We start from the raw sequence: 72,089 nt of genomic DNA, 5'->3' as shown, positions 1-72,089 counted from the left end.
TAATATTTATATAAAATGAAAGAATACTTTGATTAGATGCAAATAATTCAATTATTGCAAAAAGTAAAATTCATTGCAGCATTTTTATGGGCATTTCAATCATGCTCATGAAACATTTTAACAGGTGTATGACTTTCAATGAGAAGGAACAAGCCACAATACATGGAACAATTTATGTAAGATGGTCTCGTACTTAAGTCTTTTTTAGACAGATATTATATTGAGACATGTAATTACTGATACAGACTTTTAAGGACACTTTCCACCACACCTGTGGCAAGGATTCAGTCCTAGTAATGTTAGTTCAGCTTAATTATTAAATCAAGAAAGAGTTTTGGGAATCTCTGCAGAGGTTGTGAGGTTGGTCACTGTTAATAATATTCAAAATTCAGTATTCCTGAAAATTTCATTTGAATGGAATTCTTTTAAAAAACAGCTTGTCACTAGTTTGTTTGTAACAGAAATACTATATGCCATTTTCACCACCAATCAAGTCCTCATGCTTACGAAGACTATGGGAGCACTCTTTTGCAAGGAAGGCAGACTGCTGCATCTGTGGAAGGCACAACTACACCTCCCAGTGCGATGAGCTGTACAGTATGCAGGTGACAAACTGCAGCTAAAACATTTCTGGGGGATGTGTCCCATCTGCCCCATCCCAAACACACATATTTTCCTGCCCAGAACTGTCTGAGAACAGGCAGTGTCTTTCTTAAAAACAGAGCTAAGAAATACAAACACAAGAGGATATCCATTTTGTTTTAAAATCGTGTTCCTGATGCCATCAATTTTCTTTTCTGTGGTTACAGCAATGAAGCAACACATTTTGGCCAAGAGAAGGAAACATAATACACTTACACTAGGCATTAATTAGGACTTCAATGTACTTGAAACTGATTTTAAGAAGAATTTATATATCTACTATGTTTTGCTGCTTGCACCTAATTTCAGTTATTGACCTTTAACTACAAAAAGTAAACTGAGGAAACACAGACACAATCGTGCTTGAGATATGCTATTAATATTCTCTAGAGAGTTAGCAAGTTTGCATCTTTGCCAGCTCTTAGCAGGCTTTTAAAGACACGCTTCCAGAGATTACAAAGTTGTTTCAGTGCAATTCAAATGGGTTTTAAGACTGCTTAGGCTGGAGCACTAAAGCACAATATTTGGGTTGACAGTATTTCAGCCCAGCAAACCGGGATAGCTCAAGCTCACATGTGTGTCAGAAACACACATGACTCTCTGGGTAATTGTGTAAGATTTGAAGACTCTGAAACAGAGAAAAGAAAAACTTCCCTCCAGATTGCTTAAAGGAATGTTTTTTCTAGCAGCTAATTCTTGCTACTGAGGTAAAGCGAAGTGCTCCCTCTATACTCATGTAACCCAGCTAAAACCGCACAGCATTTTTCCACTGATGGGGCTCCTTGAGGACCTTTCCCATAGCTCCATGTTTATTTGCCTTGCAACCGCCACAAAAACAGACAGGAACCGCTATGTGGCTGTTTAAATGTGAGTCTTGAGGAATTGCTTTCTAATCTCCACAGTACAATAAGGGAATGTCAGTGCTATGTGATGATAAATGTTCAGGGGCTGAGTTTCTCTCATTTTGGCACAAAAACTGTCTTTTCCCTTGTACAAACTTGTATCACACAGTCATGAGGGACAAATGGGTGCTGTGGGAGCCACTTCCACAGCTAAACTCTTGAATGTCTTACAACTTAATACAGAAAATGAATATTTTCTGTGATTTTATTTTCTCAGTAGAGTTGTTTTGGCTTAGCTGAACGCTACACTGAATTATCTCTTGCAAAATACCCCCCTACTTATCTATCTGACATCCAGAAACTTGAAGAGGTTAGTTGCTGTCTAATGTCAAAATCAGTTACTTTTTAAAAGACAATTTTACCAGTTGGCACCTGGCTAACTGACTGTAGCTGCCCTCTCCTTGGAGGTAGTCTCCCTATGTCAACTCTGAAGCTTAGGGTGCGAGAGCATATGCATCATATCTGTTAGAAATAAACAGATGACATCTCCACATAAGAAATAATCTGATTTACCCAGTGATCGATACATGGTCAGAGATAGAAAGTTTGTATCTGCCCCTTATTTAGCCACTAAACTTTTGCCATGATCCCACTCCTATAAAAAATTGAGAACTGGAAAGGGGGAAGTGTATTTTAGCATCATGAAACATGATTCCTTGCCTGCCATTTTAATTCCGAACAAACATGGTCCCTGTCACATATTCATTACACGGAGAAAAAGAAGTATTTCAGGATAGTAAGCCATGGTGAAAAAAAAAAGCAACCTTTCCCTGAATATTTAAAAGCTAAAGAATGTTACAGAAACTTGAAAAGAAATGAATTGACGGGGTGTGGTTTAACTGAACAGGAAGAGGAGGCAGTAAATGTGAGAGTCCCAGATAAAAACAAAAGTTCTTTCAGAGTAACGTAGCTGCCACTGTTTCTGGTTTCAACAGAAATGCACAAGGGAATTCACAGCCATGTATTTTTCTTTCTTGACAGCACTGGCACAAATAAACATGACACACTGAGTTTGTTTTGCATTTATTGAAATTTTCTGTGTTTTACTGTGAAGAAATTATTAGTTGGAAGCCCTCGTGAGACTCCAGAGAAAAATGTATTAAAATCTGCCACCAAATTAGAGGAAGGCCTGGGATGATGTTTTGGTGTTTTGCTTCTAGGAGTCCCTACCCTCCCCTAATTTGATCCTTTTGGATTAAATTCTGTTTAATCTCCTTTCCATTAGCATCTAGATACCTTTATATGAAAACAATCTTGTTTAAAAAAAAAAAATAGTGTTTGAAGAAAACTCTTGCTACTTGTAGAAAAATGCAGAAAAACATAGCACTTCTTTTCTTTCCTAACTTCTAGAAGAATGGTATGGACTATAAAGACTGAATAATATTTAAATAGGGTGAGAAACATTAACATTAATTAACATTTCTCCAGTATATAACTGATATGGTGGCTAGCAATAGGCACTCACATAAGTGTGCTGGCAGGAAATAATCACCTCTATGTTCTCCTTTGTATCCTAATAGGAGGCTAGAATTAACTGTCCTGATGTAGATCAATTACTCTGAATACAGACTGCTCAGACTGAAAATGAACCAAGGTGGTACCGAGATTACAAAATAGAGGGGAGAGGGGTGTATTTGCCAACTCTTAAGAGAATATATTTTGTATACTATACCTGGCTATCAGCAGGAATATAATACCTTTCTTAATAGAAAATAACTTTTTCTCATACAGAAAAAAGTAGAGGAAGTCTGCTGACACAGAAGGACCCCATGCCATCACAAACAGCTAGTTCATTTTGCTTTGACTATGTTCCTTTCCACCTTGTTAATTAAGAGTTTAAATAAACCTAGAAAGTGAATCCCTGCTATGAAGCAGACACACACAAAAAGAATAAGAAAGTAATGAACATAATAGTACAGGGATTTTTAACAAAGGATTGTATGCAGAGAGGCAAAAAGGAAGCAATTTGTGTTACACTGGGGTGAAGATAGTGTCGTAATAGCAAGATGTGCCAGTGGGAAGGTAAAAGTTGTATCAATTTAAGTCTCCATGGCCTGTCTTTGATTTATGTCAGAAATAGTATGCCTGCTGTGACCTTCACAGCTTCCCAGGGAAGACTTTTGTATACTCCATTGTCCTTGGCATAAGGGACTTCTCATAAGCAAAGATGTTCAGCATAGCCAAAATTATACAGAACAGTTATATCACAGAGGAACAGTGTGGTTCCATATATTGTTTGTGAAAAATCCAAGCATCTCCTTCAAAAAAAGATCATGAACCATCCCATGCAAGTAGGAAACATAAAACTGGCAGTTTTGGTTTAGGTTTTTGTGTATTTATTTGTGTTTTTCATATCTATGGAATCATATGACCCAGATCTGTAACTTCTGACAGGCTCCCTTGAGATACATCTCAGAAATTTTGTTTTAGATAAATATGAGTGCCTCCATTGGCCTCCAGGCTGGGTTAACTTCAGTGGTAGCTGATTGCAGTGTACAACAAATAGGATGAAACTAAATTTGGGAGGGAAAACTGTTATAAAAACCAGTGGAAATCACATGGATCCTGCAAGGCTATTCAAGGCTCATGAACAATTTCAAACCATTCCCACCTCCCCAAACATAGTGATTTTGAGACCTGTGCCAATGCTATTACAGACCCTACGCTGGCCAAGATCAAATGTTTACACAAGAACATTTGGAAAGCTAGAATTCAAATAATCTTTTGAACATGAATGAGTAAACCACATGAATCCCTTTCTATGCTGTTTAAAATCACTTGTTCTGAATGGAGTATTCACACATTGGGATTTAAGGTAACACAACCTAGTTACTTCAAATTTCACCTTTAGCTGCTTCAGATGAATCTTTTTGTGTGAAAGCAAGCCATGAATTATAACTGATACATGTAACACTGCCCTTTGACTCACTTGGCTGTTTGCCTGAAAGCCTGAGGGCAGATGAAAAAGTGATAAAAATAATGAAGTAAAAAGTATCCTGCCTATTTTTAGAAATAGGTAAGATTTATTCCTCAAGGTATTAAAGATACAAGTTTACCATCACTGTGTTGATGGTTTTCAAAGTCATTCTAATGCTCTATGTCACTTATTGTTTCTTAAATAGATTTTGCAAATTTATTTTGGCTATCCATCTAAAAGTAATGTGCTTAAACATCAGAAGATAATATTTCCAGAAAGTATGCAATGCTATTTAAATACTACTTTGTATTTCTATCATGTGAGCTTCATCTCCAGAAAGCTTACAGAGGAATGGGATCTGAAATGGGATCTGAATGGGAACTGAAAATAACGTGACTCTTCATTGTTGCATGAGAGACCAAGGTTGAATGGGTTCTGACCTCTAAAGTCAGGGGAAAGAGAAGTCCTAACGGGATACATAATCAAAGCCTGATCTGTGTTTAATTAAGAATTCATGAAGTCTAGAAACTTTTTGAAATACATGGTGATTTAATAAATGTTTTGTAAGCTAAGGATGTGCATTTTAATGAAAAAGAATTGCAATAAAGCATTCAGTTTAAAAAAAGAGCTAGCTGAATAGGGTTTACTGGTAGCTTGCATTGGGTACCTTATGCCTTAAGAAAAAAGGAAAATTATTTTAAGGATTCCTCTTATATCATTCATAACTTTAATATGCCTTAACACACTGCAGAATTCCTCTTTTATAGGACTCCCACACAGTCACATGGGAAAAAATTCAGACATGCATAGCATTAAAATAGTCTGCACTGTTTGGTGGCATACAGAATTACACTTCTTAGTAGAACTGTATCTTAGGCAACAATTCTGAGGGAGCTTTTTGGTATCATTTTAAAAACAGTGAACTTATAGAATTAATTCAAACGTCTGTGTGCTTTCTTCTATCCAATAAATCACTAAATCAAGTATTTCTACATGAAAAAGATGTGATGTCACTGCTGATGTCAAGTTCAGCTGTTTTTGTTCTCGGCATCTCAGCCTTATACTAAAAAAAGAGCAAAACGTATAACTTCTACAACAACTAGCATTTACTATCATAATTTTTGTAGGAAATTGAGACTGGAAGACAAGAGTCATTATTAAAAATATATATATAAAAAAGTATATTTAAAGTAGATATATTCCCATAATTAGGGACACATTTTAGAAGATAAGAAATACCTATCAATTTATTTGAATCAGGTATTAAATGCTTCGGTTCTTTGACAGTTTATTGTTCCAATTTGAAGTGCCATTGTATGTGATAACAATGCATAAAAATGGACTGATTCTTTTTTTTATAATTGGATTGAGAATTTGTCATCTGTAACTTCGTGTGACATAAGCTCCAAGAGCAGGTTTGCTATTCTCACCCAAGCCAAGAACTGTGGGGCCTGAGCTGGGCTCTTTTAAATAGTTTCCCTAAGGCTTAGTAAACTTTTAGGAAGATCAGAATGTTATGGTTGCCTTCTCAAAAGAAGAAATGGATTATATGAAGTGAGAGTGGATGTTCACTGTTTTTCAGCGGATCTCTGCAGTTTATGAACGCTTGAGTTCAAACTGCAAATTCTAAGGTCCTTCCCAGGGTTCAGATGGTATTATTTGTAATAGAGTAACTTCAAGGGATACCAACTAAACCATCTTTTTTTCAGTTTATTTTTCTTTTATCTTTCGTTTTCCCAAGCATAATTTTATATCATGCTATTAGAAAGAAGAATTTTCCCTGCATTATGCACTTGACAGTACTTGGTCTTTATTTCAACTGTTTCCCTTCTTTATAATTAGATGTTTCCTTTACTTTTTTAACTGTTTTTGTCCGCAGCAACAGAAGCAGCAAGATCTGATTGCCACAAAAGCTCAGAAGGTTTATAAATTGTTAACAGTATTGCTAATGCCTGGGAAAAAAACTCTCTTCTGAACCCCCTAGTGTTAGGGTCTTCTTGTAAGTGCAAACAGAAAATGGTGAAAGTTTACCAAGTACACTGACTGCTGCAGTTTACTTCATAGGTAAAGGGACAGGCAGACATGTTCAAAAGGAATTTTACAGGGTGAAAATAAAGAAATTATTTCCGTGAAAATATAAAGAAAAATACTTCAAGAAATATGCTATCAAAAAGTTCATGTGTGACTGGGGATGTCAAAATGTCAGATTTCACCCATGAATTACAAAATATATAATGTAATCTGCATCATTTTTATGAGCAATCAGAAGGATGCAACACATTTACTGGCCAGAATATTTACTTCTACCAGAGCACCTACAGCTGCAGTTTCCAGATACCTCACTTTAAGGCACTCTGTGCATTTCTGCTGCATTTTGTGCTCTCTCCTTTGGCCTGGGAAAAAACTGTTCTGTTCACTGAAAATTTTCCTAAAAAAAAAAATGCCTCATTTACATTTAGTAGTCTTATGTCATCAAAATCATATTGAGTTTCTGTTTTGTCATTTTTTTTAGGTTTATACTCCTTAAAGTATGTTGTAATGTTAATGGCAGACACAAATTATAGCTGTTCTTAAAATGTCCCTATAGTGCATGAACTTTCAGCAAAACTGTCGTTACAGTAGCCTTTCAGTGAAAAAAGAATCAGTTGCATATAAAAATATACAATATATAATTTCAATTGTAGGCACTGCCAAAGCACAGAGAAGAGAAGCAGACTTTGGCCTGGGCAAAAGTTGCAGAGTGACTTTCTGTTAAACAAGCCTGCAAACAATCATTGAAGTCAGTTGGTAGCTGTATGAACAGTTTAAATTTATCCATAACACAAATCCATAATGTACCCTTCACAAGAATAAAATAATATATTTAACATCAATGCATAACCATGTTTAGATTCACATTAATGCGACTTTGCTTGTTTCCATCAGCAGAATCAGAAACAGACCAGATACTTCAAATTTCTTTAGCTGAAATATATAAACAAGAAATGTTCACATTATTCTAGAGGGTGAATCTAGTAAGGAAAAAAGTAATTAAAAAAAAATTAAATTAAGCCTCTGCCTAAAATAGATCACTGTGAGAAAAGAGTCAACTAAACATCCTTTTTTCTAAGTGACCCTCAGGGGGACTTCCATCAATATCCTGGTTGGACATAACTTACTATATGGGAGCTTGTCCAGGAGTTATTTCTGTGATGACTATAATAAAAACTTGCGAAAAAAACTTTCTGAAAACATATTACTTCAGGTCAATAATAAAATTATTATTTTTTGAACTTTTGTTTGTTATCAGCTGAATGCTGTGAACTTCTTTCTGAACACAGCTCAGAGTAAAAGAGTTGAACAGGGGAATGTTCTTTGATCAAACTGTTATTTTCTCTTTTCTTTTTCATTTTAATCTTCTGTCTGTATAAGAAAATTTCTCCGTGATATGTCTTAAAAGATATGTCTTTCTCCGTGACTCTTGTCTTAAAATACAGAATATAGTAGTCACTTATCAGTCGATGGATATAGAATAGAAGAAAATATGAAAGGTAAAAACACATGACAAAAATAAAGCAGTGAAAAGAAAGCGTGACAAATATTTCACGAATCCATCTGCTTCTTCAGGAAATGCTTTTACTCTGGGAACTAGGGAGGGTTGGACAAGGCAGTGTCTTTTGGAACAGTGTTGCCTTTTAACAAAAGTGCTAGAATAAACATATAAACTTACAACTATAATTAATAGTCCAATTTAAAGGTTTATGGAGTCTTCTAATTTTTTTTCCAATTATTATCACAACATTTACTGGTTGTTTACGTTTTTCTTTCACATGTATATTGATGCATCTTTAGGTTTTAAACTCATGGCCTATACCTCTTTATACCTTCATATGTCCTGTTTTGCAGTACTTATCTACAGTACCTGGGATAAAGCCAGTCAGGCACTGAAGAAAAACAGAGATTTGATGAGTTTGTTCTGTAGTATTAAATCAGGAGATGGGAAATAGCATCTTGTGTCCTTTTCTTAATTTTATCCCTGTAAAATTCAGTTCCATACTTAGTGGAGTATTTTGTTTGTTTTCTGTAGGACCCTGTGGGAGGATCTATCCATCATCCAAACCCACGTACAGCACAACCTGAATAAACAAGTGTTGAATTCACCAGAAGATGTGCCAGCAATACAATAAAATATAGTGACACTTCCTCACATACATTTGCCATGTCCTATGTGCTTTGCCCTTATAATTTGCCTTCTGGGAAAAGTAATATGTGATAAACTTGCCACAGGTGGCAATAAATTAGTAAATGCAGAACTGATTCAGAGTGACTGTGTCCGCCCATCTCCAGCACAGATGTTCTGCAAAAGATTTAGAGACTGTTTTGCAGGCGCTCAGTCTCTGAGTTGAAGTGGTTGTATGCTTACACAGAAAAATAGAAACAGTCCCTTTTTACATATGCCTCCTCAGTTTTTTGTTTTTCCCTTCCTCTAAACTCCTCCTATACAGAGCCTTTCTCTTGCACAGTATGTCTATATGCATGGATTGAAAGTAGTTTTTAATCTGCAGCACAATATAGCTTCTCATGTATTATACTTTCCTTTAAAGCATCTTGTATTATCTATACTGAGACTTCTACTAATTTCAGTAATTATATTCACTAAATCATCAGAAAGTACTTATTAATTTTTCTAAGAACAGTTACAAGATTAGAAAGGCATAATTTTTTTGGCCTGAAGGGCTGGTTTGGTCTATCAGGCTATACTTATCCTATCATCAATAATTAACCTTTCCCAGAAATTCAACACTGAGTACACAGAAGATCAACTTCTGATACTCATGTGGCTCCTTAACACTTCAGGATAATGTATTAACCAGGTTAAGAATCATTGAAGACAAACATTTCTGTCCTTGTAGTGTTATTTCCCTCGGTTATCGTATCATTAAACTAAAAATATAACGGCGATAAGTAATGCTTATAACTTGATGACAAACTTGCCTAACAATGCCAATGGCACTTCTATTAATCTTGCTGATCAGATTAATAAGGGCTACATTTAAAACCTAATATGCAGCGGAGACAACCTGGCCATGACACCAACCACTGAGAATTTGGAGACCCTGTAAATAGCTTTCTTGTATCTATTCTGAGAGGACACTGAACTGTAGACCAGTAATAGACTAAAGGAAACTCATAAGGAGGCTAATCCTATTTTACTGTGTAATGTATTTATAAATTAAGGGTCAGATCTGTGGAGATATAGAGGTGTTTTAAGTGCTTTCTACCTCCATTTCAGCACTTAGGGCTTTACTGAGATAGATGGAAGTTTTCAAGCAACTTCGCTGTGTATTAACTTCCCTAAGTGCAGCATCGAGTCTTACATTACCAGTGTATTCATCACACAGTATTTTAAAACATCTCAATAGCTTTTTGTGATCTAGTTATGTATCTTTAATGACAGAAGCATCAAAAACAAATAAGCAACACAAAACTAACTGAAAGTAATTACATTACTTCCTGGTCTGGTGATGTAAAACCCCCACAGCTCACAATTGATTTACAAAGGGGCCAACAAGATCTGTAAAGAAAAAGTAAAGTCAGAACTCCCAGTGTAAGCACACAAGGCTCCCTACTGCTTGATTTTTAGTTGTTAATACTCCACATTCTGAGAAACAAAGCTCTAGAACATCCCAAATGATTTACTGTGATAGATGGGAGTCACAAACAAAAAAACCACGCTTGCTTTGGGGACCCAGTAACCTTTTTTATATCTGGATCTGCATGTTCTGTGCTTCCCATAGCACCAGTACAGATCCAGATAGATGCAATATGTCACACCTGTGGGTGCAGCACAGTTTCTCTATTGGTTTATTTTGTCTTTTGCAGCTCCTAGTGCTATTCCCTTACACAACAGAGCTGGGTAACCCATGCTGAACTGGGAGGAAGACAACTTCGGTTCGCAGCTGAGCCAATTCACAAACTGCCACAGAAAGGATTTTGTTTGTACCTCAGTTTTCAGTAGCATGACATGTTGTGATAATCCATGAGGACTGGTATTTATTGAGCTTGTCCTGATAAATGTTGCCTCTGCTTGATAGGCAACATGAGTAATGAATGTACCTGATGCATTACACCTCACTGTGTGCACTCCTGGATGATGGGATGGTGAAGGGAGCCTGAGTCTCCATTTCACACCAGCTATAGGAATTCCTGGGATTCATTCTTTCATTTGGATGAACACACAGAGTATCTAAACAGCATTTTAAAATGGCAAGTGACAAAGAATATATCACAGTCCTTGGAATACTGCCATTGCCAATAACAGCACAGGTTTTATTTTAGTCTGAGCTGTTCTAGCTCTAATGTTGGCTATCTGAATCTGCTACCTCCTACTTGGTAGTTGTCTATAACACACTGACAGTATGTATGGATGTAAACAGCTACTTGCAAGTAAGAAATTCCTATATGTTTCCTTTTGCTTAGTCTTTCCTATTCTGCTGTATGTGACAAATGTTGTCATACACCCATTCACTCTTTTTTAAGCAATCATATCCTCAATGAGATTTAAGGTGATAACACATCTTGGTATGGTGGAATGATCTGTAAAGTCGAAGTGATCCCAATTCTGAACACATCTCTGATTTCATGATCAGTATGGTGGTAACTACCAACCGTGCGTCCTCACAATGAGAAAGCTGGAGGAAGCAGCTTCCAGCATGAGGAAATTTCTGAAGTACAGCTCACAAAGATAAGCATATAAGAGGTAGCTGGCCACAGCTTGCAGATTCTTCTGAATTGTGAAGGCAGTCGAAGCTGAGACCCTTCACCTTGGAGAGGAAAGATTACTTTTTGATGTGGTCTACGAGTGGGAACCAAAAAGCTCTCATGCCCTGAGCACCAAAATGTCTTGCCCTATGTGATATAGGATACTGATGCTAAAGTCGCACATAATTTAATGCAGCAGACAGCTACAGATTCACAGCTGAACAGACCTGCAAAGAATCATATTATTGTGCACAAAGGAAGCTGTGTGATATGAATATGATCTGACACAACTGACAAAACCTGACAGTATGTATCAAGCTAATCATGCAGAGAGCAAGTACGGGCAGTTTTCAGAAAACAGGCTCTTGGTTTTTATTTATTTTCCAAAATACTGCATAAAAGACTATTTTTTGACCTTTTGCCCAGTTCACTGAAACTGATGGAAAAATCTTCTCTGATTTCATGGGTTGTTGGATCAGGCCCAAAGACTGCAGCAGTGTGAAGGGCTCTGTCAAAGCCATGAGGAGGCAGTGGGCTGTGGTAGATGGAGAGATTTAGAACAGACCTGAGATTCATAGGTAGAATTATTAATGTGAAGCTTGCAAAGGCCCTCCTCCCCCTGTGCATACCTCTGTTTAGCAAGATCAATCACTCACTTCCACATCAACCAAATTTGTCCAAGATTAGGAAGATAGTAATAATAAATAATTAGCATTTACATCACACCTTTCAGCTTCAAAGCATCTTACAAATATTCACTAATTAATCCTCACAACAGTCTTGTGAGTTAGGGATTTTCAGTATTCATTAAGGACTCAAAAATCTACAAAGTAAATAAAAAAATAGGCAGCAAATTACCCCCTCCCTGACTATATGAGTGTTTGCTGCCGACCAGTACAGGAGAAAACATGGTGTGTCTTGGGAACACTTCTGTTCCAGTAATTCTTGCATTCTCTAAAAAGTAAATAGCTATGTATCATAACCTCATGAATTAAACATATGGTAAAATAAATCCTATTATTTTAAGTCTTTGTCATCCTAAAAATATTAAATATATTAATTTTGAAACAATTACACAATTATTTATTCTTTTACCAGCTACTGTGACCATCAATTGTGTTTTCCTATTATAGGTTCCCGAAATATCAAGAGAATCTTTGAAAGTATCTATTAACTATCCATTTGTCAGATGAGTGCTGGGAGCATAAATGCAGTGGTCCTAAGAGACTGTAAAGCAGCTGTGTTTCTCAGAGCAGTTAAAAAGACACACAAAATATTGCTTGTAGTGTCTTTCACATCCAGTTTTATGTTCATTCTGTGTAAAAAGAAGCTGTTAATGGGAAAAGGAGGAAATGCTAATGAATTCTATCCCTACCCCATAATGCAGGTTACTCAGAAACACATGGTACCTTCAAAGCTTTCTGGTTAGCATGCAATGTGGAGAAGCAGTTAAAGTAAAGAATAAGGAACTGCAGAGAACTACAACTGCTCACACCTTCTCCCTATGGTGTGAGTAAATTGGAATAGAACCACTGAAGGAGATGGGTCTCAGCTAATTCACATCAGGCAAAAATGCAGTGTGCCTTTGTGGTTTATAGACCCTCTTTGTCTCGGTCTCCCCAACAGACAACTCTGCGCTTTTCCAAAGGAAAAAGAACAAGCTCTGGAAATCAACGGAAATCTAGTTTTGCTCTGTGGTTCTTTCTCAGATTTTCACTTCACCCATTGATAGAAGAGGAGAGTTAAACAAGTAGCTTCTTATTTGTTTCAGAAGAGAGAGGGTCTCCTTGTATTTCTTCAGGATTCACACGAAAGAAATTACTGTTACCTTAGGGGAAAACAGTTTCATTTAGCAGGTTAAAAATCTTCTTTGCTTGTGGTGAATGCCAAAAAGTAATAGCCTTGATCTTAGGAAACAAACCTTGATCTTATTCAAACTAATAGTTTTCATATTACAAATTACTATAAAGTAAGGCTATAAAATGAAGAGTTATTCCCTAAATAGTTGCATCAGTTCAGGTTGTGTTGGAGACATATTGTCTGGGGCAATATTGGTAGAAGAGCTACCAACATTCTGAATTGAATGTTAACTATCTTCAGAAATATTTAATCCTTTTTGTTGACTGACCTTTCCCAGAAATCAGAAAGCTTCATAATCTGCTGGGTTCTGCAAGTGACCCCTTCTCCCAGCTTAGGTTCAAACCTCTAAATCATTCACTGCTCTGTGGCCTCACCATTGGATCAGGCTGTTCCTCCCCTGCTCTCTACCTCTGGTACTTTTTCTTTTTAAACTTAGGTCATGATTTACAAAAGAAGGTTTTGCAAGCCATACTTTTTTACATATTTGTTGTTGGATTCAGTTTCACTCAGACCACTGGTCTGCCTCCAGTTCTTACCCACTCCCTACCAAATCCAAAAGTATACACTTTTTCTGGCTCATTTGTGGTGTTGGGGTGTTTTACAGGGAGGTGGTACACGATGACAACCAGGTGTCACAGATAAGACTTCCCCATGATGCAATTTCACAGGGTGCTATGTTTTTCTCAGGAGACATTCTGGACTATTTTGTGTTGCACATTGCCAGAAGCTGATTAGAAATCGCTGGAGTACAAGATGAATGGCCAATTAAACCCCTGTATCCTATGGCAATCTGATCGAGATAGGAAGTAGAGAACATAAAGGACATAGCTCCCCTAAACCACAGCTTTCTTAGCAGCTCAGCTTCTTTTAGATCCTCTGTTTGTGATAAAACACATTCGACCACCTGACAACACATATATTTACTATATATTGCAGTACATCCATATATGTACAATATATGCATTTAGTATCTATCATAGTACATGTGATGCAAATATAAATAGTCTTGCAATTTTTCAATGCCATACGAAGAGACTCGCTCACTCCACTATCCTGAAACACAAAGACCTTTTAAGTCTTTCTGACAAGCAGAAAATTCCTAACCCAAACAGGTAGAAAGTGTCAGGAAAGTAAGTTCACTGAACTTTCTGGAACATATGTCCTGGTGTTTCACTGATGGAAAGAGGGCATAAATGGATTCATCCAAAGCAGCTTGAAAAACTTAGGTTTTTCACTTAACTTTTACTACATAGATCTTTCAAGCCTTCATCTCAACAAAATTTAATAAGAATTTAATCCTATAACTAAATAATTAATGTAAAAAAATGTAATGATTAATTACATAAGCATACAGCATGTATGTCTTTAAGTGCTGGCCAGTTTTATGTTTGTACTGTGCCAATCAAAAGCATGTAGTTACGAGATGTCTCATTGGCTGTTTCCCATGGAAAAAAGGAACTTCAGGTTATAGGATGTGACTGGGGCTGAGAATCCACAAAATCCACTGTTTTCACTTTCCTTGAGGCTTGAGTGGGCGAGAAGGGTGGTCAAGAGCTATAACTGGGTAAAGGAGGCTGCCCTCTGTAAAATGAGGCTCCTCCAGCTACCAAACATAGCTGTGTTGTGAATGTTGTCTTATGTTGAAGACCAGCAGAGCTGAGGAGGGCAAAAATAGAACATCTACTTTTGGGGCTACCTCCAGTCTCCATGGCAACCCTGCCAAACTGGCTTCTCCTTCACTCATGAAGTATTATTGTGAGAGGCCTTACTAAGTAGATAAATTACTTTGTATTTTCTTTCCCAGGGCATTTAAATCTTGTTTCTGATGAAACTTTTGCAAGACTACATTTTTTAGGTGAAAGGTGCCAGCAAGTGCTTGTCTTCAATGCCACAGTTTCCTTTTCTTATTGTGAGTGGCAAGGACAGCTCATGCATCCGACAACAGGTACGGTTTTGCCTTTCAGGACTCACATGGTTACAGACAAATCAGCATTTACTCCTGTCAGGATATGAGATTTAGCACTCCTGGAAATGTTGCCTCATCTGCCTTGATGCAATCCTCTGGGGTGTCCTGTCCTGCAGATCCAGGTGTGCTTGGGAAGCAAAGCCAGGCCAGGAATTGTGCAGCAGTAACTTTAGGCTGAGTTGTAAGGATGTGTGAAGAATCCCCAGTGTTTTGTAGCTCAAGATCATAAAGGTCATTTCCAAAATTCTCCTGCAGAATGTATCATGTTAATTGTATCTACAATAATAATTCTCAAAGCTGATGAGCTCCAGCATTTAATTTCTAAGTCCTTCCCACACCAGAACTATATGAAAACATAACTTAATTCTTTTTAATTCAGAACAATAAAGTTACTCCAATTTCACTGGAGAAGAGGTGCGTGGATCCTCAAACATTAGGGAGAAACTAACACCTTTTTGGTGATCTCAGTTTATCTATGAGGTTTCAAAATCCGGAAAGTGTGTGTGTGTGGCAACTAATTATAAAAATTTTACAAGTTCAGTGATTTTTTTTCCCAACCTTTGATTTTCTTTCAGGAAAAATCATGGCTCCATTTTGTCAAAGATGTGAATTATTTTTCATTTTGTGAATTTTTTCAAGTAAAGCAAATTGGACAGTTTGTATTCAGCAGCAGAACTCATTTTGAACAATACTTAGCTAATGGAGCAAAAGATGTATAAGGTAAAAACATGTGCTGAACATATGCACCCCCGTGATGCATGCCAAACTTAATTAAAAATCAGGCCCTAATTTGCTGTGGGATCTAGACTGTGTACTGGTTTGTCCAGATGTTTATAAATGAGAAAAATACATTCTCTATTGCAATTCTGCATTTTGCAGACTCTGGGAAACTATTGTCCGAGTGTTATGCACTCTCAGTTCCTTGAATACCAACATTCAACATTGTTGAAGGTATAGTTTATAAATCCTAAGCACAACTGAGGCTCTCTGAGGATTGCTCATTTTACATTAAAGAGAGACAGAGTAAAACCGTGAATAGAAGTCTTAATAAAACCCTCTGAGAATACATGTCCCGGGGCTATTCAACAGGAGATTGTCAGCCTTTCCCCTGAAGTACAAGGCAAGAAATAATTTCAGGTTGTCCAATATTATTATGCAATTATTTCAGTATACAAGTTTACCAGCAGTCCTCTATTTCAGCACTGTAACAGAAACAATAAATAGAGGACTTTGCAATGAGGTATGTTGATGGATATACACATTAAATGAAATTTTGATTTTGAAATTTAATTAATAGCCTTCAGGCCATAGAAGAATGTATACCAGTTAAAAAGAAATATTACCCCCCAAAACAAACCCCCACCAAGACCCCAAACATTTTTAAATACCTGTTTGCACCATTTGCAGTGATCAAGAAGAGAAATTAACTGCAAAAATTACTTTGGGAATTATTTTGTAACAATTCAATCAAGTCATATTTTGTTTTAAGAGAACTTCTCAAAGAATAGGGGGGGGAAAGTGTTTTACATCACTGAAATTGGCTTCCTTCACATAACTATTTACTTTAAATGTAAGATTTTGATAAAATATTAACAAATATGTAGTTTATAACTAGTAGTGTTCACTAAGTATAGTGAAAGAAGGAAAATTTCTGGCCACTCTGCAAAACACTGACAAAATTTGATACAGTGTTTTGCATTTTTTGGGAATCTCCAATGTCAAACAGAAAAGTAAGTATTCCTATATCATCTTCAACTGGCATGCAAACAAGGTTTTGTACTTGCTAATGCAATGAACTTGATATTTAACAAATCAAATTATTTTATTTATTATGCATGACATTTTAATACTCTCTTCATTACAAAAATAGTTACTATTTAAGAATGTTTAAAGTAGTCAATCTCTCCCCTCCTCTTGTTTAATATTTACCTCCTTATATTGTGAATAATATAATAGTACTGATGTTAAAAAAAACCTTGGAAGCCTAACTGATGGCTCACAATTAGAGTCATGTATCCCATTGGCAGCAAGGAATTCCTGATTTAAGACTGGGGTTTTAGAATGACAAGAAACAGCTGATGGTGAGACCTCTGTTCCCTACACAGTTCAGCTGGTTCCACTCTTTCCTTGGACTTTCCACAGCTCCAGAGCCAGCCCTCTGCTCTGCCTTTTGCTCAGGCTGTGAGCTCTGTAAAAGTGTCTCTGTTGTCACACTCTTTGTCTAACACCCTGTCTAACAATACTCTGTCTTGGCTAACTTCTGGACAATGAAATAAAGCAGGTAATTGGTCCTACATTTTTGGAGAAAGACTTCTGGATGGAAAGGAGTTTTTTGTGTCCCCTTTCGACTGTGAGAAGAATCACAGAAAGATTCTGCATCAAGTCACAGATTTTTTATCATTGCTGAAATATCATGAAAACCTGCCAGATTTTAACTTGCTAAGAATATTTTAACCAAGAAGCAGCATTGACTCATGCAACACTGACAATAACAAAATGTGATGAAAGTTCTCAGGGTATTAATAGATTTGATCATTTCTCAATATGTCTGAATACATTTTTCTACATATATTTTTATAGAATCGCACATGTAAAAGGACTAATTCACTAATCATTTTTCTTCACACAGTTACTATTAAAAAACACACTTATAATATTTTTCCAGTTATTTTAACCATTATTTAACTCTCTACAATTGTGGAATTCTATGGTCTGTTGTACTATTTCCTAGTAGCCCACAAATACTACCACTACAAGCATTTCTTATCTTGTCTGCAGGACAAGCTGATTCACTACATGTGTAGTAGAGTTAGGTGAGACTGAGCTCGAAACAGCAATGATAGAAAGTAGTGAAACTCCTGTATTAAAGCTTTTCCTTACAATTGTCTGTGCAGTAATGAGCAAATGTGGAAAATAAAATAATTTTTTTTAAAAAAGAGGAACAATTTTTCCAAGGCCGCCTGATCTTCTCACCTAACATTCAATAACTTGCACCAAAGGGATATCACTGCTTATAGTTCATCTTCTGTTAATCAACCACTTTTCCTTCAAGTATAAGTGAGTCAAGAAAAGGCAAGCCTTGCTTTGCACATTTGTAACAGTTGAAGGAATCCCTTTTGAAGTGCAATGCTCACACTGAAACACCTGTATTGGCATCAACGGGACTATCCACTGTCAGAGGATAGCACCCTGGAATTTATCCTTGGCTTTAGTGGGATCCTGCTTTCTCTGTTTCAGTGTTTCCATGTGATGCTAAGAGGTGATTGTTAGAGAATTAAGAACAGTTTCTTGAGACTTTACAAAATATTAAATGGAAATGGAAAAAATAAACAGCATGCTCAAAAAAAAAAGATTATGAAAAAAGGTTTGAAACAGTTCTTGTCTGGTTCATTATTAATATTTCTTCTATATTTATATTCTTATGCTATACAACTTATTAGGCATTATTCATTGCTCAAAGGTTTAGGTGTAAGCATCATAAACTTAATCAGAAGCAGTATTTCTTCTTCCATTGCAACTATCCTGACAATGACTTTGAAGAGTGGTTAAGAGAAGCATGGACAAGGAGTAGGTCCTGCCCTGTAAAGCTGGAAAGCAGTTTCCATATATGAGATGTTCAGGCATTTTGGGAAGGCCACAGAGTCAGCCAGTGCTGATGACTGTGTATTAACATTAAACTTCTGATTCCAATGTAGTTAGTGATTATTTGAAGAGCCTCAATGGCAAGTCAGATGTGAAGCCTATAGATCTAATTCCCTGTAAAATCTGCGTCTCTTTCTCTCTTAGACAAATACACCTTTCTTCACATAAAGGAGTATTGGATTCTTTCACATAATAAATATCAAGACTTTACAACTGATTAGCTTACCATCATTGCTGTTACTATCCTGCAGGTTAAGAGCAGAAAAGTAACTCCTTGCCAGCAAACACTCAAGTAAAGCATTAAATAATCACTGCTTCCCACTTTGGTGCACTAAAAAACTGGAGAATTGACTTGGGCATACCATATCTAAATCAAGTTATAGTATTTGAATCAGTTGATCAGTCAAAGAAGATACGCTAAAGCCAAGGAATATCTTACGGTGTAAATAGTGCATGAATGTATTTGTACATGGGTAACAATCTGAAGATCTTAAATAATGAAATATCAACAGAAAATGTTAAATTTTGAGACAGAAACACAGTAGTTAACTTGCTTCCACCTAAAGTTGTTGCTATTAGTGGCAAACCATGTGTATTTTTTAAACAATTATTTTTTCCTCCCTTCTGATTCACCAAGAGGGAAGATAATAATTGATTATTAAAGCAGTTATTCCCTGGTATTGATTGAAATTTAATATTGGTAGTCAACAGAATAATTTGTGTGGGAGAATAAGGCTTATCTCTTATGAAGGTTCAGTATTCTGTCAAGTGGTGTAATTGCTGTCAAATCATGATATCATGTGTCTCACCAAATTGACCAGTAAAAAGTAAATCTGGAGTCATCAGAATTGTAACTTGTGAAAAATAGATCTCAGTGGGACATTGACCTTTCAGTACTGTAACAGTCTTGACTCATTCAGCTAATTGCCCACACACTAGTTTTTACTCTCGTATGTTCATCACTGTAAATACACAGCAAAGATATATAATCTACAGGAACAAGTGAAAGGCAATATACCTAGGCAGAAATAATTGAGAAGCTTCAAATTGTGGTTAAAATATTCATATGGTTACTGGAAAAGCTGCCAGCACATATTTTCCCGTGAGTGTAAGACCCCAGGAAGTGAGGGACTTTTATAGCGTTTGAGGGGGCAGCACAGAGGGGCCTGAGGATGGGAATTCACAGCCAAGAGGGAGTATTTTGGACAAAGTGACAATCATGCCTTCTACTATTACCACAGTGAGAAAACAGCTTGGGGAAAATCTTTAGCTGAAGCAGCAGAAGGACAGATAATTCCCCTGGGGAAAACAAGAATGAATAGAGCAGAATATAATCCCAGAAATACTGGAGAGGCAAAATTTGGCTGGCTTTCATTTAACCCTTTGATAATCCTTCATTTAAGACTGGGATTTTAGATCATGATGCTTCAGGATCTGAACTGTATCTCCCAAATTAAATTCTTCTTTCCTTGCAAGATCTAAATAGGTTAAATTTCTCATTTTCTGTATCACTTAGAAGTGTTAGAATCTTCAATGCTATTTTCACAGCTGTGTCATTAGAAAATCAAACACAAAACTTATGTACATACAAAATCTTAAACTTTTATGCAGGTCCTTACCTAGAACTTGTTGTAAAGAAATGTTAATGAAGCTATGAGCTATACTTATCATTGTAAGTCAACTTCCTCATGTCTTTTAGGGCTGCAAAGAACCACCTGTCTGACTGTGGCAGTAAGCCAGAAACCAACTGTATGATTTACACCCACTGGCTTCCTAGAAGCTGTGGGAGTGTAACCTTAACCACCATCTTCTTGCACAAAAGATCCTGGGAACCACTGGTTTGTTTTTTTTTTTTCCTTCCCCTAGAAAAGCACAGTGAGTGAAATATTAAATATACTTCCCGCCTCCACATTCTCAGAGCCTGACAGGGATAGTATCTCTTTAGGAAAGCAACTACTATTTTTCATGCAGTTGGAGATATACTAACAGAGCCAAGAATTTCTGTGGAATGGTAAGAGTCTGATTGTTTAGCATCAGCTCTGTAAAGGTAGTTAGACACCTAAATCTCAGTAGTATTAGAGCAATTAGGCATCTGAAGATTCAAAATTTGGCTGTTATATTGCAGGCAGTCATAATGCAGAACCCATTTCAGAGCTGAAATAGTGAACTGTTACCCGTGACTTTTTAGGCATCCATGTCTACCAGAGGATTTGCTTGTGACACGTTGCTTGCATTACGCAATAATTCATTGTATACACAAATTTAATACCCAAATGGAAGAGTTTATGAAGCATTATAGTATTTAGCAAGTTGAAAAAAACTGTAAACAGTTTCTTTAGGAGGAGAAATAGAGCAACAATAAAATACAAAAAAAAAAAGTTAATAGAGTAAACCATTTTCACTACTAGAATATCACTCAGTTCTTAATCGATGCTTCTCAAAATCCCAAATTTTTATAAAATGACAGGTTAGAGGAACGCACAGACCAGCTTGGATGTTAGTTGTAGACTTTCCTTTCAGGTTTTGGGCTTTGGCTGAGTCCACACAGCATCCCTCACAGCTAATGCCAAAGAGTTGTCCCGTTATTCCCTGCCCAGCTTCTAGGGGGAAATCTTCTCCCACAGATAGAGAAGGGATCAATATTTTGTCTCCTGGTTTGTAACAGAAAAGCTCACTTACAAGTCTCTAAAATAATTTCCTCTAGAAAGAATCCAGCTGGCAGATTAACCTACTTATGTGGTGTTCTGTGTAGCTCTCTGAAGACCTACAACCAATTCTTTTGCATACTACTCTGTGCAGTTCAGTCTTTCAAAGAGATGCGCAGGTTGGATACAGTGAAATGTATATACCGTCAGAGCACAGCTTTGCCATGCTCTTCCCAGCTGTCTGCAGCCCTAATGTCTGCTTCTGCTCTTCTGTGGTTAGAATAAGACTTAGTAAATACAAATAATTGTCTTAAAATAGAAAGAATGAAGGAGCTGCCTCGAACAATGTGATTCTGTTCTTTGTCTATGTCTAGTGAAAGGAACTACTGTGACATCCTGGAAATGTGCTAAATTTTGCTTCCCATATCCAATTCTGCAAAATTACATGCTTGTACTATTCATTGATGCAAGTAAGTGAGGACAATTTCTCACTTGAAAAGTTGTTCTCATTTGTGGCCTGAAAACTATAGAAAAAATAAAGTGTACAGAAGCCATTCTCATCAGATAATAAGTTACACAGACTCTATTCATTGCAAACAGATTAAGAAACCAGGATGGTTTAAAACATCCCCAGTTGTTCTCCACATTTTTCAACAGTTTCAACTATGACATTTTATCTGCTTTTATCTCCTCTGATTTTCCTCTCAGAATATTTCCTTAGCTCATTTTACTCCCCGTACCATGTGTTTTCAGTAATCGGTCAGAGTCAGATTGTGTTTCATTCAGCGCCTGCGCCCTCACCCAACAGCGCTGCTAAGCACAAGCTCCCATCTTAATATATCAACTGGTTCCAGCTGGCTTGAGCTGGGGACCCTTGGAGGAACACGCTGCCTACAGGAGCTGATGGGCTGAGTGTGCTGCAGCCCTGCATGATACACTGCAGCTGTTGGTTTGCAGAGCACGGCTCGGGGAGTCACACTGCTCCAAACCTCAGGAAGGAAAAATACCCCCAGCACTTTCTGCAGGCACGGCAGCACTGCTGCCCTGCTCTTACCTGGCAACTGATAACAGATAAACTCTTGCTAGTATCAGATAAGCTATATGTTATTACAGGGAGACAGAGAGTATTGCTTTCTGTTGTTACTAAAATGAGTCTGACTAACTAATTAGATAAACTAGGGTGTGATATTGCAATTCAGTAAGGCTTTAAAAGGCTAGATATATGCTTAACCTCTTCTACCTTCTATTCTCTCCCGTCCCTCATTCCCATGCACATCAGTGTTTAAAAATATATCTTATGACCATACTTGATAATCTAAATTTTCCTGTTCTCATTACTATCTGTAGCAATAGAAAGTTGTTTTGTCCAGCCCAAGGTGGTTTTTATATATTTTGTTTCCTGAGCGTACATTGGATTTCTTCCCATAGTTTTTTTTTTTTTTCCTACCAGGTATAAGGGTCTCACAGAGAAGGTCAGATGAGAAGAAGCTTATGGTTATTTCTTTGCTCACAGTGGGATTTGGTGGGGTGGATGAGGGGGGAATGATAGCTGTTAGGTATCTTATCACAACTGGGCTTCATCAGTAAGAAACAAAATCATTACACCAAAAGTAACATGAGGGTGGAAGATGGTGATGTCTGTCACATCCCACAACCCCTATTTCTTCTTTAATGTGTTTTTGGCTAGCTGTCGTGGTTGCACCTCACAAGGCAATTCTGGTGTGCATTATCTCACTCTCTCATTCATTTCTACCCATAAACTGCACCTTCAGGAGGCAGAGAGGCTGTTTGTTTCCCTGCTTTCACATCATTGACAAAGGTTTTTGTCATGTAGCTGTTCCCTATGTTTTCTCCACAGCGCAGTTTTCTCTAGATTCTGATCATTGTCCAGGATGTTCAACTCAGCTGTGTGAACTCAGAAGTGCATCTTGGGCTTTTGGTTTTGGTCACTGGTGGTTTCCTGCCTATGTTTTAGTGAGTGTCATTTTTTTCCTTAAAAAAGACCGGATTTATACACTGCAGTGCAAATAACCAGCTTACAAAATGGTACTACCAGGTTACAATACTGCTTTATTGCTGAGAAAATTTAAGTAAGTTCACGGTGATAATATCCATGGGCAAGTGAAAGACAAGTATGTACCACAAGACTTCAGAGATTGTATAAAAATTCTTATTCTTTCTTCTAGTTATTAAAATCATGGGGGCGGAGCAGGGGGAGAGGAAAAATGAGAAAGAGAGAGTAATATGCTAAAAAGGGCTGTTCCTTATATTGGTCAGACCTAGTGCTTCCTTTCTTATTTATATTTTGTGTTCATAGTATTAGGTCTTCATTAAGTTACATGCATTTGTTATGAAGGTCAGGTCATATCATTGTAAACAGCTGTGCTTGAACAACTGCTGGTGTTTATAACTAATGGGCATGTTATTGTAGTCAGACATGTGCTTAAAATGTAACTGCAGTATTTGTTCCTTAAAAGCTAAGGGTCTAATTCTCTACCTTTAGTTCTAAGTAAATCTTTGCTATTTCAAAGATCAAGCACTTAATACTCACAAACTGCCTTTCAAAATATTAGTGTCAGGAGTCACATAAATGGTTTTCTGCAATTCACAGACTCTAATACAAATCTAAATTTTCCTAAAGCTCCTTTATTTGATGCTCACAATCGATCAAGCAGCTTTTTTGCTTATCTGCTTTCATTAAAATTATCTGCAGTACGTTCTGTCTTTCTAACTCACTCTGGCTGCAGCAGGGAGAGAACCACCTGTAACAAGATATCTAATCACCAACGAACTCCTGCAACACTTTTAACATGCAGGGTCCTTTTAATGTTTTATGTCTTGCAAGTTTCACAAAGGCTATATTGTTTAAGAAACATTTTCTGTAGTCTGTAAATCACAGGTAGAGGTCTCAGCTTCTGTCACAAAGCTGCATTTAATGATATACAGAGCTAGTGTATGCTCAATAAGCAAGTTAAGTGTAGCTGAAAATCGGGTAGATCACTTTATAAAGCACTGTGGAGGATATATCCATCTGAAGATAATAAATAATGAGAATATACCACTAAAACATACAGCATTTAAAAAAACATGCTGATTTGAAGACAGAAGTTGTTTGATCTGTTTAAGGAACCCCAGAATGGTCCTTGACTTCTGCTCTGGGCTGCTACAGTGTTGTACAGTGCACAGTTAAGCTTTGTAAAATGCTTTCGTCTCACAATCAATACAATAGAAAGTACAAGCTGAAGGTACAATGAAATAAATTCAGATTTCACTTCTAATACTCCAATACTCCATTTTGCGCTGAAATAATCCGTGAGTCCCACATCAAAACATTAGGCCTTCTCCAAGTTAAAGAAAAGCTAGGAAAATTATTCACAAATGTTTGCATGAATTCTAAATTGCTTTCCTATTCAAAAGTGTTCACACCCCTTTTGGTGATTAATCCATGAACATTTGTGCTAATGGACATCTGCCCACACAAATGTTTGGCTTTTCACTAAGTGACAACTTATTTTATTTGCAAATAAGGTATTGGTGCCCCAGTAGGGCACTCACCATCATCCACTTAAAGACTAGGAACAGTGCCATGTGATTTAGGTTACTAATCTTATATAATGAGTTGTGAATAGGCAAAGATATAGTGGAATTAACAGTTGAGGAATACCACACGAGTAGAAATGTACTCTAGATGAGTATCTGACACTCCGAACTGAAAAGAAACACAAAAAACTAACAACCAGAAACCCCAAACCAAGCAACCAAAAAAAACCACCCCAATATCTAGGCTGCTGTGAAAATAAGAAAAGGGCTGCATCAAATAAAATATTTCTGTAAGTAGTATTACCTGTTATAGCTGTACTACTACAGCCTGGGTTTGGGTAGGTCTGAAACCTGATGACTTAAGGTTTTAGAAGAGAATATAAAAAAAAAAAAAAAAAGACTTCTATAGCTTATATAGAAAGCAAGGAACTGAAGAATTTCTTTAACTGGGTACATACCTGGCATTAACTTGCAGGCACTCAGGCACTACTGAAACTCTCAACCAAACTTCCCAAGCTGTTGATACTTACTAGTGAGTTCAGCAAGGCAGCCAAAAGCCAAGATATATTCTGCAGTTTTCAGCCTTAGAAATGAACTGGAAGTGTTAGGAAAGCAGGCTTCTGCTGAGTTTATTTTCTCTGTTTGTGAGCTTGGCAATATCTTAGCTGTTTTCTTAGCTATTGATTTTTCAGGTGGTAGTCTGATATTTAACCAATACCTTCAGGAAAGTGCTCTTTTCATCCAACTTACAACGAGGACAAAGAACAACTGTATTAAGATTTTTCTTCTTTTCCCTGACCAGAAACATACAACAAACTCGAATCTTGCAACTTCTTGCTTCAAAGAAGACAAAGAAATTGAGTCAGAGATTTCTTATTAAAGCAGTAGAAATGGCTATTTAATTTTCCACCCTTCTCTCAGCAGGATCTCTTTTGAGATGCAACATTTAAGACCTCTCCAGCAGGTCTTGGTTACCTTAATGAGGGGCATAAAGAACACAATTGCAATTATAAGAAACTGTGATCTGTTGTGTTGATATGTCTCAGCTATGTTGTCCTTAAATGAAACATCGAAGACCAGTAACACGACGGAACAAACACTGATTTGCTTTGAGTAGGTGCAACTGCTAAAATGGAAGTAAGCCCTACCTACTTAAGTGTGGTTGTCCTGCTAATATGTTTGCAAGTCAACATGGGCCAGGAACCTCTCTATCCACAAATAGCTAGCAACAAATCCATCTGCCCCTAAGGAGCCAGATATCTCCTTTTGTATACAAGAGGTTTCAAACTGACAGCATTGATCAGTATGCCAGTCCAGGGGCACAGGAAACCACCTGATTGCCTGCTCTCAAATTTTCTTGCAGTCGTTGAGACAAAAGAAGATTTAAAGGAAAATTTTGAAAAGTGGCATTGGTTGACAGATATCTCAAAAAGTTTTCAACTCAGAATGCTGAAAAATAGCTTGAATGGAACAGCTTAAGACTTACTTAATAAGATATAGAGGCAAGTAATTGGTAGTTGTACACATACCTATGGGAAAATACCAAGCTGAAATCCTTTTCTGATTCTGTTTGAGGCTTGAGCTTGAATTGTTCTGAACAAATATATACTCTGTCTAATCCATGGAAAATGACCCTGTCTAGCAGGGGTCATTTTAGTTTCAATGACTCAGCATCTTTGGAGCAAAGTGTATCTTTTTCCCCAAGGCTTCATCACAGAATTTTCAGCTGTAATTCTGAGTTTATTGATCACTCTGTAAGTACATCCAGGAAATAATAGCTTTAAAACTTACAAACTTCAGTCCAGTTGTCAAGGAGTAGTTCTTTTTTCCTGAGATACATCAAATCTCTACAAATTTGCATGCTTAAACAGTTGTCTTAGACTAGTACCATTTAATTTCCTTCTTGATTGATTTCAGATGTCAGGAAAGGTCAGGCCTAATCAGTACTTGGATAGGCAAATTCCCAGGAAACATGTCACAGAGTGAGTTGTGGTGAATCCAACATACTGGACTCACACCCCATGGCTACCTCTCAGCAAGGGCTGGTAGGAAGAACTTTCCATTCCAAGATCTTGTCAGCTTTTGGTCTCTACTGCTCCTGCAGCAGTCTTTGTTATCAGTATGATATTACGTTAATCAAAATTTCATTGAGAAATTACAACAGGCCTAATTCTGCCCATGTTGAAATAGTCAAACTGACTTTAGTGGAAGCAGAATGAAATTATAAACCATTATACACCTAACAGTTCTTGCGTAATTTCAGTTTTGTAAATAATATTTGCTTTTTGTCCTGAGTCATTGGGTAGTGTTATATCCCTTTAAATGGCTCTGCTCTTCTACCCTAGAGGTAACTGTGTGATAGATGAAGTTGTCTCCCTGCCATATACAGCGTATGATGTGCTCACATCTTTGCATGAGGAATTCCAGGCTATTGTATCACCATCACTCCTTCTATTGCAGACACAGTGTCCTCTCCAGTCTGCAGCAGCACTATTAGCTCAGTTTCAATTGTGACAGAAGAGAAACACAAACAGAAGCTCAGAGAAAGCAAAGATATAATTATGATTCAGCCTGCCTGAAGAAGTCAGCAGCATTTGCAATATTCTGCTCAATATATTCAGCAGTGAAATTGGTGGACTTTTTTGCTTATTCTCACTTCACCTCTGTGAAGTTGCCTTAAGTACATGCCTCTTTCATATACTTACATTAACACCCACTAATGGCAAATATTGAAGTATGTATCAGGCTGCTGATACATACAATGGATGCTGCTCTAGCCCAGCATTCTGTTCTTGTGTTTTGATGTTATCCAAAATAGGAGTTGGACAAGCAGTTTTCTCACTCTTCCTTTTTTGTCACCCCTCACTATGGTGGTTGTTCTTTGTAAGCCATTTCTTTTCCTTCCTGCCCACTGCACAAACCCAGTATTGTGTAGCATGAAATGAGGAACAAGGGGGGCGCAGACTGCTCCTGTGTGCCCCCTGCCACTCCAATTCTCTTGTTCATTAAAAGCTCCTATTGACTTTAAATCAGTTCCACAGGGCTTTGTGTTGACAGAAATTTGCCCAGAGACAATTTGGCTGAATTTTGTCTCCAGACTTCAAAGAATCTTGCACTTGTACATGTAGTTCAGACAGAATTATTGATAAAGTTGGAGTGGGATTAACAAAAAGTGCTGCTGGGGCCACAGCTGTAAACTCTGAACCTGTGATATGTCATGGAATATTGGGGTTTATATCTGACTTTTACAGCTCCCCAAATGAAACCAAGTCATATATGTATTGTTTGTTTTCAACTTTCTGCCTGTTTTAGGATTTAAAATTTTACACAGTTTTTTGTGTGCATTAATTACTACAGGTACTTCAACCTGAAGATGTTCATCACAGTCAAAAAAGATAAATCCTAGACCTTTAGCATGTAAGAACAAGAATCACCCTTATATTGAATTATCTTTATTTTATTATATATAATAGTGTGTATATTATCTATGTAAACCATTACCGTGTCTTGAAATGCTGATCTTTTTCAAAGCCGAGTTTCCATGCCTGAATTTTAGCTTGTAAATAGCACTGGCCAGATTAGACAGCATTTTATCTAACAGAAGATTTTCAGCATTTGAATCAACAATGAAATCTGAATGACTGGAGTCGGAATGGAGGGAGAGTGGGATTGAAATACCTTAAAGATTTCATTTTAAAATGAAAATTTTAGATGCTTCAGAAATGGTGAGATGGTAGTTGAGCATTCTGAAGCTCTGTTGAGAAGTTCTTAAATGAGATATGTATTCACACCAACCTCCAAACAACATCCCCTGCCAAAAATCCTAAAAATGCCCCTCTAACATATATGTTAATATTAAAACAATACTTCTAACTTCGTGAGATATTCTATAGTTCACACTTAAATTTAAATAGCATAGCTTGTTCAAATGGGGTTGACAGCTCATGGGATAACTCAGTATTTTCAACTTCAGAGGTTACTTGATTTGTCTAGCTGGGCTGGCTACAATCAGCAGCTGGAAAGCCTGATGAAGTGTTATGTCCTTCTTGCTAACCACTGTATCATCCCTTTCCATCTGCTCCAATCCTTCACACCACTGGCACAAACGGGCAACTCCCCCAGGCTCTGTGCTCTCACAAGCAGGGGGGAGATGCTGGGGACAGCCCTCACATGGGCTGTGCAAAGAGTGAGGCTTCAGACCCCTTCTCCTGCAGGGTGAGGGGAGTAGAGAGTAGGGAGCATAATCCAGCCGTCTGTATTTTTAGCCTCTTTAAAAAAGTAGGCTAAAGAATAGGATACCTCTGATTTGTAATCAGGTTAAATGCCAACAACTCTTTATTCTTTTCTCTGAGTGCTTCACACTTCCTGCTAATACACATGTGCCTCTGGCCTAGGATGCACATTTCTAGTCCCCTGAACTACAGTCCCTCAAAGAAAATCTTAAGTCCCCTTTTCCTCAGTATAATGTCATTATCAGAAACTTTGCGTGACTTCTTGTGGGGTATCAAACTATTCTGTCAATATCCTCAACCCTTAGCAAGCTGTGAAAAGGGTTAGTGCCTGATAAGGGATGTTAAGCTCATATGAATTTGCCTCTGAATGATAAAGTGAAAAATACCAGGCTGATTCCCATAGGGTGGCTTTCTACAGTAACTTCTTGAATTAATTTCTCTAAGTAGATACAATATGTGTAATTAAAAGTATGTCTACATGTGTGTGTAGATTATTTGTAACTTTATAAATATATTTTACTTAATTTTAAATATCTGTTTTATATATTATGTATAATGTATGATTAAAAGTGGAATCAGCCACTGGCTTGTGTTGTATCACAGAACTTCCCTTTGCTCTGGGGGGATCCAGTGGTCACAGAATCACAGAATATGCTGAGTTGGAAGGCACCCACAAGGTCACTGAGTCCAACAGTCATAAGGGACTGTTTTGTACTAGGACATTTGTGGACTCACATTATAGGACTCAGACCAAATTCTCAATGATTGAATCCACAGAGGCAATTTTGAGGGTTCTTCTGGTGCTGCTGGCATGTTGTACATCTCCCATTACCCGTTCCCAGGGGGCTGCCAGTGAGCTCTCCAGAGCATGCAAGGGTTCACATTGACTCTGCACATGGGGTGCAACCAGTGCCATTGTCAGCACTTGAGACTGCAAGCAGCACACACACAGGCTCACAGCGCTGAGCACAAGTCCCAGCCACGGGGGATTCCTCAGAAACCTCAAAGGATTGGATCCCCCTGAGTAGCCACTGCCATTCTCTGCTGGTAGAGCACATAGGGGCAAGAGAAAAGATGACTGACATGTCCACCTCACTGAGCTCAGCTATATTTTATACCAGGGCAAGTCTTTTCCAACCTCAGTTTCACGTCAGGGATTACCTTCAGTTTGGGGAGGAGATTGCATCCTTTCCTGTCCTGAGATAGGGCTGGAGAGTATGCAGAGAGATGGGGAAAGCTCCTCTCTGGCTTGTGATCTCCTCTCAAGTGGGAATCTTGCTGGGAAGCCACCCAAGGCAAAGGACACTGCAGCAAGAGTGCACTGCACACAGGCTGACCACCCTTGTTTCACGCCCAGTGAGTCTGGTAGTTTTGAGATAGGACTATCTTCATTCACATGGGAGACACAGTGGAGAACAAGCAGGCTGAGGTCTTCAGCAATAATTTGTGCCTTCTTGTTTGTTTGTTTGAAGACTGGAAAGCACACACATAGTCTTCAGGTGTGAATTCCACCTATGGGAGCCTGGCAGACAAAGACAGTGGGATGGGGAGAATCCCAAACTCACATGTGGCTCTTCTTGGATGCAATATAGTTAAATTCTTCATTTCTTCGCCCTGAGACACATATGGTTTGGCACTCATCTGACACAGCTCTCAGTTTCCCCAAATTAGGAGTGATATCACTGTCGACCACAAACAGTCAATGTTATCAATGCCTGTGAAAGTTGAGTTGCAGGAAAATGAAACCCTCTGTGGTACAGTGAACGGTGTTTTATGGAGATGCTGCTAATTTTATCTTCCCTGTGCAACTTCAGTGTTTGCAGACCGAAGCAGACAGATGACCTAGCAAACAGTTCACAAAAGCCAGTCACTGCAGCACATCAGCAGATTTTCCTTGTGTTTGCCACAACTGCCATGTAAACGCAAGAGCTCCCCAGTTGGAATCTGCCTCTTTTGTCCTGGGGTACTGTATCACTTTGATCCCTCTGTGACCATAATTGATCTTAAGTGGGTCCAAAAGTCACGAAGTCACACAACTTAAAAATTTTAATGCTACCATCCAAGGAGGAAAGTCTCAAACACCTTCCCTCCTACAAAAATAAATTATGAAGCAACCACTATTGCCTGGAGAATAAAGCAAGCTTTGTCTCCAAAAAAAAAATTGATGAAAGGATTTTAAAATATCTCTAGGCAGCCAGTTGAAGTCTGTAATACATCTTCTTGGAAAACAAATTAACATATTCCCTCCCATAAATAATTAAATTCCAAATAAATTCCTATGAAAATAAATTCTCATCAAGGTGAGCAAACAAAATCCAGTCTTAAAGGAGTATAAACTTTGACTCTGAGTGGTGCAGTGAAGGGGAAGAAAGAACCGCATTGTCGTGTTTCGACTGCATAAGACAGCAATCCCACTGGACTTATTTCTCTGGTACTTATTTCTGGGAAATACTGCTCCACTTTAATTTAGTTTCTATTTTATATCTAATTATAAAAAAAGTAAATACTCCTAAAATGATGTTTTAAGAAGGCAGCAAAGAGACACAGTTCTAAAATAATATAGACCATGAAAGCCAAAGCAACTTTTGATAAAAGTCCTGCTACAATGGTTGTTTTTTTCTCTTACTATTATGTTGAAAACAAAATGTACTGCAAGTACATGTTTGGTAAAGTCTGTTTCAAAAAGTAACATGAGATGAAAACCAGTGTTTTTTGTACTTAAACAAATCTTAAAACCTTTTTTTCATGTGCAGGTAGTATGTGGATTATCACACAACTATTGATTGGTTAAGACCAATGGTTTTTACTTTTTGCCATTCAAAGCTTATGGCAAAAAATAATTGCCTCATTACCACATTCTCAGTAATCGGTTTTGTTTATATCATTCAAAGCTCAAACCAGGGCTCTGTCAAAATTAAGTAGACACAAATTCTGCTCTTTGGCTTCTTAATTAATGCAAAGATTTAAATCTACCATTTCATGCTGTCAGTTTGATAAAATGTTTATAGTTTGGCGAAGTAAGTAAGAGGAAAATGAGAGGTTTTTCAACCCCACAAAGGAGTCAAGATAGAATAGTGCTAACAAGGACTAGACATACTTAAATGTGCACATCATGAGGTTCTGCAGCAGTTCCATACAAGCAGCGACCCAGTCCAGCTGGGAATTTGTTGATCTGTGTGATCTAAACCTGTTGTGTCTACCAACTGCAGATACATGCTCTTCTGCTTATGGCAGCTTGGTGCCCATGATATTCAGCAGAGTATAAATTCAGGCTGACAAACAACCCTAAATATCAGTAAAGGAAATTACTCATAAGCTCCCCAGCAACTTCCTCAAACGTGCTGAGCAATCATGTTGATGGCTGCAGCAAGGATCACAATAAGAGGGTGTGTGATATCCACCCAAAGAGTACATGGTGTAAGAGGTATGAGGAGCAGCTCCTTAGCTCACGATCTGCTGTAGCTGGTGTGGTGGGATAAATTCCCTGGCCATCAAGGTTAGAAGTTGCCTGTTCCTTCCCTGAAACCCTGGTAAGAAGGAACACATCAGAGCTGCTAGGCAATTGAAATGGCAGAAAAAGGGTCAAGAGAGTCAAGAGGTTGTGGACAACTTCTGTTGTTGTGCCTTGAGGCCCCTGTGGAATGTAAGTGTAAAATGCGGCCAGAATTTCATGTTAATGTAAAAGACTTAATGGTAGTAGCTGTGTGAAGCTGAGTTAGCTGGATATCTCAGCCACACAGAGGGGTAATGTCTTCCTGGAGAAGAAATAGCTGGTATGAAATATTCACAGTGATTTAGGACAACCCACAGGTTTTTTTCTGTCTTGGTATTTGGCACCTGCCTTGTGCCATAATCTTACCTGATTCTACCTTGTGGCACTGACCTAAAGGATAAGACAAAGAAGCCCTCTCAGCTTCTCTTCTTTCCAGAGCAGAGCACGCATGCCAGTGATCATCTCCCACTCTGCAACTGCACTTTGGAGAGCACAGTGCCACCTTGGAAATGGCTTTTGATTTAATGTAATAAATAAAGTCAACTTGTGTCCTATGATAGCAGAACTTATCTCCAGCCACCACTTGAGGCTTTTTATTTACCTGATTTTTTTTTTTTTATTGTGTTGCTGAATAAGTACAGTGTGTTTCAAGTGTTTCAAGTTGAGATAATTGATACTGGTATTGCAAAGACAAATTGAGTAACTTCCTGCTGAGGGAAAAGGGGTATTTGGAGGTCATAGAAAAAGGAAAGCAAGAATACCTTGGAAGAAATAGGATTTTTAACACTAACTTCAAGAAATGGCTTCTGAGGTGTAAACTGTTCCTATTATTTCAGTGCTGGACATAACTGGCTTTTTTCTCTGGTTTTGGAAAGTTTTGAAAAAATTATGTGAGCTGAATCTTACTGAGGTTGTAGTTGATCTACTAACACTCTTGTTAGCAAACACTGTACTGTGTCTGGAATTTAGCATTCTGAGAGGTCACAGACTCCAGAAATGAATCAATGGATGTAATGGTCTGCAGCTGTCAAACAGCTCTTCTCAGTAGTGCTAATTTTTTGTGGCAGGATTAGTTTACATTACTATTTCATTATAAAGAGTAAGACTGAAATCTTCCCTCTTCAGGGCAGTTGTGGTAAAGTGAAATTACTCATCCACTGAAACTCAAGGAAGATACACAAGGTTCAGTGTGCATTTGAATAAGTTTCTCAATTTTAAGAAAGCAACTCTGGCTTTTGAGTCTGAACATGACTAAAACTGGTTTTGATTCATATTTTTCTCATGTGCTTGAATTTCCTGAACCCATTGTAAGTTGTGCTCAACACTATAATTTTAACGTACAGTAGGTATATCCTTTGTGTTAGACTCTTATGAAGACACATAGGCCAGGAAGATTCAACAGGTATGACCAGTTTTTTACAAGTTGCTAAATGAATGATTTTTCACTCATATAGACTATTTTAGCCACTTTTTGTCATATTGTTTTCGCAAACTTATTCATTATTTAAACCTATTAAACAGATGCTTTCAAATAGCACATTGTGGACCCCAAACCCATAGTCTGTATAGGTTCTTCAATTATTTCCTTAGAAGTCACCTGTCGGAAAACATTCAATGATGTGTATAATGCCTCTGTTTGCTTTCTTCTCCCACATTCTCACTAGAGGGAGGTGTATATTTTGTAGAACTACTTGTTTTGAAAAGATTTATGTTTGATGAAATGTTTTTTCCTTGAGCTTTACAGAGGTATGGGTTGTTTTGTTTTGTTGCTATGTATTTCTTGTGATAGAGACAACAAAACAAATTAAGTGTGTACTTGAAGCAGTAAACAAGAGTTTTATACCCAGGGAAGATAATTTAATTTCCAGGTGAATTCCACATAAATTTTTATTTTAAGCTTTACTTCTTCCACAAGAAGCCAATTTACCAGACATCAGTTTCATCTCAGAATTTTAGTGAGAATGTTTTGAGTTTTAATATGTCAAACTGCAAAGACAGAGACTGAATCTAAGTTAGATTGAAAGTTTATGAGTTGGTTAAGTCTTAAAGACTATTGTCCAGTTGCTGTGGTCCACAAAAATAGCGAAGGAAGGTTCTTGATTTAATTTGAGAATAGTGCAGTTTAAGAAATAATAATATTTTCTTTTATCTCTGTTGATGAGAACTTGAGCATATGCTGTGAAATTCAACCTGAAGCAGACCTTCTGTTGATATTTATACAAGTCTTATGGAAATTCTTACAGTTTCAAGGAGAAGGACATGGCTGATTCCTGTGATGTTTGGGGAAACTTTTGAACCTTTTTCATCCAGTTCTAATTCTGAGCCTGCTAAGGTTCCATTGCTAAGTATTTGCTACCTCCACAAATACCAAAGTCTGCAAAAAGGGTCAGCATCTCTTCCCTGCCTCCCACACATTAGTCACCCCTCGTTAGGTCCTAGAGTGCTTAGAGTGGCCAGCTGGCTATGGACATGTAGTTTTTACTCCACAGCTTATGGGTTTCTTTGAGCCAAAAGGGATAGGTAGGAAAGAAAGGAGTGAGAAAAAGGTAAAATATGCAAATAAACATATTTTATCCTAAATTGTCTTAAATATGTAATGCAGATTGTCTTGGTTTTCTAGTTTTGCAACTCCAGACCCAAAGAGGAAAACAGACTTTCTTTTGACCTTTGCAGTAATGCCTTGAGTGTCTTTACTGCAGACCATCCCCACTCAAGTGCCTCCATTAGGAAAAAACACACAAAAGCAACCTCTATAGGAGACGAACTTGTAAGGCCTTATGCCTTCCTACCTCTGTTGCAACAAATACAAAAGGCTTTAACTGTCACATGTGTTCATACAGAGAAAAAACATTGCTAAATGTGCACACAACCCTAAAACACTTCTCACCACAAACCACAAACACCTTCTTCAATACTAAATAAAAAAGGAGATTTAATACATTATCTCTCCACTTCCCAGATCAGCTTTTCCTTTTCCAACGTCTTTGTGCTCAGCTTCAAGTTTTCAATGGAGCATAAACTCCAAGTACTGTAAGGACCCACTAAAGACACTGCCCAGCTACTGTCCAACCCAGTCATGGAGATGCTGCAATTAATGATGACATTCCTATTTCTGGCTGTAAATTCATGAGTAGACTTGTTCTGTGATCAAGCTGACATACAATCAAAGGTCTATGAAAAGTCACTTTCTGAAGACACTTGTGAAGAACCAAGCACAGGGGACAAGTTTCACCCTCTCAGCTTTCAGACCAGCACTAAAGGTTATGCTACAACAGTTCTGCTTTGCTGGGTTATTCAAATCTGTACAAGGGTGGCTTGTTTCAACTAGCTGTGAGACAGTTTGGGGGTTTATAAGCCACTTTGTGTGAGAAGTATGCTAATAATGCAAAGATTTTAGTAATTTTAACCAGTTTCATTTTTGAGATGTGACCTCATAATCCATTTAAACAAGGGTTAGTAAAGTCCAGCTTAATGACACTAGCTCAAAATTAACAGGACAATGTCTGTCTAATGAAGATATAGGACTAATTCATTTTTTCTGTAGGAGGTGTGGGGGTTAGTTTAAAAAATACATACATAATTTTTGGATGAAAACATTGGGTTTTCTAATGAACATTTTGAGTTTTATTATAAATGACATGGCTTGGTTTACATGTCCATGTGAAGAAGAAAGAAAAATTCTGCCTATCTGAAAATTGATGTTTCACCAACATTTCAATTCCAATTGTTGCAGCTGAATTTTTTGTTGCTGAAACAAATCAACCGCAGCTAGGGAAGTTGCTAACATACTTTCATATGGTAGTAGAGAAAAAGTTTAACTTTCCTCCTGAGCTAGGAAATTCCCATATCAACATCCACCAAGAATCACTTCTAGACAAGGGTTCTCCCTCTCTGTAAGAAGCCATCCACCACTACTGTGTACCAACATACCACAATATCCACTCACCATAGATGGCAGGCACAGTGCCTGGCTCTCACATTTTTCTACTGTAGACTAGCTTTCATTAATCAACTGAAAAAGGCAAGGGAGCAGTTAGTCAAAAAAGAAGCTCTGCCTTACAGCTGTGACAGTCTGCCATGACACATCTATCGTGTTCAAGCCTCGGGTCACAATTTCTTTCCCTCCATCTGGTATAAATATTTAGTACTTTTGATGTCACTGTTTCAAATAAATTGACTTAGACTATTTGAATATTCAGGTATTCCTTGCCTCTGATGTATTTTGAAGGAAATAGTATATCTCAACCCTTTATCAACCTGTTGGTTTGTAATGACAACTATTTATTGATACTTTTTTGTGGTGACTGGAACAATGGCAGCCTTAAACACCAATTCAAGTATTTAATGCAAATTATAATATCCCTGTCATTCTCAGCACCAGAAGAGTTTACTGAAGGTTCCACTTCCCTGTTGATGAAAATGAGAATGGTTTTACAATTTTCTTTCTCTGGAAAAATCTGATCACCTCACCAAAAAGTGCTGTTGCTCTGAGAATTTGCCTCTATAAGGTTTTCTGATTTACAGTAGGTTTTCAAGTTTGCTTGTCCTTGTGATTTTAGCGATTACCTTCAGGCTCTTAAGAAAAAGTTCCTGTAGTGTCAGTGAACATGAGAGTGTCAAAGAAACTATTTGTCGGTAAAAGAGGAAACATTTCACTTGAGCATTAATGTTGTAAGAATCTGCTTGTTTTTTCCACAGCGTTGCTGAGGTAACCTCTGAAAATAATTGATAGTAGTATCCACTACTAGTGGCATCCACTGTCGCAACACCATTTTAGAGTCTTTCCAGTCAAGGTTTATAACTGCTTAATGGATTTGCTTCCAAAATTATTCAGGAAGGAAGAGGGATAAACATAAACTTTCTCAATGTGATTTTATTTCCATGTTGAAAACATCCATTCAGAAACATGAAAGTAAGCCCTGATCATGTGGCACAACAGTTGTGAAGCTCAGTTGAGCTTCTTACAGAGAAATTTTAAGGTCAAGGATTTCATCTGCAAAAAAGTTCTGTTCTTGAAGCCCCACTTTATTGCACTAAGCATTGCACTTCTTTCATTGTCCCAGCTAGTTACGTTAATTCTGTTCCTGCTCTGCTTCCCCAGCACTGCTTGTAATCTACCACCTGCAGAGGCTGTTAGGAAGAGCCTGTTTACTTGCTCATGCTGTGACTCACTACTCTTCAAAGGAAAAAAAAAAAGTCTTCTGTACCAGTAGTCTATCACTGGAGCCAAGATGAGAAGGAAAAACCTCCTTCTGAAATCTTTAGGAATGACACTAGTAATAGAAAGACCCATGTTCCCCCAAAGAGATGAAGTTGTAATGCTTTGAGGAAGGAGGATTTAAATAAAAGGAAAACTAACAAGCAGGCATGAAGATGGGTTAAAAGAAATAGACAACACAGAGAATTATTACCCTCTAATGTAACATTCACAATAAAATTTTTCTTTCTTTTCTTCTAAAGCATAATGTGCTTTTGCAGACCACTACAGAGGTAGTAAAAATACATTCCTACAGAAACAATTATTACAAGCAAAGAAAACAAGAGGAACCAGAGACCTTTCAGAAATGAAACTGCCCAGAATGAATTCCAGCACAAACTAGATCTCATGAAGAATAGAAAGCAGTAGTTATATATTACACTTGTTTTTTTAAACAAATATCTACTATCCAGCAGCCATTTTAAAATAAAAAAGGTCAGAGCTGGGAATAAAAATTCAAAAAGTGACATAAGTCAAGTGTGTTCCTCATTATAAATCTCAGTGAAAGGGGAAGCTGAAAATACATGATGTCGTGGTAAGGAGGCAACCCATGCACCTCTCCCACACTCAGTGTTTTACAGTAAGAATGACAAGCAGTAGAAATTCAATACTGCATTTTATGATATAACTGAAAGGAAGAGCAAACACAAGAGGAAGGAAAGATAGTTTATAGTAACATTATTCTAAGGGAGCAGGACAAAATTCTGCCTTTTGATTTTGATTTTCTGTCAACATCAGACTTAAAATGCAGACTTGTACTGTTCTGTCTTCATTCCGGCTTTTGATTCAGGTTTCATTGAGACAGAATTTGGCCCACCCAAGCAAAGAACAGAAGTGAAAATGAGGTTCCCTATGTTTGTAAATTGGTATTACAAATTCTTCCTGCTGCCTGAATGAAGCTATTCTCCATGCTGCATGGAAGTCACTCTGCAGTCTTGACCCAGGCAAAACTTCTGTTGGTTTTAATTGTAATTTCCTGGCTGTGGGTTGCAGTTCTTAAGAGTTTTTTAATGTGTATTCTTTTCCTTAGCAGGATGTGAAACACAGCTGGATAAAAAAAAATAAGCAGTTTTGAAAGTATCATTTGTTTTCATGCTTGAAAGGGCAGCTTCAGCTGTAGTATTATTATGCCTGTATATGCAAGTATAATCAACGTTTCTTCTGGTGACTTAATATTATACTGCCTTTTTAAATGTTTTTTAAAACGGTTGATGAAATCATCTTAATTAGATTATTTGCTTTAACATCTGCTGCTGTTGTCATTTAATTTTCAGTGTTTTCATTTGGTGGAAAGATTTTTCTTTTCCATCCTGCAAAACAACAAAATATCTGTATGCACATATGTAACCATAGAGTGTATACATGTATTTTTAGTACACTCTGTTCCTTCAGCTGTGCTTGGGTAACCTGGTAAGCTTCATTGCCTTGTGTTTGCATGATCATGATGAACAGCATGGGGGGACTTTTGTAATGTGATAAAAGAGCTGTGAAATCTCACATTTGCTTGCAGAAATAGGAAAAATGTGTGTCTTGCCATGACCAAAGAGTTTTTTGTAGGCTACAAAAGTTCTTTAAAATAAACACTAAGAAGGAATGGGACCACAGTCTCCTGTTAGTGTAGGGAGAATTAAGGTAAGCTTTCAGTAGATCAATATTTAGAGGTTTAGAACTGCTTCCTGTTATTCTCCTGGCTTATTTTCAACCCTTTTCAGACTCAGACAGCTGCTGAGATGCTACCTTTGTGTGATACTTTAGATTTTAACGAGGAGCTTCTCACAGTCCAGCTGTATTCATCGGAAACAAGTCTAGGAGCTGAATACCAGAGAAACAGATAAGCTGGAAGACTGTTCTGTAGTCTCAGGAAAAGCTGACCACTTTCTTCTGAGGGTAAACAACAAATCTATGAACAAATCTATTATGTATATGTTCTAATGAGGTTCTGGATCTCACTTTCTGTATAGTAAGAGGTGTTTGCTTCACTCCTCACCCCAGGATTCTGAGTCAATAAATAAATTTAAAATATATCATCTTAATGTATCCTGACTTCTAGAGACTGTATAGAGGCCAAAAAAAAAACCCCACATGCTAGCATATGAATTATTCCATGTCATTTTTTAGAAAACTCTAGATGGCACCTCCTTGTGTAAAGGAATTTTGGGTTTACTTTTTTTACAGTTAGAATCTGCAGAGTATAAACTGACCACACTGGAAACTCTACTCTTCGAGTGGGTTCCTTTCAAATGCTAAACTGGATAATACACTAGATAATACACGGAGCCCCTGTTAGGTGTGAGTGGTAATGCTTTCATGGCCAAAAGTTCCACACTGATTTCACAGGTATCAGAGCCTGACTAGTGATAAACTAGTTACTGTCTTCCATACTTATGGAGCTGCACTGGAAGACTAGTTAAACTTAGACAGAAAGAAAATGAAAAGAAATCAACTGAATTCCAAACAGTTTGAAAGCAAATCATCCAAATCCCTAACAAAATCTTTTAACACATTTGACTGAGATCTGAGTTATTACATAAATGGAAACTGCTGCTTCTCAGACACTGCTGCCATTTTCAAGTGAATGGGGCAGTTCACTTTAGCTGCAGTCTCCTGTTCAAGCCTTGTACCCAACATCATCTTCTGTGCTGCTGGGCACAGGGGCAGCTGTTCCCACCATCTGACCAGTTGTATGTGCAGGAGAGACTCACGGAGAAGATAGCAGCACATCTTCAGAGGCACAAGTGCCTACTGAGAACTTTCTAGGGACAAATATTTGTGGACTTCAGTTGTGCACTTGAGTCATAACTGGAGTGGCAGAGGGACAGAAGTCAAATTTCTATTTTTGATTAAAGATACTTCAGTTCTTTGCAGCTGACACTGATTTAGAGAGAATTAGTCAATATACTTGAGAGCAGAGATGCATTCAGAGGGGCCCAGAGAGACTAAAGGGCCAAAAGTAGTCTTGTGAAGTTCAAGGACAATGCCAAGTACTGCACTAGAGAAGTATGAAATTCTTGCAATCATAAGGACTGGGAACTGCCTGGTGAGGGTAGACCTCTGTGGAAAAGGCCCTGTGAACGGCAACTTCTGTTTGTAACATGTGCTTTAAGTACTGAAGAATAAAATTCAGCCCTTAGGAAAAATGCCTGATCAGGAATATAGTGCAATCATTTCACTTAATAGCAATCATGGCACACTATATAAATAAAAGAGAACTACATGGTCCTTCCTCTACTATTTCAATAAAACAAGATAAGTTTTCCCTTTTGGAATAATTCAGATTTTCTAAAAGGAACATTATGTATTACCTGCTTGTCATTCACACTGTTGCACCAGCAAATCTAGAAAACATTTCAGCTATGAATGTCATCCCTTCCCTCTTCAATTTAACTTCGAGGTAGTTCACTACCTGTTTCCATCTTCTCTGCATATAATAGCTACTTGTAACAATTAGTAAGTAGGTGCTAACCAAAACAAGCTTACAAATCAAAGACACTGGGTTTGTTACCTTCTCCACCGGCATGCATATTAGAGTGATAGATGGGGTTTTGGGTGGAGTTCAGTTTGGTTTGTTATTGCCTATGGATCACACAGCTTCTAAATGAGCACCAATTTTGTGACACTAACTTCCACAGAAGACCTGAGTTTAAAGCGTTTGATGTAGACATTGCCATCTTATCATATGGAAGAGCTTGCTCTGTCACTGTCTTACTTAAGAGCAGTGTGGGGACTTAGTACTTTTCAAGACTTGGAACATTTTCATGTTTCTAAGTATGGATTTAAGAAATTTGTCCCTGCTGAGGTCAGTGCCTCTCTCAGTGCTGCTTAGTGCTGGTAAACTAAATAGAGCAGATCAGTCTATGCAAGCAGAAGTGCCCGGAGATGCTGGACCAAAAGATTGACAAAATTCACATTTTTTTCACCATTTGTGCCTACTTTTTAAAACTCGCTCAGTTTTCCCAGGACCTCAAAACAACACCCTTTCTCTCTCGCGGAGAACAATGAGGGCCTGAATATCCACTCACAGAACTGTCACAGGTTTCAATCTTCTTTACTGACCAGACATCAACATTGCAATCTCCACTGCCACCCAGCATCTGAGAAAACTTTGCCCTAAAAGTCCAACTTGGAATTCAGTAGAGAAGAAAAATGAGAAAACATGTTTTGCTGTGCATAACCCACATCTCAGTGGTAAAAAAAGCAGAGGCAGGTGCCTATCCCGTGGAAATAAGTACAGAGGGAGAGGTGGAAGAGAAGAAGTACAGCAAAGAAACTCTATGCAGCACACAGAGCTCTGCACTTCATTCCCTTTTGTACTACAGGTACCTACATCCTACCCTTCCGCAGAGCTGCAGAGCTGTGCGATGTGGTTTAGGGTGGGGTTGGTTTGTGGTTTGTTTTTTTGCGTTTGATTTTGTTTGTTTGTTTTTGTGAGGGGCAGTTAGCAAACTGGATAGATGCTGAAATCTGATTCTTTTTTGTGAAGGACTAGTTCAAATTATCAAAATATTGAAAATATTGCATTATTACTGCAGCATTTTACAGATGAGAAATAAAGTTGAGGCTTCAAGAAAAGTTTGTTTTCTTCTGTCTTGGTTTGTCAAACTGACCATAAATGCGACTCCAAGACTAACCTGAGGATCTGAGGATTTCAGGTGGTGATTGCTAGATTTCCAACCTTGAAACTACAGTGAATCTTTAATAGAAGAAAAGGTAATCATCACTTCAGTGGAGATGAGGTCTTGTGAGAAAATGAGAAAGGTCTGTGGAGTTTAAGTAGGCTGTGAGATAGTAACAGCAAATTACTTTAACCAAAGTATCTAAGGATATTTTACATTTCAGATTAACATTCTTAATGTGGCAGTTACATGTATGCTTCTTTATCAGTACACAGTGTTTTGAGTTGTACTTTCTGCACAGGGTAAAATTACATCTGTAATGAACAGTTCCATTCCTTTATAAATGTGTGACTGATTTCTGTAACACTTCCCACTCAGTTTATGTGCAGCCTCTGTACAGGTATAGTATAATTTATTTTCACCATCCTTTTTAAGTGAGTGTCATCTCACTGATAGGGGTTCCTTCACGCTCTTTCATATAGACACTTTCTTGGTCCTTTGAGCTGCCACTGAATTGTGTTACATCACATGCATCTTAAACTACCAGTAAGCCACAAGAACAATGAATTAATGAGTCCCTAACATTAGACACAAAGAAAAGGTTATCTGGCTTTACATATTCCTTTCTGTCAAAATCACAATGCTGTGCCGGTAAAGCAAACTGATTCTGATACAACATGGATCTAAATGCACTTTGTTTGCTGGCATTTTTATTTATTATTTTAGACATTTTTCTATCTGGGCTTCTTTTCTAGCCCAAAGACATCTCAAGTTAACTTTAAAGATAAGTAAAATATATAGCACACAAAGCCAATAGCAGTCTTTCAAGCAGTAAAATCTTTGTATCATGGATTATAGTGATTTTCTTAGACAACATTTTGACACATAAGTGTTAGGACCAGTAGTTTGTCATGGTGGCTTTAAGGTGGCGTGCTAATCGTTTGCTTTGTTCTGCTGTTTCCAGTCTTCATCATATCATCTCTCTCTAAATAATCTGAATTTCTTCCTGTTCTGCTTATGTGAGCTGAAAAAGATCTAAATTGTAATTCAAGTTTTAAGGATTAGAAGTCAAAACAGAAAAGCTTGCTTCTAACATGAAGGTAAAGGAAAGGTCAGCAGAGCAGTCAGAAGGATGACTAATATGGTTTGACAATTAAAGTAGTCATAGGGAGAGGAAGACCATTACAACCACAATTTAAAGAGAAGAATTAGTAGGAGGTGGGAGTCAAATATGACTTCGGACAATAAGAGAGTGGCTGTCTGGGAGGCAATGCCTTCTTATTTTTTAGTGACAGCAATGGACTGAGAAGTCACTCAGAAGCCTGAAGAAAGCAGCAAGCACTTATTGGAACAGACAGTCTGACTCTGCTTTTCTGAAATGTCACTCCGTACTCAGTAGGAGAAAAGTAAAAGTAACAGACTGCTGCGACTGTCACAAAGTAAGAAGGCCTTAATCTGAGAATAATAAAAACTACAGATGTAGATAGACTTTGAACTAGACCCAAAAGATGTCATCTGTAAGACTTCTGAAGATGAAATCTACGGATCATGATGCAAAAGGGAACACAAGGAAAGTATTGGTATTACTTGTTGCACAATCTCTAGTGGCTGAAGATAATGAGAAAATTCTTGGGGAAATGTGATGGATAATCTTTTGCCAATGAAACAAGACTGAAACCCCTTGTTTTCCTGAATATTTCAACGTTTATTGATGGTGCTCTCACATTTGACAGCTTGCTACTGGTGGGTGGGTAACAGTCCAGGTTTCATCTGTGTGATATAAACTCTGTACTTTAAAATAACCACAGACTTGTCAGCACTATGTACCATCTACCCCCTGACTCCATGCAGTAGTCTTCTATTTTCAACAAACTGTAGGTCTTCCTTTTTAAAACCTTTTAGGAAAGACAAGAGAAATTCAGTAGCTAGGTAGAGATCTTGACTTGCCCAAGGCAGTAGAAAGGTCAGGTAGTGTTTCTGTTACTTCAGAAATGAGACAGTCATCTGCCTATGGTCTAACCATACTTCCTGTTAGGTGGCTGATAAGAGCCTGCTGTAAAGGCTTTCGTATCTAAAATGGGTTACAAATCTTGCAAGTGGTCAGCAGCCCAACTCATAAAACTCGAATGGTGATGATCAGATCAATCAAATGTTCAGTCACATGTGGGACAAACTGGTATGTGGGATTATCCATGCGTAGGATTATCCCTACATGTGTTTGGTACTATAAAGAAAAAATAGATTTACGGTGGTAGGCTAGTATAGGAAACGTGCATTCTCATAGTGAATCTGATACTGCCTTGCAATATAGGTACTGCAAACACCATGTTACTGATTCTGCTGATGCCTGACTATGCAGGGTCACACACTCAGCTCACGAAGCTTGAAAAGGCCTGTGAATGAGTTTTTATCAACTACTAAGATTATATTTAACTAATTCATTAAACTATCTAATACCTTGAATACCATAGGATTACAGTGTAAATGTTCTACATTAATACGTTTGAATTGTTAATTACAAAATGAAGGAGAAATCAATACAATATGTGATAATGCATCAACAAATGTAATCTAGTACTAGAGGGCTTATTGGCAATTGCAAATGAAATATCACTACTGCAGCATATTTTTAGCTTAATGCTTTACTTCTGTGGTAAAAATGTTATATTTGAAATCTTAAATAAACATACAAAACATTCAAGAGATTCTTAGGAAGCAACTTTTGGCCTGAAAGCACTTTTCCAGTGTCAGTAACACAATCCTAGTACTTAGGGCACAAATTCAGCCAATCAAAACTAGCTGGAACAAACATTGTAACTTCTATTAATTTCTTTCTCTTTTTTTACATCTGAATGTGATTGATACATCTCTGACCACTGGCTGAAGAACCTTGGTTCAAAAGATAAGTCAACTGAGAAAAAAATCTCATGCAAAAAAGAAATCCAAAGAAATTATTTTTTTCTCACAAAAAAACCCTACATTTATAAACTTAGTTCAAAACATTCATCTATAACTGAATGGAGGTTGTGCTAAAAAAGATCTTCACATATCAGTGCAATGTCACCAAGATTCCCCTGACATTTTACATGGAATTTGTCAATCTCTTTCAGCTATACTGGGAAAGTCTTCTCAAAATGAGAAGTTTATCAAGTGGGAGAAGCACAGAAACACCCTTAGTTACTCCCATGAGACATTTGGCTGATTAGTCTGATTAATTCATACTCCAACCAAACATGTGGTTAGAGTCCTTTACTGTGGGTTTTGCAGGTTGGTATTTGCAGTTAGTATCAACAGAAGGCAAAATGGACTGTTTCTCTGGACTGAAAACACTGCTGTTTTGCAGGGAAATATGTTGCTGCTTCTTTCTAACTCATCTCACATATTTAACACATTTATACGTGGGTAATAGAGACAGATGAAAGTCTGTGTAACTGATAGGATTGTGTTATTGTGGCTGCTGACAGATAAAGAGAAAAGCTCAGTGCTGTGAAAGTTTTTCATGCTGGTGCCCACTTTCCACAGCAATAGCTGTAGGACAAGAAATTAGCTGCGTAATAGGATGATGTCTCTGATCCGATCGGGAGAGGTACCTCAAAAAATCTGAGCAATTTTGTAATAATTCAGAACCATTGTCCCCAAGAGATTGTGAGGCAATGCATGTGAAAAGTTCACACTATAACCTAGAGATGTAGAAAAGGAGGATAAACATTTTGTAAATAAGTGGTTTACCAAGAATAGGTGAAATAAAAGTATTCTTTCACTTGCTAGAGGAAACGATGAAAAGAGCAGGGATAAGACAGTAAAGGAGAAAACTGAAAAAGTTTGTGAGAACCAATGATATGGTAAAAGTAAAGCTTCTACAGGGAGCAAGCAAAGTAAATAAATAAGGGACAGAGAGGGAATTCAAGACAGAAGGCATGTCTTTTCAAAGATTTTGCCTTGACTTTTTAAAAAAAGTAGGGAAAATTACAAAATGAGAGATGATGCAGAACCTGCTATGGTAGCAGTGGCTGAAAGGCCTCTTACCACATTCTGACTGTCCTTAGGAAAGAGAAGGAGCTTTCAGACTGCAAATCATGAGTTTGTGACAAATATTTCAGCACATCTGCATCATGCATTTTTGGAATAAAATGTAAACAATGAAATACACTCTTTGCCATGTATTTTAATGTGATTTTCAATTCCTCTGACAGAAATTTCTGAATATCTATAGTCAATAGACAATCAAAACATTCAGCCTTTTGAAACAACTTTTTGAAAACAAAGCATTCAGCCTCTCAAACTAAGTAAGCAACATTAACTACTAATATTCTGCTAATTCGTTGTTTTGAAAAATATCCAGTGGACCATATGCCCATGACAACACTGACTGCTGTGTTAACTCTACACTGAAAACCAAAATAATCTGTAGTTCCATGTTATTGATCATTTTCTGATCAAGGGGTTAATGAGGTCCCTGCCATTGACACATTGTTGTGCCCATCTGCCAGCTCTGTTTATTCACTTGTTTGTGAATTCTGTCATCTAAAGCACAACTGAAAAATTATCAGGTCATAGCAAGTCATTTCCTTAATCAGCATTTGAAAAGCAGCTCTTTGTAAACTTAGTCCAGAGCAGTCACATGGTCTCTGTTTGGGAAATGGGAACTTGCCGTGCTGAAGGTTTTGCAATGTGAGAACGCAGGCTGGTATTCCAGACGAGGCTGAGACTCTGCCTTTCAGTTCCTGTGGTTAGTGTATGCAGCGGGAGGTCTACATTCAGGTCTCAGATCCCACATAGACTTTATAGATTTATTACAAAGCATTTATTTGTTTAGTTGGATTTCTTGCTGAGCAAGTGTTTGGTAATTATGGGATTGTAGGTACTGCATGATGTAAATCATTCACAATTTTAAAAGATCATAGTATACATTTATCAATTTCTGTGGTGGTGATCTGCAGACCCAGCAGCATCACAATACATGTTTCAACAACAAGCTAAGCTTGTGGCAGTAAACACAACTATCATTTGCTAAAACAGAAGATAGTTATTGTGGTCTCTAGATTAAGAGAAAATACTGTCTAGAGGAGGGGAGCCTAAATTCCAGGATCTTTGTCTCCACACACTTCACTTAAGCAAACCTTCAATCATCCTCCCTCAAATAAAAAAACCCATTACATTTGCTGGTAACTACAATAAACAACTTGGCTTAAGTACTTTTTTCCTTCTTTCTTGACAGAGAGTCTCAACATGAAGAATGGCAAATCATCTCAAATCGTACTTAGTCTTTAGAAATTACTTACAACAAGTCAATGCCCCCGACAATAAAAGAAAGCATTTAATGTGGCAGACCATGATGTAAGGAAGCAATAAAAGGGAAACGCAGCTTGAACTGTCATATTGCCGAGTAACTCACATCTCCCTGCTGAAGGCAGCAAAGTTGCAGTTACCGAATGGCTGATCTCTTCTACTGTTTTTTAATCAGATGTTGGCATTATCTGCCACTAATTGCTTTTTCATTTCCACTTGTAATTATTCCATTGCATGTTTGTGGTGAGAAGCTGAAAATGAAGCAGATCACCAAGAAAGAATTAATTGTTAATGAATAATCATCAGTAGGAAGCCAATTTCATTATCTTCAAAGAGGTAGCTAGAGATTAACTACTGACTGGGGTTCTCCTACGTTCAGTGCATGACTGTAAAGTAATCACAAATAATCACACCCTCCAACTTCATCAATTAGTTTCTATTATGTGAATTGATACCCATTTTTGGTTTTGTTGTTTAATGTTAATGGTAGTATTCAAGCTGGGGAGTGCTAATTGGAAGGTGTTGTATTCAGTAGTCTTAGGCCCTAATTATTAGAGCTTCTTTTTCATTAGCATATGATTCTAGAAGGGATATATGGTGGTAGTTGCTAAATTCACCTTGTTATAAATGCATTAACTTTATCAATAAATTTTAGACTGTCACTTAAAATAGAATGATACATACAAAGCTACTTTGCCAGTAATGCACAGCAGTAGGTCAGTTTATAAAACGTGTCATCATTAACTGTTTTTTGAGAAATTCTCCTTAAATCAAGACGTCAAAAACAAAGGTTGCTTGGGATTTAAGCGATCGGTATAATAGAATGAAGGTCTGAAAGAAATCAACTAGACTAAAAAAACTGTTAAATACTAAGCAGAAGTTTAAAAAAAACCATATTTACCTTTTCGTTATTTCATAGATTGATGTCCAGTGATAACTGTTGACTATCAGCCTTCCATTCTTCTTTGCTACTGATTTTAATTCAGTCCTCTGTGATACCAACAGCAACTGCAAAGGATAGCTCTCCTAATGTTTTTAGATGAATTCTGTATTACACTTGTATAATTTTAATGGAAAAAGAATAAAATAAATAATGCCAGCTGTGGGATAGATTCAGCCTCTCTGTACTGTTGCCCTCAATGAAGCCTCCAATCTTCTCCATGTGTGGATATCTGATAGCAGTGTAAATACTGCCTGTATTTTTTCCAGCTTTGTGCCTCTGCATGTGAAACTCCCTGAACTTTGACCAAGAGAACAGTTGTCACCTGTTAGTTCTCTTCTATTTGAACTGATTTAAGACAAGCCAGCTTTTAGACACAACTTTATTATTCCCTGGAGCAGGGTACATGAGACAACCCCAACAACTGTGTCTGAAGAAATAAATAAATTTTGTTCATGATCCTCCTCAGCATCCACATTAAAAGTTTAACTGGGAAAGATGATAATATATCAGTGTTCTGGAAACACAAAGGAATACCACCAAGGAAGAGGAGCTCTTTATGAACTTCAGGTTTTCTGCAAGAAGAAATAATGGAACTTTACAGCAACCTTTCACACTCCTAACACACTGCATCTCAGAGACTATACCAGGCACAGTCAGTCATAAACTGCTTCTAAAAACTGTTATAATAAACACAGAAGTTTGACCTTTGCTGAGAAATAAAACTTGGCCTATCCAATTTGACCAGCAATTCTGGAAACTGGGAAGTTCCATTCTTACATACAGGTGATAGTCACATCAAACCACCTCTCAAAATATTGCAGAGCTGTTACATTTATCTGCTGTCAATCATATAACTAATCTGTACCACCTCTGTTAAGTACCAATATATTTCTTTCTCTTTGAAGACTGCATTCAATGTGCTGTGATAGAGCTGGGATCACTGCAGTTACTTTCAGCCAAAATAGTCAAAAGCAGCAAAGGCAATATTCTCTTTAAGGCAAGATATTTTTCCCAGCTATCATGACAATGTGTGACGTGCTTATGTCACTGTTGCCACAAAATATTCTTCAAATTGTGCATATTTGCATCCAGAGTGGGGTGACTTCTGTTATATTTCTTTTTTTGGCACAGAATCTGATGATCTATTAAATAAATATTAATCCCTTGTTGCCTTCAAAGCTGTCTCTGCCATATTAGGATTTTAAATATCTTCATTAATTGCTTAACTACCTTTTCCTCTATTCCCCATGGGCTCCTTTGATACTAGTGGCTCTAATGTGTTACCATGTGATTCATGGCTTCACTCTGCTGTAACACAGAACATGTTTTTAGCCAATTTTGTGTTACAGACGCCTTTGACAAAATGAAAATTCAACATTTTCAGAGTCCAAAGATAAGCAGGCCTAGAGTCATTAGAGTACTACATTTTTAAAAGGATAGAAAGCATTTATGTCTCAGTTCATGTTTGTGGAAAATGTTTGTAATCAAAATCATTGGTAAATAAATCCTTCAATATTACTTTATCTAGACACATGCCCCAGAAGAACAGACATGAAATGTGAAAAAGTGTAACGCCAACCAGGAAAAAACAGCTGTACTTTGTGATAGTCCTAGAAAGATGACTTCTGAAATGTAACAGAAGAAACTTTCAGTAACACAATTTTGGCAGCTGCAAACACAGTCACAAGAAGCAAAAATGTAGTGTTCATGTATTGATGCCTTCATATTTTGATGCAAAGGTCTGATGCATTCTCCATTCATGTATCCTCCAAAACTGAATTTCCCCACCTCTTCCAATCGCTGGTACAGACTAAGTCATACAAATTTTCCCATAGGATACTTCATGTTGAAATGGCCACAATATTTTATAATCAGAGGTTGCATTACTTATTTTGTCATTGTCTCTTCTGTTTAATCATCTTCTTTAGGGTGAACAAAAGACCTTATGAAGCATCTCCTGGCTCCTCTAATTAGAGCTTGGGGTTCAATGATCAGAATACTGATCTAATTATCTATACATATTCTATTGTAATTGGGCAGGACAAATTTATCTTCAAGAATATCTTAGAATATTTTTTTGCTGTCACTTATTCTGTGGTATTTTAGTCATGCTACAGACTGAGGAAAGTGCTTGATTTTTCTCTAAAAAGCACTTGATTTTTCTCTAGGCAGCAAAAGATGAGTAAGTGTTCATCTGTTATTTGGCCTTCTGTGAACTTCCGAGCTTTGCTCTCTGGCCTTTCATGCATTAAAGAAGGCCTTCCAATTTGTATTGCTGCTGGCTAGCTATGACACTTAGCCTGATGTATCATAGACACACATAATACTGTAAGTTTGGGGGTTCCTCATGTTTAGTCTAAATTTAAGCTTATATGACAGCACGAACTATAATTCATTTGTACTAAGAAAAGTGTTTTGAAAAAGCAGCATACTGACAGGGAAATAGTGGCAATGCCATCTTTTTTTACAAAGATACATAGTAAAAGGGTCTTCAGGGTCCACTGATTTTATTGTCTGCAGTGAGGAAGTGCTGATCACAGGATAAAGAATGCAGAGTTAGGTCCAGAATCCAATGCTGGCTATAACTTTTGGTAAAAGTAACTGCATCTTGAAAGCTCAAGGAGCAGAGCATAAAGTTGCCTGCCTCACAGGTTTATTTTTTGTAAGTGACATTTAACAGTCACCCAGAAAAATGCATTAATATCCATTTTATTACTAGAAATAAATTAACTTATTAGTATAGATCACAAAGCACTGTAGACCTTATGTCCTTTTTCCAAGAAGTGAAATTAAGTGGAGTGCTTGAACAATGAGCCTCCAAAAACATCTTCTAGAAGACCCTGTAAATTTGTAACTTGACTCAATTTTCAGGCAAATTGTAGCTGAATCCTTCATGTATTATGTATTAGAAGGAAGGAAACTTTTCAAACCTGGTGCATGAGTAGAAAAGGGATCTGTAGTCTGCCTATAGAATTTAATGATAAAAAACCCTTATTAGACAAACAACTTGAAAAGAAATTGTGGAGCTGTAAAGCATCTTTACTGTTACTGCCAAACACAGGAAAAGTGCTTCCTTAAAACATTGAAGAAAGGAAAATAAGGCTTCCATAGAAGTAATTCAGGTTTCTAACAGCAGGGAAAATGTTTCCCCCATCTCTCCCTATAAAGAGAAATTTAAATCACTGTCACTATTTCATCTCATTTTGTCTTTAGCTATAATACAAGCATTTGAACTATTAAATCCATACGCAATTAGATACCTCTTGCATCATATAAACCATCATGGGTCATCTTCTAAACACCCGGTTACCTTAGCTTTAAGGAGAATATTAGACATTGAAAGTCAAGCAAGCGGTTCATGGTTCGTGTGGACATTACAAAAACCAGTACCAACCAGTAAGGTATTTCTGATCAAGTATCAAGTATCAAGACTCTATGATCTCTGCTTTCCTTAGTTGGCTTATTCACACAACAATCAAAATGTCACTAGAACAAACACAGAGACTTTTTAATTTTATTCAAGCACACTCCAGCTCTTAGATTGACACAATGGACTGTGACAGCCCTTTCAGAGGCATTCCAGTCCATCATGTCCTGTGTGGTTGTTGTTCATGCACACAAATCTCTGCACTAAAACTCTTTATGAAATATTTATCCCCAGAAAGGTAATGTGCATTATCAATAACAACTTCCCCAAACAAAACTAAGTTAGTCATTTCCCATTTTCCCCCAAAGCACTGAGAGTACATCACAGATTAGTGTCTTCAAATCTTTAGCTGTAAAAAAAAAAAAAAAAAAAAAGACAGGAGGAAAAGTATTCATAATTCATAACTGCTTGAATAAATAGGTGAAAATTTTATGCCTTTCAAATACTTTAAAAAGGCCAAAAAAACAGCTGCAAAGTGGAATTTAGAATTGGAAGCAGTGACACACTATACCCTACAGCAGCATCAAGAGTACTCTATAATGTTGTCACCTGAATACAGCATAATTTCATTTGGCAACTAAGTCGTTGTATCAGTCACTTTTGAATCACACTCAATTCAATAATGTAAAATACACAGTCATATTTTTGCATTCATTTTTAGGCTTCCTTTTTTTTTTTTTATTTCAAAACAAACTTTCTACATGGCATACATAATTCTGTCTGGTTTTAGGGAGTTTTCATTAAACTATAAGTGAATTGCCCTTCTGGCTGAAAATCTGTTTTCTTTTGCATTCCCATCCATCCTATGTGCTACATTCCCTCTTAAATTCCACATGGATTCTATAGATTTTATTTAAGCAGGGCCAAGTTGCATGAACAGATCTGCCCTAGAGAAGTTTGCCTCTTTTAGCATGCAATCCACCACTAATGCTCCTTTTTCATTTAGGTTTTCAATTTGGATGAATTCCAAATTGCCATTTATTCCAATAGAAATGCAACTAATTACACAAAGCATCTTAATAAAGAATGGAAACAAGATTAAAAGCCCTCCTCCTTCTGGCGTTTCAATGTGTGGCATTTATAAAATGTAGAAAGGTGCTTTAATTTCAGTTGTAGTTAGGTCTCCTTATCTTTTATCTGGTTTTTAGTGCTAGCCGAATAGAACAGTATTCAAATTGAAGGCTAAACATAGCCAGCTTATATTAATCTATTACACAGGGTTTTCCTTACTCACTGTGTTTTCTCATGTTTGCAAATAAAAAACCAGACATATGATATGTTCAGAGCACCTGTTCTGACCTAGAAAATTCATTGTCTTGTCTTTCTTTAAAAGCTTTGCACACCCTGAAGAGACAAACAAGCATGTAACTGGGGGAATGAACAGCAAGAGATATTTTATAGGTCAGCTTAATTCACTGTAATCAAAACACATATTTATACAGCCTCTAAGAACATTGTCTGGTTGGATAAGACAAGTTTCAAACAATCTCTCAATGGTTACATGGGTGCAATGATCCTAAGCAGAAAGGAGAATGTGGCTGGAAATGGTCACATTAGGAAAATATTACTAAAGATGGAAAAGAGCAGGAAAAGAAGGTTTAATATATTTTATATTTTATATAGAAGTTAAGCAAGATAAGTACTATGTGAGTGATAAAAACAATGGCACTGACACCACTAGGAATGTGAAGATAGTGACTGAAACCCCAGGAGGAAATAACACACTCTGCAAATGAACAAGTCTGATGACAAGTTTTTGTACTTGAAATTACCCAACACAAAGAATGCATGTACTAGAAAGACCATAGAATGTACTTTTCCCATTTAACTATTGCCCACAGCCAAGCCTATATAATTACAGATCTGGACTGAGAAGAACAGACTGTGAGCATATAAAAGAAAGAGGTATTTCCTTCTGACACCTCCTTTGCTCCACAAAGAAGCTCTGGCAGGATCCAGCTAAAACAGTCACTATACGGCACAGAGGATCATTTATGCAATGCTGCAGAGTCAAACTCAACCTGTGCATGAAGAATCTCTCTTATATTTATGATGTGTTGGACAAAACACAGTGTGATGGTCAAGCAAGTAGAAAAAAATCTGGTAAAAAAACTAAAAGAGAGAGTTGTAACTTAACAGAAACTTGTGTAAATACTGGAGAACATTACAGCCAGAGAGTAAACTGGAGCAAGGATATCATCTAAATCAAGCAATACCTCATTCTGAACCCTCATGTTTGTAGGAATTTTCCATTGGCTGAGGCTACTTGTGAATGGGTGTTAGAGAATTAACAAAATAATCCAGGAAAACTGTCTCGCCAACAAGACCACTGCTGCTGCTGGGCCTATCCCTCCTGGGTTCAGTCTCTGTACGTCCTTTCACAAAAACACAGCATGCTGTTTGTTTCTTCCTTTGTCAATTATTTAGCTCATGGTTATATACAGCTTGGCCAAAAATAGCACCTCCTGGTGCTACAGCAAGTCAGCATTTAGAAATGATTAAAAGGTCAAAAAAAAATGGGATGTAACCAGGATTGTTTGGTTCATCCAATGTTTAGTTTTCAAGGGGATCTTATACAAATATACGTACACACCAGTAAGATTCATTGTACTCTCTGGTATACATTCACTTCACAGTAGCAAGCATTTGAAATACCTAGGAGCCCAGGAGTACATAAGAGAAAAACAAAGCCTTTCCAAATGTTTTAGTGTATCTATTGCTTTTAAATCCTTGAAAATGTTAATTACATTGCCAATACATAGGAGGAAGAGAGTACAAAATAAAATTCAATTATTCTAGGGGAATTTGTCCTTCGGTATCAGCACAAATAAAAGGATAGCATAAACTGGTGAAAAGGGTCTCTTTTATCTGTAGAAGGTGAAAATCAGTTATTTGTATCTTATATTTTATAAGCATCACTTCTTCAGATTTAGGACACTTCTAGCTAGTAAACAAAACCAGTTCACAGTATTTTCTGATGCTAAACACCTGGTTGGTCTTTGCAGTGCTGTTAAATATAGAACAACCAGGAGATTCCACTATCTAACAGCAGAAGGGTCAATAGCTGGGAGTGAGACACAGTAGAAATACGCCAGAGGCTACAGTCAAATGGTCAACTCATTATAGAGCCTCAGATTTAACCTTTCAGTTCCTTTTCCCCAGGAGCTTACAGAAACCATGGCCTTTGTTTCCACAGCAACTTTCTTGAAACCTGTCTTTCCACTGTGGTGTTATCACAGTAGACAACTAATAACAATGTTACATAATTTACAAAAGTGGATCATTTTTTCTTGTAGCATAGGCTATGCCCATCTCTATTAATATTCAGTGCTAACATAGTTCTCAGTAGTCTCCATCGTGGGCAATAAGGAAACACCAAAAATGTTGTGCACACCTGCAGCCGAGTACCTATTTAGGAATACCAGTGCTATATGCACCTATTTTTTTTATAGTGTATGTTGTCTGTCTTCATAAAACTGTTTTGGCTTTTTTTGTAAGATTTAGGACAATTGATTAGCACCGCAGCCCTCTGTTCCCCTTGGGCAGTTCTATACACCTGCATATTTTACAGGTGTATGCAGGTGTATACATCTGCATATTTTAAAAATCTAGCCAGAATATATAACTGAAACCTTCGTCAGTCCAGTTCTGCAAACCTTTTCCAAGTAAACTGTCCCTGAGAATCTGCAAAACTAAGCACCTCCAGAACAGTGTGTATTCAGACCATTAGTCTCTTGCTGCAGATTTTCACATTAGTGGCTGTTACAAAAGCACCTGTTTGCAAGGTCAATCAAGCTCCCAACACACTGAGAACTGACAGTAAAGTTTCAATAGAGACATATAAGATGGATATAATAAATGCTATGAAATAAGAGCAAAAGATTAACTTCACTGGTTTGGGATTTTGAGATATAGCAGTTCTTTAATCTCCAGTGCTGTTCAGTATTGTATCAGTTGGCTACTCCTGTCATGCTTTCATCTGGAGAGACTTTAGGAAATACAATTTGTCCCAAGTGCTTCTGGACTTACCCAGTGTTTAAGTCATATAAAGGAAAATTGAACAAGAACTGACTAGTGCTAATACATTATTTTCCTACAGCAATTGCTGAGCTATTAATTATTTTACATGAAATAATGAATGTTTACATGATCTAATTGCATGTTATTTCCTTCTGTCTACAAATTAATTTTAAGAAATATGTTCTCTATGTGGAAAGAAGAATCACATTTATCAACAATTACAGAAATCTGAAAATCACATCCAGTTTTACTCTGGTCTTGGGCAAATATAAAACCTCACTACTTGACCCAATGGTGCAATAGCATTTTAATGATAAACATGCATTTTAGACTGAACTTGGATTAGATTCTATTTCTTTTTCAAAGTACTAAAATTTTATTTTGGTAAAACAAAAATAAAAGTGTCACATATCAAGAACAACTCCACTGAGTTCTAGTTATACAGATGTAGACTGAGTTAACTGCAAAAGTTGAATTCATAAAAGCAACTAAGATAAAAAGAAATATAAACATTTTCTGAGGGCAATATTTTATAGATGATCAATACAAATAAAAGAATATAGATGTAAGACTGGGTTTTCACTCTGTGTGGCAAAATTAAATGAACAACTGTTGCTACCCTGTTAATGATATTTCAAAATAGAAAGGAGAGGATCCTTAGTTATTATCTAATAGTAGAAATAGTATCTCAAATTTGCATAGTACAGCAAAGGCTTCCCAACTGTTTTATGAACCAAGACATCTGTGGATGTATTAAAATGTCCAAAGGTGGTTCACTTAATATAGCAATACCCTTATACTTGCTCCACTTATTGTCCCAGTAAAAAGTGGAAATCCCACCTGAAGAGATATCTCAAAACAGACAGAAAACTGCACTAAATCCTGATTTGACAATCAAGTAAATGACTTGACTGACATGAACATTTTGAGAAAAATACCAATTAATAATATCAGAAAGATTCTGAAAGTCACCACTTGCCCTGTAGATACTGAATGATGGAGATGGCACATCACTGGCTGACTAAAAGAGTATCCAAAAGCTGTGTTCAAGCCGCCAGGAAGTAAGAAGCTGAGAAAGACACAGAGACCAAGAAGCATGTGTAAACTGCCCATGTAAAGCAGTATAGATTAATTCCGGTGAGCTGCTTGTTCCTGGCAGTGGGATCACAAAGGAGAAGGTTATCAAAATTATTTAAAATCTGTGAACGGAACTAGACTGAAGCTGAAGCAGTGGGGCACACTTGGGGGAGACAGCATGCCTCATGTGATTTGAGGGAAGATAAGAACACCAGCAGCATCCCAAACATTTTTGGGACATCGTTGCATGGCAGGGTTCCCTGAGAAGGATGCTTAGAAGAAATATGAGTAGCAGAGATGGCAATTAAAAGTACAAATATTATAAAAAGAAGAGGAAAAGGTAGCAACGAGGTGGCATGACCACTCCTCAGGAGAGATCACTTTATGATCTAGTAACCATATCTAGTTGTTTCTTTTCAGTCTGTCACCTATTCACACATAATGTAAAATAACAGACATTTGGGTTGTTAAAAGTTCTTCCCCTGCTAACTTTGTACTAAGGGGTAACTTCTGTTCAGTTGTTCACACAGAAGAGCCAACATGCTCTCTCTTCCCATACTAGCTGAGGATACCTTGAAGACTGGAATCACTGCAACACCCTGATAGAAGGGGCTGAGATGTAAGATCATTCCTCTCATTCCCCCTGAAATGAAAATGTTAATACAGAGGTCTTTTGTAGATGCCAAACCTTAGCCATTGGGCCTCTGGGTAACAGAAATAAAACTAAAAACCACAGAACTTGCTGTTGGCATCAGCTAATGGCTACCTAGAAGAACCTGAGAAGGAACAGCTGCAGCAGGTACCTTTGATGTTGCCAAGAAGAATGACTTTTGCACACTTATCAAGTACATGTGGTCCCTTTTTTGAAACCCTTTAATATCATCACTTTATTCTGCCTCACCCTTCCATTCACATCCCCTTTCTCTTGTCTCTCCTCTCCATTCCTCTTTGTCTCCTAACAAAACCTTATCTCTTTGAGTTTTTTAAAGGTATGAACAGAAGTGTTGTGGTTTTGATGTGACATCTCAAAATGTCGTTATTTTGTCTGCTTTATCCCCTCCTGCCCAAGTTGTCTCTCTACCTTGCCTATTCAACTGTAAGTTCTCCCAGATGGGAAGTTCCCATATATTGTCTGTCACAAGTAGTGTCATTCTCAGTTGAAATTCCTTGGCACTACTATAAATGTTAATATTAATAAAATCATTATCTTGAACTTCCCTGAGTGTAACTATAAATAAGAAGGTAATATCAGTCAAATCTTTTCATAAAAAAGTTTCTCATACACTCTCCTTTCCCCCCTCCTTTTAACTTTTAACTTTTCTGTCAAAAATAGTTAATTAAGTTATTTTTCTCCAAGTACTGAAGAGTTTGGAGATGCAACTTTCTGCAGGTATTTTTTTCATCTTTTTCTATATCTCTTTATCCTGGTTTTGCCTGCTTTTATTGAATATTAACTTACTTTCTCAGATGAAAGCTGCTGTCACATGCATTTCAAAGCACTTGACTGAGTCCTGGAGAATTCACACACAGCTCTGCACCACAATAATTCCTCACCAGTCACAGATGGCAGAATAATAAATATAAGAAATGCCAGAGAAGAGTCACTGGCACTAGGGAAGGTTGGAAGCCCTATCTAAGGATTTCCAGCCTTCTGAGCTTGCAGGCAATGCACCTCGAAGGTGCCACTGTGAATTTATCAGTCGCGTCACTGATTCATTGCCTCTCGTCTCCCATCAGAGGACCAAGACTCTGCCAGAGCGTTGCCAAGCAACACTGTCTTGGGTTAAACACAAAAATAGGTGCCACAAAGGCTTCATGATTGACTGAAGTCCCTTTTCTTCACGCTGACAATCTTGCCTCCAGTTACCACGCAGGTCTCCATTGCCCTAAAAACTTTGCTGCTCTAAGCTCTGCATGGGATGTGTGGGAACAGATCTCTGGCTGCAGTGAGCTGCAACTCACTGCTGCACTAGTGGAAACAAAAGGGCTTTACTAAAGCATTCTCCTTTAGCAAGAATGTTTAGCCCAAAGTATGTTTTTGATGCTGCTGCCATTTACTAAGCATACAACCAGCAAAAGATCATCACTAGAGTTTTGGCTCACATGCTGCATATAAGATTGTAATAAAACCCATCATCGCATAGTCATGGACTCAATCTATGTCACAGAGCAGCAATGCTAAATAGAGGTTTGCATTCATTTGTTTATTTCCAGCTGTCTTGATAAATACCGGTTCTTTCCCAATGTCGTTTCTTAAGCACCATTTTGAAAAGACCATAAATGAAAAATAAAGTCTATGTTTTGGAAGGGAGAGGTTAATAAAAGAATCAGCTTTTATATCCCTTTTTATTACTGAGAGCTTAGGTAATTTGAATTATTTTAGTGATACTGCTGTTGGTAGTATTTTGGCTTTTAATGTTACTGACTTGTTGTCCATTTTTAACTGAAGTATTCACAAGGGTGTTTTGTTTAAAAATGCACAAAGGTATCTTATTAAATAATGTCACAAACATGAAGTTCATTATTATGCAAATACCGTCCTCAGAACAGATTTGTTAATTGCAACTCATTTGCATAATTAATGAACTCTCAAATGAATAATGCCTTTGCAGATTTGTGCAGCATTGTTTTAAAATAAATTATAAAATACATGTCAAATGAAGAGTGCTTCTCAGATTCCCATAGCATTGTTTGAAAATTAATTACCAAACGCTTGTCAAATTAAAATGAGTTTATAGTTTTTACAATGTTATTTTAAAATTAATCACAAAATAAAATGTCACCATAGTAAAGTCAATAACCTGTTCTATTTTTTCCAAAAAAGAAATGCATAGAAATATGTTTAAACTTCAGTTACATTGTTTGTTATATTGATCATGAGTTTTAGTCAATTTGTCATAGCATTGTGATTTTAAAAACTTTGTAGCTGTTTGTATGTTAATGTTTTAGTAAATTGAGATTAATTTAATTATATTGTGCTGTATCTCTAATAGTGCTAATGATTAATGATAGTGCATGTAAAAATGTTGTGTGGGCAAGGTCATGAGATATATTAGTAACAAAAACGCCTGGACTTCCAAGGACTGTAGGTTCACGTTTACTTTCATAAGGGTTTATGTATCTTCAAAACTCATTGTGTTTCTGGATATTTTTAAAACAGTGCCTTAACCAGAACTCTTATTTCTTGTCATATAACTTATATTTTAATTTTTTTCACTGAGAAAAACAGCCTAAAACTTCAGGAAACTGAAAATCTCCTTGCATTCATAACCGTACAGCCTAAATTAAGTCAGATCCATCTCAGGAATTCAGCACTACAGCTTGATATCCCTTAATTTGTCTTCTCTTTTAAAACTCAGATCATGAGACACAAAACGTTAGGTAGGTTTCCTGTGTTTTGTAAACTACTGTTCACTGACTCTGCAACAAGAAAAACCTTTTATGTGCTGAGTAGCCAAACATGTCTGTAAACGATGGAGGATTCAAATACTGTGCTTGATGCAGCAAAAAATGCTATGGAGGCATTTTATCAATTCTTTTAAGATTATCCTTGGTAGGTAAAGAGTGAGCTTCCAAGCATTTCACAACCCTCTGAGTTATGTTAAGTTCATCCCAAACAATTAATACAGTTCATAGCCTTTTTCTAAAGCAGGAACAGTTCCTTTTTTTTGACCGTAATTCTTAAGAGCAGTTTTAATCTGTAGATGTTACCTCGTTTATGATTTTACTCGGTCCCAAGTAGTGCCTTGGCAGTGCATAAATATATATTTTTGTGTCTCTCTGTGTGCAAGGAAGTATCATTTAAGAAATGCTTCAAGAGAAGAAGTTAAATATTTGGGGTAATTGCATAAATAAAAAAATTAAAAATTTTTTTAAAAAAAAGATAGAGAGGAAAAACAGAGAAAAAAAAATCCAGTTCCTAGAATTTGCTCAGGGTTACTTAAGGTTGTTGATGACTGTAAAGTGACAACAGAAAACATAAGTGTGCAAAATGGATTGACCCATTTCAAAGAATTCTTCAAACCTACAGTTCTTGGGATAAAGTAGTAGGTTAAATAGAGATCAGGTATATGACGTGATCAGACGGAATCATCTTTTCTGCCCTTCCAATGCAGCAGCTTTGGGATTCGGGCTTCTAAAGAAATAACAGGGATTACCAATAAAATAGGACAAGCCTTCTCTTGGGTTATGTTGGTATAAACTTGAGGTAAGGAGATTTGTTCTTATACTTTGTGAAACAGAGTAAAAGCACACAAAATACACAAGAGATTGCAATAAATTATATCAAATGAAGGAACATCATGTCAGGGACATTTTTTAAATATTGAAAGATGTAATGGAGGACACATGATAATAATACCCATTCACATTTGATCATGCAGATGACAAAATTTTGTTCTGTGCCTTAAGATGACCATGGATGCCACAGCAGTACTGCTGCTGAGGGAGAGGGATCTATAAAACACAACAAAGCTAATGTTGCTGCAAAACATTCTTCTCCAGGGACTCGGTGTGGTGTGGTTTCTGGCCATGACTAACCAATGCAATGTACTGGGGACAGTTATCAGGGGTGACACACTGAAACTCTGGGGTGATACAGACTACTTTCAAGAAATCATTATGTCTTGACCTTAAGTGTCATTAAGTCAATTGCAGGTGTGAGAGTTTCTAATGTAGAATATAGCCACTATCACTTTAAAGTTTATTTCCCTTGATTACTCAGGGGTTAACTAGTTGTGTATGAGCCATCCATCACCATGTCTGTTGCCCTGGAGATTTAAAGTGCTTAATGTGTTGTTGCTTCATTGTGTCAATGAGCTTACCATGTACAGGAAGTTAGTTATGTCTTTGCATTGAGAGTCCACTTAGAGAATACTGGGGGAATTAAATTCCTACTGACTGCCCTTCAGACTAATCCCAACACCTTAAGATCAGGAAGAAATATTTCTTCTGATGATACAAAGCCCGTTTGATTGCTGTGGAGGACTGATGTACATTAAGCAGTCTGGAAAGAGCCATCAGTTATAGAAATTTCACTGGATTAAGCAAGGAAATGTTTCCTCTTAGGAGTGCTACGGATATTAGTGGACTCTGGATTACTTTTTATTATAATATGTATTCCTTGTTTATAAATCCTTATTTATAAATCCATTCTGCATTCCTTGTTTATAAATTCTTCACTTAGATGAAAAAAAGGAGCAGTTTAACTTACCTTTATAACAGTGTCTTCTTTTTTCCTCCCTGCATCTTCAAAATAGCTACAGAATTTCTGGAGCATGGGGCATAAAGTTTCTGGACATCCAGAAGGATACATTCTGCAAATTCTCCAAATGGCTGAGAAAACAAATATTTAGGCTGACGTATGCTGGTGCAGGTCAAATTGCGTTTCTACTAACACATGCTGCCAACAATGTTATGTTGAAATTGATGCTGTCCAGATCATAGGCAATGTTCTATGTGGATTAAAATCTCACCTTCGTAAGAAAACCACCTCTTTACTAAAAATACCATATACTGCAACAGAAATTAAAAGTAATAAAGACAAATGTGACACACTTTATATGTACACATATGATCTATCACAAAGCAGCTTGCAAAAATAATGAAGCACCGTAATCTTAACTATTAGTTGGAGAAGCTAGACAATAAAATAGTTAAGGATCTTGCCTGGAATATTACAGACAGTCAAAGAAATAAGGACAAAATCAGTATCTCAATTTTAGTCACATGTGCTTTGTTGTGATTCTATGTCTTAACTAGAATGAGAATTCATTAATTCATTAAAGTTTCTTCTCAGTCAAAATTTTCTAAATTCTCCATTGTTTGTGCATTATTATCAAAAGTAAAAATTTTTGTCTAATAATTATGTTGCTAACTTTTCTGTTAGTGCAACAATTTACATTAATTTATATGATTTTTTAAAATACACGATTATAGTTGAAAGATATTTTTGGCTGTTAACCACTCTGACTTTAGCTTCAATGCAATCAGTCGAATTGTACTGATATGTTAAGAATGAGATATGGCACTGCTGGTCTAGTGTTGTACAAAACCTCTGTTACTTTTTATCTTCTTCTTTAATGAATGCCAATTTTTCTTGAATTATTAAAAGCTTCTCTTCATCCAATAACACTCAATGAGAATACCATTAATAAATCCATTATTTATTTTCCCTGAAATTTGTATGAGTTAAGGATCAGATTTACTGCAATTCAGCAGGTTTGAGAGTAAGTCTGTGGAAGAAGCTCTGGGACCTGAAAGGGAGCAACCTGAGCATGTGCCAGGGGTGTGTCCTGCTGCAGACATGGCCAACAGCACCCCATCCAACCCACCCAACCTGGTGGGAGTTTTTGGAATCAAAACCAGACACGTAAAAGATTCCATTATAATAACTTATGCTTTTAACTTGCTTAGGTAAGAAATGTGGGGAGAGATGTCAGAAAAGAAATTTCTTACTTTTAAAAATAAAAAAAAAAAAAAAAATTCAATCCTCTTCTTAAAAATAATCAAGATACAGATTTCTCTATATGAGTTATACCCAAAGTGGAAAAGGATTTTTTAAATCCTATAAAAACTGCAGTGAACTAGTTATATAAGACAATTCAATGCTCTAGAAAATAATAAAAAAAAAAATCACCAAAGGAATTAAACTCTAATAGACCTGCCTTTAGAAAGTCACACATCCAATGTCAACTATAGAAGGATTACAGAGGACTTATTCTGCAGTAATCTTCAATTTATAATCACTTAGTTTCTTTTGGATTAGATTCAGTCCATTTCATTAACCTGTAGTAAGGTTTTTCCTTTCTTGCATTTTAATCCATTCTAGCCTGATTTACAAAGATTAACTTCAGATTGAAGTTCTTGAGATCCACATCCCCAAATCATAGTATTTTACTTGGAAACACATATATCATAAAGTATGTATTGAATCATGGCCCTTTTAAATTTTAATAATTAAAAACATATCAGTCTGAAAATTATTGATAAACAAGCTTGTAGAGACATAATCCTTCTCAGACATTCCAAAACCTGCAGTTGAACCCAAAACAGAAACACCAAATTTGAATATGCCTTTAGTGACCTTGAGGATAAAAATTATTCATTTTGATCTAATGAATTAAACAATAATTAATAAAGATATATATATATATATATAAGAAATAAATGAGAATTGTAATGACAGACTAAAAGCAAGCAAGGCAGCTACTGTTTAGTAATAAAGCCTGAAATAGACCTTAGTTAGATTTGCTTGTCATTCATCAGTTTCAGGAAAAAGTATAATTGTGTAGTAAGACAATCTAATTCTGTTTTCAATCATCGTGGTGTAAGTTCTATCAAGCATTACTAAATTGTAGTAGACTGAGACTGAGTACTTGAGAGCACCTGATCTCAAATATTTTAAATATTAAAATATACCTGACAGCTGTATTTCGAAAATGTAAAAATAGTTCTGATACTTATACAGTTATTCCTACAGATGGTGACTATGAATCAATCAATATACTAGTTCCAGAAGTTATAATACATCTTCATTTGTGAAATAAGAAAATCAAAAGTTTAGGGTGCTGTTGTGTTAAGACACTGTGCATTCATTCTAGCTGTAATGTAGGTAACCTTGATATTTCAGCTTTTCTGTTTTGTTTTTAATGATGGATACTTCCTTCCAAAGTATTTCCATTTCACAGTATTATTTGGATTTCTCAGTATTTTTATACAAAATAATAAAGAAAACATAAGCCTTTAAGCCTTCTCCAAAGATGATTGACATTTTTTAAATCCAACCTGCATTTTTATTCTGAAAGTCTTGTACTAGAATGTAAATGGATTACCAGTTTGTTTAATGTATTTTGTTAACTGAGATCATCAGAGTTACAAAAGTCAGAACTCGTGAACTTAGTCTACACTGCTGCCAGTGACAAACATCATAGGGTTCAGTGGGTATTTTTCTCTGAATCATTCATAACTTTGCACAGAATTATGTGAAATACAGCAGGATCATATTATAGAATAGGGACATGAGTTTAAAATCATATGCATAAGGAAAGGACTTGAAGCAGAAAAAGCTGCTGATATTTCTCCTTTTAGATTTGGGTTTGGCTCTGTCCCCAGCTGTCTGCAAAGAGGCAGCCTCTGTGTGGCTACTGTAACATCCTTACCCTCTCTAGGGCCGGGAGTTGCTGTGGGGAGCCCTTGGAGAGTTGTTGCTCTCCGAGTCTTTCATATCCAGCCATCATCCTGTCTCTTTGGATGCAGGTGTCAATAAAATGCCTGAGTCTAGAAGGGCTCTGGAGAATCAGCTGACCTGTGCATTAAGGGGGGGATTTGTGGGTGCACATCAGCCAGCTCTTTATCTGGGGAATGAATATCACACAATGGTGCCAATGAGCAAGATCCCCTTCCCCTCTTCTCTATGAATCAGACAACTGAATAGCTTGAAATACAGCAGTCCCTTTTCTGTCCTCTCTGCTCAAGGGATTCACCTTGTTTTTCCTCCATCACATGCTGTAAGTCCTTCAACTAACCAGTAAATTTAGTAGACATACTGCCTTCTTTTATCCTGGGGTGAGGGGTTCCATGCCTATGGAGAGTGAGCTGTCATGCACAGCCCCTCTGCAAGTCTTTGCTGAATGCAGCCCCAGCACATACCTCAGTACCAGTAGGGCTGTACAGGTCATATTCTGACTGCTTTAGCAGTGTGATCAGCCAAGGTGCAGGGGAATGTGCATTAGCTTACAGTTAATACTGTAAAATCCCAAAAGATCCAGAAAGATAAGGCTAATGTCATTGATCAAACAGAATTTACTATGTGACTATGGATGAATTGTATGTGGTTTGTATCTATGAGGCTTTTACATGAGTCCAACAGCCTCTGTGTCAAAGTGTCTCCAATTAGTGTCAATGCGTGGTGAGTTGTGTCCAGGATGTGCTGTTTGAACTAATTTGAAGCAAATAATATTCTATTTAGAGGAATTTCTTCAATTAAATATTGTCTTTTTTTCAAAGTATTATGGTTGTGGCATATCTCTTTCTTCTTTCTATAGAGAGATGATATAGAAAACAATTGAAGTAAATAAATATGAATCTGAAATTACACATGGAAAACCATAATGAAAATGCATGTCCAGCAAGAGCCGAATTAAATTAAAAACATCTTCCAGAGAATTATAACAAATATTCTTTCATTCATTATTTTTCCAGAAAATTAGCTTTATACACAAACTCTATACTACAGTTAAAAAGGACTTTATTAAAGCTGGGATAGATTGTATTTTTCATTTGGGGATAAAAGGTGTAAACTAAAAATACTGATTTTTCAAGTAAGAATCAAAATAACATATTCAAACCCAAGACACAAAATGTTTTGCCTAGTTTAGATTTTTCATATAAATATATATAGCAGACTTATTTTCTAATTTTATTCTATGAGGTGAAAGTCAAATGAAAATATTTTCAAAACAAGGGCTCAACATTTTATACTTGACAAGAATATTAAATTCTCCACAGTAATTTTCTAAAATAATACTCTTCATATATTGTTGCATATTTTTACTTCCCAAAATTCATATACAAGTTAATTTAGTTACAAAAGACAAAACTTTTGTTTGAGAAAATTCCTGACCCACCTGAACTCCTGTGAGCTCTGGAATGAGACATTACTTAGGCAAGTGTCTTAGCTGCCACTAAGTTGAGCTGATTGGCAATGAAGATTGTTTTGTGTGTTTGGTTTTTTGTTTGTTTTTTTTTTTGTTCATCTGGTTTTTTTCTCTTTTCTGAACTTCTGGAATCACATCCTGTAAATTACCAGGATATCTTTAACAAAATGCTTTTTCCATAGTAAAAATATTTCAGTATTGGAATTTCCTCAGCTTCAGGGTAAGCTTAAGAAAGAAAATAATTTGGAGAGCCAGGATTGATGATGTACTGAATTCCTGATATGTTGGATTCCCAAACTCATCAGGAATAAGACAGGGCTTTCTCACTTAGAGAAGATAGAGATTTCAACATGAGCCCCTACATTCTAGATGAACATATTGGCCACTTGGTTATTTGGATAGTTCTCAGTTATGTTGTTTAATTTTAAAAATTTGAAAGCTCAAGGTTGTGGGTTGTTTTCTTTTTCCCCAATGTAGAATGACGGCCAAATGCTTGAAATCATTTGCAAAACAGAATTCTTGTTTTACAGCCAATCTCACAGCTGACTTCACTGGAGCTATTTACGTGAATAGGGGAAGCAGATTTTGACCACAGTAGCTGTGTCTAGACTAGTAGATTTAAAAGAGCCAGGGAAATGCTTCCAGGCACTGGAATTTGATTGTCTACACTGTTAAATTGTTAGAAGAGTCCCTGACACACTCCTGGCTTTTCCCAGCTACAGCAGTTCCAAACAATTCAAAGGGACTTTTCCCTATAGGTAGCATGAACACAAACACCCCTTGGACAGTGAGACAGTTTCATGGCATGGATATGTGCCAGTCTGCACCATATGCCAAAGAACAGTCATAAGGAAGTTTAATTTACTGATGTAGAAATAATCAGTATGAATCAAAAAAGAAAGTCAAAATTTTTACTTTCTCTTCATGAAAGGGAAGAAATGTGGAAAGTGGGAAAACAACAAATATCTAATTTAAATAACCAAATTTTTAAAATGTAATAACCCCTTCTCTCATCTTCTTAATGCTAGGAAAACCTGATATTCCTTCTGACCTTGTCCATGCTAGTTTATTTTTATCTCATTTCTTCATTTTCCTGCTTTGTAGTTACATACAAATTAACTGAAGAAGAAAAAATGCATAGGTTTAACTTATTAATAAATTTCTCAAAAAGTGCATTAATTCTGATCAGGTCCTTGTCCAATCTAAACATTCTATTGAATTTTATGTGCCAAAGGGCAAAAAAGGGGGCTCTTCAAATCTTTCTCCTCCAAATAACTCATGGCCAAGAGAAAAGATGCTTTTGAATTACATGGATCAGCTCAGTCGGGGAACTAAAAGCTAAATTGTGTCCATGTCTGCAACCATACACAAGGGCAGAAGGGCACCTTCAGGCATTCAGTGTCTGTGCAGAGTCGAGCACAATTGCAGAGATTGTGCTCATGGAATGACAGGACTCCACAGGGCTAGAGCTCCTAGAAATTATGTGTGAGAAGGGGTATGGCCTTTCATCCGCTTTACTGCACCATGGATATGGTTGGAATTAGAAAGCAGAGTTTTCTGGCACTGAAGTAATTCTTTTGCCTATACTGATTACATTCACCTTTAGGACTCCCAGGACTGCATTGACTGCAGCACTGTGGAAAGTGTCTGAACTCTCCACTGCCACTGCTGTTGTTCAGATTCTTTTCAAGGACCCTTCTAAAAAAGGCAGTGTGTGCTATCCTCTTAGAAACAGCCTCATTGAGGTGGGAAGGTCTGCTAAACTCAGTTTGAAGTGGCTACAGAATCAAGATCAAAGATTTGTTTTCCTTTTATCTTTCTTCTAACTGGAATGATGCAACACCCCAAGTAAATCCCCACTTCTAGTTTCCCATCTATGCACTGCAATGTATCCCAAAGAACTGCTTTCTGCCAGAGTTTGGGGATGAAAAACAGTAGACTGGTTTATATCTATCTTTTTCAAGAGTACAGTACAGCCTGAGCGTTAAGGCTGCTTAAACAAAGAAAGGTCACATGAATTAGTTGTTTTGAGGATTTCTCTAGCATTTCAGAGGGAATTTATTTCAAATCATGTATATTAATAAAGCAAAGCCCATGGTGTTTCCAAGCATGCTTGGTGACATGTGCAGAACTGCCAAATGGTCCATTATTTCTAAAAATTATGTGTCCCAAGGCAGTAGCAAACTTGTTTTCCAGACTGTGGGCATCAGTTTATGTGCTACATTTAGCATGTCCCTTTTTCTTGTGTTTTCCAAAGTAAGTTTGGTTTAAAAAATCCTGTTCTTTGAATAACATTTGGATTTTTTCAGAATACATCCTAAAATGTCTGCTTATTCTGTTTTGTCCACAAAACTTTATCACAATTCAATATAGAGAATGAAAAAAGCAAAATATGAGAATGAAAGATCTGGAATGTAATGGCTGTGTTACAGTAGCACACAAGGTCTGTATCATAGTCAAAACTAAGATATTGCTGCACTTTTATATACCCTATGTATTTATCATGTTAATTATCTGTTCATTAATACTGGTGAGAGCAATTATTTTCTTTAGAGGTACAGCATTCTGTATAAATCATGGTGCCTAAGGACTTTTAGAGGGTTTGCTTTTGATTTTAGCATCTACTGGATTATTTTGTACTGTAGTGACAATGAGAAATTCAGAGAAATTTCAGACCATCTACTTAGAGGAAAACAGAATTTTCTTGCACAAGAAAAAGCTTTTAAGGGAGTACATAGCATTTAATTCACTCAAAGCTTCCAGTAATGGTATCCTGCTAAAGACGAAAATACAGTTTACTGGAGAAAAATGCTTATCAGGATTTTAGACTGTATAAATAGAAGGAGAAAAAACCAGGCACAACAATGCAACAGGGTAAATTCACTCTTCAGATCCAGGCACTATTTGGGAGCATGTCAGTCATGTTAGCTATTAATGCAGAAACTAAAATATATGCATTTTCAATTTTAACAGGCCTGAACTTTTATGCAACAGACCTCTACCAGGTCAACCCAGTTATAAAGCACTTTTGCCCAAAGACTTAGGGCCACTGAAAATTTTGGATTCATGAAGAATCATAGAACAGATCTCAACTGACCCTTCAGTCTAAAAACAAGAATTCGGGGGAATGTATTTGATAAAATAATTGACCAAATAGGTCATTGTCTTCAGCACAGTGTGATCTTTCCAGCTTTTAAATAGGTCACCATAGAGCACTGCCTGACATGGCAGAGGTATCTGTGGCTTAATATCTGACTTCAGGGAAATCTGTCTGTTTATTTCTCAGCTTCTCTCATCTTCTGTCATATGCATGAACACACAGACATTAACTCTGCCTCAGTTTCTCCACTTTATAGACAGAGATAACGCTAATGACCTATGAAAAGTTCTTTGGAAACTGCTGATGTGAAAGATTATGTATAAGTAAAGTGCTACTCATGTATAACTACCCCTCCTTTTCCCTTTCTGGAGATTAGCGTGCCTCAAAAAATTTAGAAAAATAAAACTTTTATATTCATAAAACAGTAAGTCTGTAGTAGAAGGATGAATGCTTGGAGTTGATCAGTTCTGCCCTCACCAGCAGAGCTGATAATAATCAGTCACTTATATGCTATTTCACAGCTGATACCTCCTCCAAAAAAAATTAATTGCAAAAGTTTCACAGATGTCTGCAGCAGTTGACCAGAGCTCTTGGGTTATTGCTTGTCAGACTATTAATGGGTTTGGCTAACCATGACAGTCATTACTTTCCCCCTCCTGTGAGCTACTTTCTGTGTAATTTATGCATAGGTTTTGCCAAGATTTGACAACTTTCAGGATATTAACATAAAATTAGACTGCAGAGCTGAACAATGGGTGGCATTAAAATTAGCAGCAGTGGAAACCAATCAAAGAGAATTGGTTTCTCTCCTGCTTTGCTTTTAAGTTAATATTTTTTTAATTTATTTTATCTTATTTCATTATCATTTTAGAAGAAAGGGTAAAAGAATAATGCTAAAAACAGTTTTGTTTTTTTGCTAGGTACCTCAGGAACCTTCGGAAAGTTGGAGAAATTTCAATTAGACAAAATGCCTGGCAGCATCTTAAACAACAGCTATCCTGAAATCAATCACCGAGGAAGAAAAGTTAGAAGTGTCTTTTTTGAAAAAAGGACTTTAAACAGAGCAGAGTCTGCTCCACACAGATTGTTTAGTGAATGCCATTACAGAATGCGATGTGTGTGTTAATAAGTAAGGACATCTGGTAACCAGCTTTTTTCTGATTCATTAACTGACTCTGCTTCTGTGGCCACAGGGCTTGATAGGGAAGGCTGCAAGACTTTTGCTCATAGTAAATGGAACTTCAGAGTATGCTTTGTTTCTTTGACCCAACCACATCTTTTAAATTTTCTCTTATGCTTCCATTACAAATATTTCACTTAGAAATCCTGGAGGAAACACTTAAAAGCTTGGAAGAATACATCCTCCTACTCAATTGTACATAACAAAAGGTCTTACTTAAGATTCCTTCACTGATCTACAATAATTCACTCCATCAACACAAATCAATAAGTGATGTTCTCTACTTCTCTACTTGTTAACATTTACCATGGCTATGTTTAAATACTAAGTTATTCTCCTGTTTCTCAATGTTTATACTCTTTCAAATATGATTCACTACAATGAATGGAATATTTCTGAAAAAAAATTTTGAAATTATTCCTTTTTTGGAAAACCACAATTTCTGCCAACCCAGTAAGGTTGTTGGGGTTTTTAAACCCTCCATGAGATTAATGAGCCTGGACAGAGAAAGTAAAATCATCACACTGCTCATATCAAGTGCTGTTTTTCTTCACATAATGCAAGTGAAATAGCTCCAAATGCTCTAGAGAGAATGATTGAGCAAAAGAAATCTAACTTGATAGTACATGTTGAGGGATGAAATGGACAATGAAGTTTCCATATGTTGTTTTTACGCAGTAATTAGAAACTGTCACACACCGTTTCATTTTTTAGTTTCCTTGGGCTTATTTGCATGTATGAGGCTTTCCTTAGAGCAGAATTGCAAGCATCAAACTGGCACCCAGTTGAAATCCAAGGCAGTGACACGTGGGTTTCTTCCACCTCATGGACAAGAAGCCAGCGGCAGGTACTGTGACGGCCCAGAGCACAGCTCAGCAGCAGCAGCTGCAGCCTCGCTCACCTCTTTGCCTCTGCCAAATTTCTTTTCCAAGTTGAAGCAGGGACTA

The 72,089-nt window shown here is 37.0% G+C and overlaps 1 long non-coding RNA gene across 2 annotated transcripts; it reads left to right on the top strand.

Moving 5' to 3' along the window:
• The first annotated feature begins 16,657 nt into the window (after window positions 1-16,657).
• LOC113944415 lies at window positions 16,658-45,349 on the top strand. Of its 2 annotated transcripts, XR_003526665.1 has the most exons (4): window positions 16,658-16,758; window positions 28,213-28,272; window positions 41,829-42,153; window positions 45,337-45,349. It is a non-coding gene; the product is annotated as an uncharacterized LOC113944415 (long non-coding RNA). The 2 variants fall into 2 exon arrangements; XR_003526667.1 differs by lacking the exon at window positions 41,829-42,153.
• Window positions 45,350-72,089: the final 26,740 nt, after the last annotated feature.

Source organism: Corapipo altera, unplaced genomic scaffold (genome assembly GCF_003945725.1).
Source record: "Corapipo altera isolate COAL_440 unplaced genomic scaffold, ASM394572v1 45, whole genome shotgun sequence".
Taxonomy (NCBI): Eukaryota; Metazoa; Chordata; class Aves; order Passeriformes; family Pipridae; genus Corapipo; species Corapipo altera.
Note: the sequence above shows the minus strand (reverse complement) of the source record. Positions and strands in the feature narration are given on the sequence as shown.